Below are 72,089 nucleotides of genomic sequence, written 5' to 3' on the forward strand. Positions count from 1 at the left end.
TCAGTAGTATCAATCGCATTAGAGGTATGAGAAGGCAATGGATCAGTAAAAATCTGAAGATTTTGGTTAGGAGGAGCTACAGATGTGTTGCCTTTATCATTCACACCAGAAACAGAGATAGTATTATTATCAATCAAATCTTGAATTTGACCCTTTAAAGCAAAACATTTTTCAGTATCATGCCCAGGTTGACGATGAAATTGACAAAAAGATTTGTTATCAAAATAAGGTGAATTAATCTTTGCAGGATCAATTTGCCTTATAGGAGGAAGAGTAAGCACATTTGGTTCCAATAACTTATTCATAATACTATGCAATGATTCATTCAAAGGAGTAAACTTTCTTTCTCTCTTGAAAAACTTAGAAATAGGAGACACACCTGATGCTGCATTCACATTGTTGTTGATGATGTTTTCATTGAATTTAATGGACTCTCTATTCGGTTTAAACTTCCCAAATGGTTGTTGACTACTATCACCCTTATCACTCGGAGCCATAGGATGTGATTGTTCCATTTGACTCACAGTCAGTTGATAATTGTGAAGAGTTGCACACAACTGTTGGAAAGAAGTAAACTCAGAAAATAGGAGTTTTTCTCTAATGTCTTTTTGTAAATTAGAAATAAAGATTCTTTGAATATCATTGTCAGGCACTGGAAAGGAAATTTGAGCATACAAATGCTTATATCTACCAATGAAATCAGTCACTTTTTCTTTAACCCCTTGTTTACAATGCATTAAATCAATCAAAGTAACTTTAGGACTTATATTGTTTTGAAATTACTGAATAAAAGCATTTGCAAGTTGTTCAAAAGAAGTAATAGAATAAGAAGGCAATGAGCAATACCATTATAGGGCTTTATCTCTTAATGTTCTAGTAAACAGTTTTGCAAGCAACCTTTGGTCATAAGCAAAATCAGTACATATTGTTTGAAAGGTCTTAACATGTGTTAGAGCATCACCCTTACCATTATAAAGCTCCAAATGTGGAATTTCAACATGTTTAGGGGGAATAGCTCGGACAATGTCAAGAGAAAGTGGGCTCGCAACATCAAATGTGGGCACACTAAACTTAGATTGATTCATAGAGGCAATTTGTTGCTGTAAAGAAGAGACAGTTTGTGCAAGATTGTTAATGGTCGCTTCAGTCGAAGAGTTCATATTAGACGTGTTAGATTGTGATGGAGGTGTTATGTTATTGAAAGAAGGTAGAGAGTAAGGTGGTGGGACACTATGATAGTTAGTCATAGGAGATGATTGGATAGGAGGAACACTACAAGGAGGAATGGAATGGTTAAATGAATTGCCCCCTTGTGTCATGTTCATTTGTGGAGATATAATAGGAACACTCATTGAAGGAATGAATGAAGAAGTTGGATTGAATGAAGGAAGAGGGTTGATTGAAGAAGAGGGATTGCCCCCATGACTGGTGATCATAGGAGGAATGTCTTGCGTTGAAGTAGTCATTATGTTTGATGTAAAAGTAGGTATACTAGCAATAGGAGTCGTCAAAGGAATAGAATGATTGTCTTGAGTAGGAGGTTGTGTATAACCTAAGGTTTCGGTACAAATTTTCATAGGCATCACATTTGAATCCACAATGTGTGCAATACCATGCAAAATATCAATTCCATTCTTATCACTTTGAAGCATACGTTTTAGACCCTCAATTAAAGGAAGAGCTTGACTATCAGGGTATTCTTGAGACATCCATTGTCGAAAATCATCAAATTGGTTATCCAATTTTGAAAGTTGTTCTACAGAAACCTCATGGAGATCTTCTTCATCATTAAGAGGATTAGAGGAATTACCCATGTCCTCGTTAAAAAGGCCATTCAAATTAGGTTCCATCTCCTCAGTAATTAAACCTTGGAAAGACTTAATTCTAAGGCTTCGTCTAACGGGAATAGTGTAAGTAGGGCTTATTGTTGTAAAACTCATGCACTAAAGAGAGAAAGAAGATTTTGAATTTTAGAGGTAGCAAATTTTAGTAAAGCTAGCCAATCTTCCAGATTTAAGCTGTTAAATACAATTAGGACAATCTCCCGAAATGTCGGAAAAAATGTCCGGGACCGTGGCGCTCGGGGTGCACACGGTCCTCGCAACTTTTTTCAAAATTTGCAGGGATGAAAGTTATGATGATTTTACAGCTAACCTGAAAAAATTGAGTGATTTTACGATCTGTAGATAGGCCAAATTAAAGTTGCAATTTCAAAATTGAACCCTACCAAGATTGTCGAAAAATGCAAAATTTGAATTTTGAAAAAGAGAGGGAAACTGAAATTTTGAATTTTATGATTTTAGAGGGAATACCCAAAAGCAATGCAAGTTTTGAAATTTGAAAGTTGACTCAATTTCACGCAAAAATTCAATTTTGAAAGCGGAAATCAAAGTTGTTGTAATTAAGCACTTAATTTCAAAAGTCGCAAATTGCAAAAATTTGAATAAATCACTGAAATTTTGAATGAATGATAACACACTTTTCAGATTTAGGACTGTAAGAAACACAATTTTGATACAGATTTCGATTTCAACAATTTTTCAATGATTAGAAGCCTCAATCCAAGCAATCGCTAGACCAATTTTGACTGTAATTTTGAAGGTGTTAAAATTGATAAAATCAGCCAAAATTTTGGATTTTAGCAGAAAAATACAGTAAGATCTAGCTCCCGAAATTTCAGAAAAAATGTCGGGGACAATGGCGCTCGGGGTGCACACGGTCCTCGCAACTTTTTTCCAAATTTTCAGAGATGAAAGATATTGTAATTTTATTGCGGAATCCAAAGTTACAGCTGATTTGGAAATGTTTTGATCAGTGAAATTGTCGGACAAAGGTTGAATCAAGAGGGTTTCAAAAATTAGGGTTTTGACACTTAACCACTTAATTTTCAAAATTAAAGCACAAATATGAATTGATAATTTGTAATAGAAGGGCAGATCTGAAACAATCATCAACAATTAAACATTTCACAAGTTTAATTACTTAAAAAGAAAATTTAGGGTTTTTTTTATGCAATCAACCTCTAAAATTTGGAAAAGATCAAACATGGAAATGTAATCAAGGAATCCAATTTTCAGATCTAACTATGAATAATTAGAAAAGATGTTCACGTCGGGTTCACCAAAATGTAAAGCGGAAAAATCGAACCCTAGTCGTTCTCCCCTCCCTAACTCCGAGGAGAGAGAAGGGAGAGTCACTAGGGTTGATGGTTTTCACTTAGGAGGGACTTTACATTCAAAAGAGGGGTTGAAACCCACAAGATCCAATCCCACGCAATGCAAGATTGGATTCTATATGAGTTTCAAGGGTTGTGATAGCAAGGATACCCTCTTTTGTAAAGAATGTAGATAGAATGATTAAGCTAGGAATACATAGAAAGTGAGAAAGATTTGCTTATAAACTGAGATAGGGATATAGGATGAAGCTGCGGACCTCGAATTAGCAGTAAAATGTTGAGACGGCACTGTCCTACAAATTTGAGCAAAAGTTGACAGGACGATGGTGCCCGGCGTGCACACGGTCCTCCAAAAAATCCGCGAAACGAAGGGGGATCTGTTCGTCTCTGCACAAGGATTCCAAATCTTCAATTTCAGCCGTGTACCTGCAACCTACACACAGAAAAGAGAAGACGATTGGGGGGTTAGGGATTAGGGGTTTGCCCTTAGGTCAAACCCCGGTTTTGGAATTAACCAAGAAATGAGAAATGCTGTAAATGTAATGTAAAACAAGTACTAATACCTTGTTGTAAGGATGTTTGTATCCTTATATGTGAAGGTATAGATGTTGTTGTATGTTGTATGTTGTATGTTGTAGCATGTAATGTGTTGTAAGTGATCTCCTCTTCAATGGTTGAATCCTTGTCTTGAATGCAACACTTAGCCTTGAATGGAGACTTAGAATGATCAATTGCTTGAAGGAATGCTTGAATGCTTGAATGCTTGAATGTTTGAATATCATTTCCACCTTTTTTTCTCTCCTCCCCAAAATGAGAGAGGAAAAGTAGTTTATATACTTGCCAATTAGGGTTAAAAGACTGATTTTCCCGACCTTAGGCCGACCAGGAAATGTTATTTTCCAAATTGCAAACAAAAAGACCCGAAGTCCCATAGGAGACCGGGCCCAAAATAGGGCAAGGGACCAGGGCGCTGGGCGCCATGGTCCTGGGGGACCAGGGCGCTGGGCGCCCTAGTCCTGAAGGACCAGGGCGCTGGGCGCTCTGGTCCCACCTCCCGGGATAGCAGGGTGCAAGGAGGGTTAGACCAGGGTGCTGGAAAAATGCAGTTTTTGATGTCATGAGCAAGTTTCGGGGTCTCCATTCAGGTTCAGTGTTGCGTCGCCATCGTGAAGACCCAAATGCGGTCAAAATTGCAAGTGTCACAATTTTAGGACGCTACACTGTGAAAGGGCAATCGACGTACTATCAAGATGGGGAACTTCAGTCGGTTCTGGATGAGCATAGTTTTGTCTTCGCTGATATTCCACCTAGTATACCCCCACACCGAGGGTTTGAGCACACCATTGAGTTGGAGGGAGCAAAACCATTTATCACCACACCCTATCACCACTCGAAGAAGTTCAAAGATGAGATAGAGAAAATGATCCAGGAACTCCTCGATAAGGGATAGATCCGGCCCAGTTCTAGCCCCTTTGCATCCTCTGTGGTACTGGTGAAGAACAAGGATGAGACTCTCAGAATGTGTGTCAATTATCGTGCACTAAACAAGAAGACTATCCAAAATCGGTACCCCATTCCCAAGATCGATGAGCTATTGGACGAACTACATGGTGCAATCTATTTCTCCAAGATTGATCTCCATTCCAGCTACCATCAGATCCAAATGAGGGAGAAAGATGTGGAAAAGATGACCTTTCGTTGCCATTACGAACAATGTGAGTTCTTGGTCATGCCGTTTGGATTAACCAATGCTCCAGCCACTTTTCATTCTTGCATGAACCACATCTTCAACAAGCAACTGTGTAAGTTCCTATTGGTATTCTTCGATGACATACTCAGCTACAGCAAGACCTAGAAAAAACATGAGGCATTTGGATGAAGTATTGGGGATTATGGAATCACAATCACTATATGCCAAAAGGTCCAAATGTGAATTTGGAATGACCGAGGTCCTATACTTGGGTCACTTCATCAGCGTCCAGGGGGTACAAGTTCACCGGGAGAAGATTCGGGCCATTTTGGATTGGCCTCCACCCAAGACTCTCTCGGAGCTGAGCAGATTTTTGGTTTGTGCAGTTATTATAGAAGGTTTGTGAAAGGATTTTCATAGCTTGGGGCACCACTGATAGATCTGACAAAGAAAGGATCCTTCCATTGGAATGCGCAGGCGCAACAAACCTTTGAAAAATTAAAAGAAGTTATGAGTACATGTTCAGCTCTAGTACTACTAGACTTCACTCGCCCTTTCATCCTTGAGTGTGATGCCTCAGGTGAAGGCATTGGAGCAGTGTTGATGCAAGACCGTCACCCCATTGCGTTCGAGAGCCAGAAGCTCTCAGGAGTTGAGCGGTTATATTCCATCTACAAAAAAGAGATGCTCGCCATCATACATGCATTGACGAAGTTTCGGCAATACCTCATCGGAGCAAAGTTTTTTGTGCGAACGGACCACAATAGCTTGCAATACTTCTTGGAGCAGAGGGATCTGAATGAATGACAACAAAAATGGGTGAGCAAAGTCCAGGCATTTAATTTCAACATTGAATATGTGAAGGGAAAGAATAACGTGGTCGCTGATGCCTTGTCAAGAAGGCCTGCCATATGTTCTTTATCTCAGATTTCGACAAACTGGAAGGAATACCTGTTGGTTGAATACTCTAAGAACACTTTTGCCTGTGAACTGATGGATGGTCAAGTACAATATGACCGATACAAGGTGGTTGACAACATCATTTATTACAAGGACAGAATTTATCTGGTACCCAAATCCAAGATGAAGGAAAAGGTTCTGAAGGAATTGCATGACTCTCCCTTGGCTAGACACCCGAGATACTTGAAAACCTATAGACAGATTCATGAAAAGTTTTCCTAGAAGGGGCTTAAGGATGACGTTCTGCAGTATGTACGAGAACGCTCTGCCTGTCAGCAAAACAAATATGAGCATAACCTACCCATCGGACTACTACAACCTCTACCAATTCCCAACCAGAAATGGGATAGCATCTTGATGGATTTCATTACAGGACTCCCCAGAGTGCAAGGAAAGGATTGCATTTTTGTCATAGTTGACCGATTGACCAAGTATGCACCTTTTTTTGCCATCCCCTTAGGATATTGAGCAGTCCAAGTAGTCGAGTTGTTCTTTCGTGAGGTGTTCTGCCTACATGGTTTACCACGAGACATAGTCAATGATAGGGATAGCCATTTTCTGAGTACCTTCTGGATGGAGTTATTTCAGTTGGCCAAAACCAAGCTATCACCCAACACGAGCTACCATCCACAGAAAGACGAATAGACCGAGATTGTGAACAAATGGTTGGAGGGTTATCTCAGGAACTACGCCTCAGCACAACAGAAGGCTTGGGTTCGTTGGTTACATTTGGGTGAACACTATTACAACACCACTTATCACTTGTCGATAGGCATGCCACCTTTCAAAGCACTGTACGGTTATGAACCATCTTCATTTGTTGACCTAGCATTGGGAGACAGTCGTGCATCGATGGCCAAAGATTGGCTATAGGAGAGTTTAGACATCATGACGTCTCTCAAAGACAACCTCCAGAGGGCTTAGAACCAACAAAATATGTATGCGGACCGACACCAGATTGAGCGAAATTTTGAGGTTGGTGATCTAGTTTACCTCTGACTTCAACCATACAGACAATCCTCCTTGAAGACAAGTGGTAAGGAGAAGTTGAAGCCGCGTTTCTATGGACCCTACAAGGTGGTTCGGAGAGTGGGTGAAGTTGCCTATGAACTGGAGCTTCCAGAGGGGAGTTGGATTCACAATGTTTTTCATGTATCATGTTTGAAGAAGGTCATTGGGTAGCGTGTCACAGTGTCCAGGGATCTGCCACCCATAGACAAAGAAGGGAAACTAATTCTGGAGCTGGTGGAGATCATCGATGTCAGAGAAAAGAGGTTGAGAACACGCACAGTCAAAGAGTTCCTTATACGCTGGAAGAATCTACCCATCGAGGATGCCACCTGGGAAGGCTAACAAATTCTTGAACATCCAAGTTTGCAATTGCTTGAGGGCAAGCAATTTTTGGCCCGAGAGGACTGTGATGTCCCCAATATAATTAAATAATAAATTTAGTTATTTTGTTGTAAGGCCCCAAATTTAATAACAAATCTTTCAGGCCCTTTTATTTAATTAGATTAGACAAGTTTTGGTTGGTCGTGTCGGCCCGTTTGTAACCCTTCGGGAAGTTTCCCGAAGCCCATATATATGGTCGTGTTAATCATTGTTGAAGATATGCGAATTTTTGGTATCTTTTCTCTATTGTACGAATTCCTATTGGAGCTCTGTTATCGGCCATTTCGAAGGTGAAAGACCCTCCCTATTTGGTATTTACAGTTTCGGTGAGGTTCACCTCTCACCCTATTCTGTCATTGTACTTGTTCCGGATCTAGCTGTAGACACCTAAAAATGGTCAATGCTTGCGGAGTCATACTTTAACATTTGTGCATTGCCTCATTTTAGGTTTTTGCGTCGCATTAACATTTCTCCTATGTCACGCACTTGGTTTTTATCATTTGTGAGAATCGAGTCATTCTTCTACATTCTTCATTTATCTCACTCTCGAATTTGGTCTTGTCGACAACAATCTCCAATCATGGTTTTAATCGATCTTATCTTATTGCATCAATGTGCATGTTCATTTGTCATTATTTTGGACATCGTCAATCCTAATTAGGGTTTTGTCCTCCTGTCAATCTTGCGATCGATTTGTCATTGATCGTTGTCCTCTTATCAATCTTGTCATCTGGCGATCGATTTATCATCAATTCTTATCATTTTCAATCTTGTCGTTTAATGATCGATTTGTCATTGGTCGTTGTCATGTTCGATCTTGTCATTTTGCGATCGATTTGTCATCGATCCTGGTCATTTTCAATCCTGTCGTCTCGCAATCTATTTTGTCATCGACCCTTGTCCTCTTGTCAATTTTGTCATTTTGCGATCGATTTGTCATCGATCGTTGTCTGTTTCAATTATGTCAATTTGGATCAATTAGTCATTGTTCCTCGTCAATTGGCGTATTTATCAATCAAATCATTTATCAGCATTGGTCTTGTGTCAGTCAGAATCATGATCATAATCGAATCGATATCAATTATCTTCAATCAAGACCTAATTCATCTTCTAGGGTTTCGTGATTTAATCATTTAACCTAGTTTGTCATTTCCTCCTTTAGGATTAATAAATTATTTATTTATCCTAAGTCTTCTTGTCACAATTAAATGTTCATTTAATTGGCTAATTATTCCTCTTTGTGAATTAATTAATAAATGATAAATTATTAATTAATTTACCTAATTTCTAATTTGCATCAATTTCCTAATTTCCAAGTCATCATTTCTAACTTAATTTTCTAATTTTCTAAATTCCTAATTTCAATTTCCACCTATTTCTCTCCTAAATTCATGGAATGACATGTCAATTTGTCATAATTTGTCATAATTGACAATCAATCAATTTTTGACATAGAAGTTTGTCATAATTTGTCATAAATTATCAATCAACAAATTTTGCATAGAAAGTGCATAATTTGTCATTATTTTTCATAATTGACATAATTGATTTGCAATTTATATTTGAATTGAATCATGCTAATCTTGTCATCTCTCCAATTTTTCTATAAATTGGATGAATTTCTTCAATCTTGGCTAATAATGAGAATGAGAATAATCACTTTTTCGAGTCAATCACGCTTCGAGTACTCTTGTGCCAATGTCAATCTTGCTTTCACATTAGGTTTATGCACTTGAAGGTGAGATCCACAAACAAAGGCTATTTGGAGAAGAAAGAAGGACAATGGAGCCGCATGAAGGAAGCATTTAGATCTACATTTGGTTTGCATAGTCTTTAGTTTTGAATGTTTCATTTTCATGTCTTTATTGAGTGTGTTAGGATAGATCATTGCAATTTGCTTTTGTGATTGAGCTAAGACTATTATTGATACTTGCTTTGATGATTTCCGATTTCCTATCTACACTAGCAAATCTTGAATTTTATCATTGTTTACTTTCTCTGTGTCTCTATTAATCTGGTTTACATGCATAAGGAAGACTCCTAATATTTAGAATCCATTACTCCGCAAGGTCACCACACAAAAGCTCACCGTACCTCTGCATCTTCATAGCCACACACCGTACTACCACCCCTCCCCTTCTCACCACCATACAACCTTCTTTGGCCCCATCGTACACCTCCCTCACCACCATAAGACCTCCTGTGGCCACACCGTACACCCTCCTCACCACCGTATGACCCCTTGGGCTCCACCATACGACCGCTTGACATCATCGTACAGTTATTATACCGTACGCCTCCCCTCACTCCACCATACAACATTTACATTGTACGTCATGCTCTCCATCCCCTACCATACGGTCTTCCTCTCCCTTTGTATGTCCACCCAGTCACCGCATGGGTGTCCCCTTCCACCATACGGTTGATCTGCACCGTACAAGTCTGGAACATTACAATAACATTTACATAGCAAAGAAGATTCAAAGTGATTAAAGATTCATACACAAACGTGACCATGGTTTATCCATAGGATAATCCAATTTCTATTCATTAAAGAATAAAGGGATGTCACAAAAAAGAGGTAAATGATTCTGAAAGCAACTAAAAATTTCTATTTTGCAACTTATATGTAGCTGGGATTCTCACTCGTTCCTAAGAGAAATGCACTAGGGTGATGCAAATGTAGAGATAGGGATCATAGCATAATCAAAACTTCTTTTTTAATACATTGTTCACAATGTAATGTTTGTTGTTGAAGATTGAAGATGAATTCTTGTAGTTTTACTCATGGGATCTATAATCTTCAAGTTTAATTGGTAATTTGAATTGTTGAAGTGTAACATGTTGATATAAACATTTATATTTAAAATTGAATGGTTGTGTAGAGGTTTGATTCAAACAAAAGGTTTATTTTCTAATATAATATTTTTAATAAGTAATTTGGATCACAAAGCTTGTATTCTTAGTCTTTTGATTAGACTAACTTGAAATGATTGTAAGAAATACTCAAGACACAATCAAGTATGTAGATGTGTCTTAGTTAAATGTGATGTAAATTAAAGTTATTTTAATTAGTGCTCCAAAATGAAAAGTAGAATTGAATGTGAATTAATTTATATTAAATGGTTTTAAAAACTAAAACATACTAAGTACTAAATCAATATATAATAATTATCAATATATAACAATTAGTGAAATAGATAAAAATCAATAAAATTTAAATTCCAATTTTTTAAAATTCCATGATCACTCTTACATTCTACATCATGCATAAATGCAAGCTGCAACTCATATATATACCAAAGTAGTTAGTACAAAGGGAAGCTGCAAGGGGAAAATAAATTTATTTTCCTGTTTGAACAACGAGTGCAGCAGGAGTTTCTCAAGCAAACTGCATAAGATGAACCAAACACGATGCGTTTGCCGGGAGTCGAACCCGGGTCTATTGCTTGGAAGGCAATTATCCTAACCGTTGGACTACAAACGCCATACATAAAATACTTAATGCTCATAACTCACGCCTCCCAGCATCGAAACTTGGCTCTCACACAAAGTTGATAATGGATTAGCATCTTATTTGTGTAGATTTTGACAAAAGAAGAACATAATTTTTGCATATCACCAACAACTTGGGGTGGTGGCGCAGTTGGTTAGCGCGTAGGTCTCATAGCTGAAGTTGAGTAATCCTGAGGTCGAGAGTTCGAGCCTCTCTCACCCCATTAATCATTTTACTACTACTTTATTTTAGCATCAGAACTGCCAGCGTTTATATCCTATGATTTGGGTTGATTTTTCCATTAAACTGATTTATTTCATTATTTCTTCTTTTTAGAAAATTTGGAAAATTCAATATCCACTTCCCATGCGTAGCCTTTGCTTCCACATTTTAGATTTTAAACTGCGCACATGTCGTGGCTGTGCTTCTACATCTTGCATATTGAACAATGCACGTGTTGTGGCTATGCTTCCACATTTTGCATTTTCGAACTACTATTTTTGGTTTTACTAGTGCTCACAACAAGTGCAGAGCTAGACCCCTATTTGTATTCTGCATAGCACATATCACCGGGCTGCCTTGTATTATTAACATTGACAAAAGTTGTGGAATTTGGCCTTACACCTTACACCTCCTAGTTGCATTTGCTTGAAAACATTTCCAACATGCATTCTGGTATGATAGCACCTACAATTGATTGGAATGGACTTGCAAACGCTATTCTGACTCCATTCTGTACTTTCAGCTTTTACTAAGCAAATTAGTGTAACATGAAGCTCGATGATTGTTCTGTTGTCTTGATTGTTGTTCTGGTTCTACTTCTGTTCGTTCTGGTTTTACAGTCCATGCCATCAAAATTAGCTCACCTGAAAACAAACGAAACACTGATGGGATTGAGTTGGGCAACTCTAAAAATTTTAGAGTAACTGACAACATTATCAGTGCAGGTTCATCTTTCATCTCTCATATACATATTGTCCTAATAGTGAAGGTTGTAATGGATTTTATTGTTGGGGGCCGTCAATGGGTGCTCGCAGATGTAAGCCAGAATCTCACATGCGGTCCAGGCCATGGTATAAGGTACCTTTCGATGCTTGTGAATCATTTTTTGGGAGGTATTTTCTTAATTCGATTCATAAAAAATGCAATAATTTTTAAATGTTGATTCGTTTTGTTCTTAGTCATTTATATTGATCCATATTCTATACCTAATAGCTCAGAGAATTCAAAATCCCAACTTTCAAGATGGCAAGTGCAGTGAAGCTAGAAGAAATTTTATTAAATAATCTTTTGTGATATAAATTTCTCTTTTTTTTTTCTTTTGAGTTTTTTGTCCCTGTATCCATGGGATCGCATTTTTTTTTGGAATTGGAGAGACATATTAAGCATTTGGGCCTAAGTGCCGTGGTCATTGCAATTTCTCTTGTCTGTTTGGTCTAGTGCCACGTTTTTTTGAGCCAGTTTTGTTTTGTTTTATTGAGATCTATCAATGTCCAAAGTTAAGCTATTTACACAGGTGGAAAGAAAACAAGAAAATTCAATTTATATGCCCAATATTTTGCTTAAATTGGTGTCAATTATTGATTTTTCTCTCCTTGTTGTATGCAGCTCTATTCCAATCCATTTTTGCTTCAATATTCAAAGAATAAAATATGAATTCAGCAACGGCTTCAGATTCATCAAAGCCCAGAGGTATATTTCAAGAAGTTACGTTATGGAAAACTGTAAATCATTAATATGAAAGAGTTAGCTCCAACATGAATCCTGGAGAAGAATGTGTCTCCTAGAGAAATTAAATTAAAATAATGTTTGGAATTTGTATAGTAAGTAATTATATAACAGTACATTATATGCCTAGTATATATAGCATATAAATGTATATCAGATCGTGTAAAAATCTGAAGTAGCTGGTTTTGGTTATGGTTACCAGTACCACAAGTGGTATTACAACCTTACACCCCAATACCTTAAGCAACTGTACTCACTCAATTCATGTGTCCCCTTACGACATTTTATGCCATGCTTTTCTTCATATTTATGGTGACTACCGATTTCTGAAAAAATATTACCTGCATTTCATTACTTATCCCTTAACTTTCCCCCTTCGTCCTCCTCTCAGTAACTCTCTTTTAGATGTTATTCCTACTAGTCTTTCATCCCATTCTTTTTCATTTATTCCCCGGAGTCCAATTTGGTTAGTCAACATACTCCAATTATTTGTTCTATACTTCACTTCTTATTTCCTTTATGTTTTTCTGTCACTTGCATTTTGTTCTAATATGTTCTCATCCTTCTGATATGTTTCTGTCCAATATCTTTATATTCGTATTTATTAAAGTTTTATCTGTTCCTCCATCCATTGTTTTTTTCATCACTTGTCATAAGACTGTTGTTATAGCCCTATCTTGTTTGCACTTCACGCTTCCACAGTTTGCAAGTACTACAAGGAGGTGGCACTAGTAAAAAATGTCATGTGCCTTGTCTGTGCTTCCACATTTTGGATACATGTTGACATAGCAGTTGTTGTGCTGCACTTAGAGTAGTTTAACTGATTGTCTGTGCTTCCACGTTTTATTATTTTCTTGAAATAGTTAGTTTTGAGAAGTAAATCATTGTAATTTTTGTTCTTACATAAATCATCTTTCAGTGAACAAACTAAATAGTTGTTTGTAGATTAGCAAAGAAATAGTTTATTTTGTGCTCTAATCAATTGTAGTATGTAGTAGAGTCTTTCTATGAGATTAGCTGCACTCTTATTGTAGACTCCATTGCTCTTACCCTAATTATGTAAGATTAGGGTTTCCATTGCTCTTAACATAATTATGTAAGATTGGTTGTTGATTTGTGATTCACAACATTTCTTAAGTAATTTAGGGTTTCAGTCTCAGAACAAGTTTAGGAGCTCTCCATTCAAGCATTGAGTGGAATTAAGTGCAACTTAAACTAGCATTGGGAATGTCGACTAAGATAAAGGAAAGATTGTACTTAGGGCACAACCACAACTTCACAATAATTTTTTTCATTTTGGAATAAATCCCAGCAGGACAATCATTGCATAGATTGTGTTGATTTACAAATTCACATTGGGAATGGAAAAGACATATGGCTCCCATAGATGCATCCAATATAGAATTTGAACAAGCCAGATAACTAGTCTTCAAATAAAGCGTTTAATATGGCTCTTGGTGGAAAAGTATGAAATCTTAGATGTCCAATTTGAGAGGGGTTAAGCGAAGAATGTCCTTCGAGTACTTCGCAAGAACAATGATAAGATTCAACAAAATGAATCCAAAAAGAGGTTGCAGTGATGGAGAAAATTGAATGAAGAAATTAGCATGGAATGAGCAAGCAATTGCAGTATTAGGGTTTTAGCAAATAATAGATTCTTCACTTAAAACGAAAGATTAACCAACTATTGTAATATAATTTCCCATTATCTAAATTTATCTTTGCTTTTGTTAGATGTTTTGTTCCCCTCACCTATACTGCTATATTTGTGTTTTCATTTTGACAAAATGTGTTCTCATACTTATAGCATGTGGTCAAATATGGACGTTCTTTGCAAGCTAAAGCAATTTTATTTTTTCCTGGCAATGGAAGCTTCTCTTGTAGAAGACAACCATTCTCTAGCCTCAAAGCACTACACTTATACATTTGGACTAGATTTCTGACAGAGAAGGTATATTGTGGCCAAATTTGATTTTTTTTTGAAAAAATGCCCACATTCGTCGTAATTCCGACGCTAATTTCTTATTTGGTTTCGACGAAGAAGGCATTAACTATGAGAATTTTCTTTTTTTCAAAAAAGTGCTCGAGTTCGTCGTAATTCTGAGGACAACGACCATTACTTTAAAAAAAGAAGAGGGGAATTCATTTGTGCATTACAATCCTGTGTAGGCCTCTGTGCCGACTTCAACCCCCAAGAACATCAAACCCGCGTCGAACGCATTTGTGGCATTGCTTGCAATCCCGCACAGGAGGTAGATTCAAATTGCCCTAGTTTTTAATTTCATGTTGCAAAAAATATACATGTGGTGGTTAATTGCCCTAGTTTAGTCTCATAAAACCATAGAACTGTGATTGAGGAGTGAGCGTTCAATTTTGTAGCAGCAATCCCTTCCTCCCATATATGCGTGTTTTGATTGTTCACATGAGATCACATCTCTTTGCGGCATCGTATCAAACAATTCATGAGCCTTGTCCATGTTTCCAAATTTTGCATTCATGTCAAGCAGTGCATTTGCAAGTACAACACCTAACAAAATTTCTCTATCCATTATGCTTTCCGTTATGCTTTGATGGATGTCCATACCCTGTTCCAAAGCTCCCATTTTTGCATAGGCAAGGAGGATGTTGGCAAAGGTTGTTGAATTTGGCTTTATGCCTTCCAATTTCATTTGCTTGAAAGTGTCTAAAGCCTTTTTGACAAATCCATTTTGTGCATATCCAGCAATCATTGCAGTCCACGAGACAACATTTCTTTCAGGCATTCTATCAAACAGTTCACGTGCCTTGTCTATGCTTCCACATTTTGCATACATGTCTACCAGGGCAGTTGCAACTGCAACATCTGACAAAATTCCTCAATCCTTTATGCTTCAATGAATGTCCATACCCTGTTCCAAATCTCCCATTTTGGCACGGGCAGGGAGGATAGTAGCAATGGTCATGGAATTTGGCTTTACACTTGCCGATTGCATTTGCTTGAAAGTTTCTAAAGCCTTCTCAACAAATCCATTTTGTGCATATCCGGCAATCATTACAGTCCAGGATAGCACATTTCTTTGAGGCACTTCGTCAAACAATTCCCGTGCCTTGTCTATGCTTCCACATTTTGCATACATGCTAACAGAGTAGTTGAAACTACATCTGACAAAATTCCTCTATCTTTTATGCTTTGATGGATGTCCATACCCTGTTCCAAAGCTCCCATTTTGGCACAGGCTAGGAGTACGCTGGCAAACGTAACTAAAGAAATGCAATGATCAGCTCCAAAGACATCAAACCACTACTAACAAAACCGAGAGTCTAAAATATGATAGGGAATAGTGTGAGTTGTCTTGAAATAAAATATTTTATTTTTAATTTCAACTAAAACATAATTACTCGGCCATTTAATGTTATTAATAAGTGTTTAATTTATGAAAGAGATAAATGATTGGCCACAAGTGCATGAGTTACTAAATGCACACAAATAAGTGAATTTGATATTCAAAACTATCTACAATGAATTCAATTCTTGTCCATTAGTCATTTATGTTTGCAATAAGCATCTTTCTTTGTTTTTCTTAATCTTTATTCATAGTTATGTGCATATTTCACATTCTATAATTAGGATATCAATTGCTATGCCTGAACACTAGCATGATGTTTGTGTTGTGGTATAGATGCGTGGAAACATAATTATGGGATTGTTATATTATAGAGATAATAAATCTAGATATCGCATATTAGTTCTAGCTCTTCTTGGATTGAGTCTAAAGTTGACATACGGTCATAAAGCCATTATTAGCAGATCTATCCATTTCTAGTAAAGACAATTGAGAAAGTCATTTTGATATTGAGAGTTTCTTATCTGTTTACCTATTGATCATTATTAAGCCATAATATTTAGGTCTATTTATCTCTCTTGAAAAACCTCTATAAGTGTCCTAGATTGTCCCTACTACTCACTCTTCAATGAAATAGTGGAGTTCTAAAGATTTGTTGCACATGATGGTGTTGAACGTATCAACAAGGCTAGCATGGAAGGCATGTCCAAGCTTCCACTTGTACAACTTACAACAAATGATTTGTTGATTGAAGAAATTCTTGAAATAGGGATACAATCGAAAGACAAGTAAGTACATACAAACCTCCTTAGTTGAAAGTAAAATCTGTGTATAAAAAGAGTACATTGAATCCCAATCCATAAACACAATAGAGATACCGATGGAGACTTAATTGGATGTAGCATGTCACACCAAAGTTGTTAGAGTATGCTAAGCTAGTACATAATGTTTCGTAAAGCCACATTAGTATTTTACCCAAATCATTATCTACCAAACTTAACTTTAGTAATCCTTTTGAAGATTCATTTCATGGTGCTAGATCTTCATTTAGTTCCACTTCTTGTTGGAGAAAAGAACAGTTATTTCTTGAGGTAGATGAATATCCCATCAACAAAGGACAAGACCCTTTCTAGAATATAACAAATTCTACTCCAACAAAAGATCATGGGGGTTTCACTGGAGATATTGAATAAGAGATAGACTTCTACTATTGCATTAAAAGCATTGGCATGTTCTTCATTTATTGATGTAAACTCTCTGTGACGCCACCACAACCAACAAATGTGTAAAAAGTTGTTTGCAATGCATGGATTTTTAGGATTGTCCTTTGAGAAAACATAATTAAAGTATGGATGCAAGATCTGCCAGCTCTTGAGGGAATCTTGATGAAAAATAACTGTAAAATATTTGGGCAAGCTTATATGCAAAAACTCATGCTTCCTGATGGGTTTATGTACAGAAATAATCACAAATTAAGTGGTAAAGGGGCTTTTGGAAACAAGAGGGATAGAGAGGCAGTGGAAGTGAAAACTTCTGGTGTTGTGTCTGCTCCATCTCAAAATGGGAATGGCGAAGGTGTTGTATGAGGAGCTGAGAAGGGTGTTGGAAGAAGTGGGGGTGTTTACATTCCCCCATTTAAGTTGGCTCAAATAATGAAAGATGTGGAAGACAAGAGTAGTGTGGAATACCAGTGCATGACATGGGATTCCCTTTGGAAGAGTATCAATGGGTTAGTAAACAAGGTAAATGCATCTAACATCAAGAACATCATTCCAGAGTTGTTTGCAGAGAATCTCATCCATGGGAGGGGTCTATTTTGTAGGTCTTGTATGAAATCCCAAATGGCATCCCCTGGATTTATAGATGTTTTTGTTGCGTTGGTTGCAGTGGTAAATACAAAATTTCCTGAAGTTGGTAATCAGCTTTTGCGAAGAATTATTTTGCAGCTTAAGAGGGCATACAAATGCAATGACAAGCACATGTTGATAGCAGCAGCCAAATTCATAGCTCATTTAGTGAATCAACAAGTTGCACATGAGATAATTGCCTTGGAGCTTCTCACCCTTTTACTAGAGAACCCCACAGATGACAGTGTAGAGGTTACTGTTGGGTTCATGAAAGAATGTGGTTCTTTGTTGCAAGACCTTTCACCCAAAGGTCTCTATGGGATTTTTGAAAGATTTAGAGGTATTATCCATGAGGGGGAAATTGACAAACGAGTATAGTTTTTAATTAAAGGCCTTTTTGCAATTCACAAAGCTAAGTTCGAGGGTCATCCAGCTGTGCATCCAGATTAGTTAACACATGAAGTTTTCCTAGAAGATGAACTTGATCAAGAAGCTAGTTTGGATGTTTTCAAGCCAGATCCTGATTTCTTAGAGCATGAGGCAACCTATGAAAAACTCAAGAAAGATATCCTTGGAGATGCTTCTTTAGATGAAGCAGAAGGGGAGAATGATTCAGGTGATGATTCATATGATGATGATGATGATGATGATGATGATGATGATGACGATGATGACGATGATGACGACGATGACGACGATGACGATGATGATGATGATGATGATGATGATGATGATGATGATGATGATGATGATGAGGAAGGTGAGGAAGCATTGAGAATACAGGATGAGACAGAGACAAACTTGGTCAATTTAAGACGTACAATTTATTTGACAATCATGTCAAGTGTTGATTTTGAGGAAGCTGGTCATAAGCTACTAAAGATCAAGCTTGAACCTGGTCAAGAGAGATCATACCTTCGTTATTATGGTCTTCTTGGGCAAAGATTTTTTATGATAAATAAAATTTATGAGGAATTTTTTGATAAGTGTTTTGTACAACAGTATTCTATGATACACAGACTGGAAACAAATAAATTGTGTAATGTTGCAAAGTTTTTTGCCCACTTACTTGGTATAGATGCTCTTCGATGGCATTGTCTTGCTTATATACGTCTGACAGAGGAAGATACTACTTCCTCTTCTCATATTTTTATAAAGATTCTCTTGCAGGAGCTGGCAGAGCAGTTTGGTATATTGTTGCTTAATGAAAGGTTGAACGATCCAACAATGCAGGAGTCTTTTGATTCAATTTGTCCAAAGGACAATCCCAAAAATTCACGGTTTGCTATCAATTTATTTACTTCTATTGGTCTTGGTGGTATCACTGAGAGTTTATTTGAGTATTTGAACAATATGCCAAGGCTTGTAATGCCTCAGCAAAAGTCTATTCCTGAGTCAGATTAATCTACCTCTAATGACGATTCTTCTAGTTCATCAGGTTCGTCAGATTCTGATACATCAGACTCAGATTCTGAGAGTGAAACTGACAGTGAGAGTAGTAAGGAGTCACCAAGAAAGAAAAATAATTCAAAGCATGACAATGAGTATGAAAAAACAAGAAGAAAGAAAAGGGCGAGGGCATTTGACTCAGAGGATGGAAGTGACAGTGAAAAAATCAGAAGGAAAAAGAAAAGGAATTAAAAATCTTTCTAGTCAGTTATTCAAGGCTCCAGTAGACACCGTTTTCCTGGACTGTGACAAACAAAAGAATCACTCCCAAGTGCTTTGGTTTTATAACAAATGATTATAAGATGCTACAATGTTGTCTTATGTATTTTAATAGCCACGGGTTTTAGAGTTTTGTACTTGACAGGTAATGGATAAACAATGTTAGGAGGAGAAAATATTGAAGGCCAAGTGCAGATTGTGATAATACTAGATCAATGAATCCTATTATTTATTGAGTATTTCTTGCTTTCCATGTTGTGTGATGTACCATAAGAAAACTAGAAATCTAAATTCAATAAGATGCTTTGTTCAATGATGATAATTTCTATTTTCTTTCCTGTGAAGAAAGACCATGTCAGACAATATCAACAAACAACAAAATAAGGAGACAGTTGCTAGATTGTGGTCTAACTTGAAAAGAAAAGGTGATGGAAAATGTTATTGTCCGTGCAAAATTTGTAAGGGGTTAAAGACTAGAAGACTTCTAATCAAAACATCAAAGAAACATTGTAGGCTGCATGGTCACATTGAAGGTGGACATGATTATCATCCATTGGTAAGTTTTTCATTATATTGTTTTGACAATTTATATACATAATAAATCATGTGATGATGAGATCATAATCACGGTTTATTTATTTTTATCAATTTTATACAGGTCGAGCACCCAAGAGCACATGGTATGGATCAACACAACCCTGAGCATATGGTTTTCGAAGTGGACAAACATGGAGGTGTGAATATCAAAGTTGAAGATAATGATCCCATGGAAGATGATGATCATGAGCCAGAAAAACAAATTGAAGATGATGGTACAAATACATTGATCCATGACTCATTTAGTACTTGCGCAGCTGATCATGATGATGAAGATGACCTTGATGTTGTTCATTATGTCCCTCTACTTGAGAAGGCATCTAAGGCCCTTTACGAAGGCTCGCAGGCAACTCTTCTCTCTGTTGTATTGTTGTTGGTGAACTTGAAGGTTATGAATGGTTTATCCAACATAACAATGTCACATATGTTAAGGTATGTCATATATGTCATAATAAACTATGAATCATGTTGTACCATTAATATTCTTTATTATAACAAATTATATTTTTTTGTTGTAGATTGATAGGTGAGTTTTTGTTACCACCATCAAATATTCTACCTCGCTCATACCGAGAATTATCTGTCGTTATGAAAGATATTGGAATGGAGTATCAAGCAATAGATGCTTGTCCCAATGATCATATTATATATCACAAACAACATGAATTTCAAATTGAATGCCCTGAATGTCATATCAGTAGATATTGAACAGATCAAATAACAAAAAGGGCTCCTCGCAAGGTTCTTCGCTATATTCCCATTATTCCACGTATGCAACGATTATTCAAGTGCACTAGCTTGGCACAATTTATGGATTAGCATGCATGCAATAGAAGTCAAGATGACATTATTCGAATGCCTACAGATGGTTCAGCATTTATGGACATAGAGGAAAAGTGGCCACACTTTAAAGAAGAACCTCATAATCTCAGGCTTTCATTGGCAGCGGACGGTGTCAATCCATTTGGAGAGATGAGATCTGTTTACTCAGTGTGGCCTATTTTTGTTATCAACAATAACATTCCTCCATGGATGTCAATAAAGAGGGAGAACATAATGTTGGCAATGATTGTTCCAGGTATTTTATCATCTAAATATAGTCATCTAAATTTAATTATAAATATTGTAGTAAAATGGTCATAATAATTATGTAATGTTTTTGTTCATTCGATTAGGTAAGTACCAAGTTAAAGATATGAATGTATATATCGAGCCTCTTATTGACGAGTTGCTGGAATTATGCAATGGTGTCACTATGTATGACGTCTCTAGACCAATAGGACAAAGACAATTTCAATTACATGTGATGCTTCTATGGACAATACACGATGCCTCAGGGCTAACACATTTTTCTGGTATGTTATAGTGTTTAAGTTGTGCATGAACATTATAATTCAAAAAATTATCATATTTAATCCAATTATATAATATCTTGTAGGTCTTCAAACAAAGGGAAAATTTGCATGTCCTGTTTGTGGTCCAAAGATGAAATCTCAATTGGCATAATGTGAACCAGTATGAGGACATAATGATATTGTATGTTGTCATTGATGTCAATATGTGATATGAAGTAAACCGGCATATGTGAAGAGAGAGAACCGGCATATGTGTGAACCGGTATATATGCCAAAGTGAAGCGGTATATTTGTTCAAGGTGAACCGGCATGTCAAGGTGAACCGGCATGTAGTTATGGGAATCGGCACATGGAAGCATTGTATGCCTACCAGTTGGTAGGTAGTTTCCACTTTAGGATTTCTGGTTGGAGTACCTCAAGCCTGTGTGACTCAATTGGTGATTTTTGTGTGATAAGTTAGCAGTGCAACAAAGTATAGCTCATGTTTCCATGTCAGCCTTGTGCGAATGAAGGATATTGTATGAAGGAGATTATCCCTATCTACCTTGGGAATGTGCGAAGTTTGTTAAACGGTGATAAAGCGTGATGGGTTATCAGTCGTCATGAAATCGGTGGATAATGGACGATGGAGAATGTCTTGAGATTGATTCAAGATTGTTGCATTTAATGCGGTACGATTCAATGGTCAAGATTGAACCGTTTGAATTGCTTAAGCTAATAGGTTTAGGGTTTAGGGTTTTTACTACCGACCTATCTGTTTCCTATAAGGTCGATGTTGTGTTTCTTTTAGAGGTTGTTGGCAAAAGTTGTGTGTGAGTATCCAAGAGAAGGGATACGTGATTCTTCCTAGACCTGAGGAGAGAAGTGATATCTGCAGAGTGTAAGTGCAGAAGGTGAAGAGGAGCTTAAGCGGATCTGCATTGGCATTGAGTGCTATTACCAGATCATTGTAATACCTATTGATCTCTAACCACCTCAATAGTTGGAAAATCCCCTAACAGGATAGCCTTAACCGGCTTGTTGTAAATCCCTTAACAGGGTAACTCAAAGTTATTGAGATCTAGAAAGCTAGAGAGCTCTAGAAATCCTTTAGCTCTTGAGTTCTTGAAATTCTCTAACAAGGTAACCTGTAACAAGGTTTAACCCTTAACGAGGTATTGTAGCCATCCCTTAATCGGGTGATCCCTAACAGGATTGGTTCCTAACAGAACCTATTGTATCTGTCTTTAATAGGACAAGCCTCCTAACAGAGCGGACTTCCAAAGAGTTCAAAAACAAGCTTGTGGGTATTCATCCCCACCGTGGTTTTTCCCAATTGGGTTTCCACATGAAAAATATGTGTGTCATGTGTGATGCTTTTATCCTGTGATGCTTTGTTATTGCCTGTTAAGCATATGATGGTTCTGTATTTTATGCATGTCAATAAGACATGTTGAACTAGTTGTTGTGAAGATATGATGATAGATTACCTGTTCATACATAAGGGTGAAATGGTAGTGTAGTTTTGAGTTAAGTGGAAAGCTAAGTGAGTAACCAGTTTATGATTGTTTTAGTTGTTATGGGTTTTACCGGTTGCACTCTGTTTCAAATCGGTGTCACTATTTCCCAGCCATTTGGAGTATTTGTTGTTAAATAGGTTTAGGACTGCATTTTTGCTTGTACTGATTCACCCCCCCTTCTCAGTACCGGTTTGGTACTATTCGTTCATCATTGAGTTATCAATTGGTATCAGAGCTTCCTCCAGGTCCTCTGTGTTGTAAGCTTAACTGCTTGAGGGAAAGATCCTATTGTAATGATGAAGAGGGAAGGTCCAAAGTTTAACAAAGAAAATTTTAGTATATAGAAAGACAGAATGAAGATATACATTAGAAGCATGGGTGCTAAACACTGGAGCTATGTTGAGAATCCCTATGTTTCCCCTACCCGTACTCTCACTGATGACCAAAAGAGAGAGATACAGGAGAATGGGCAAGTCATGGAAGCCCTAATCAATAGTTTATCTGACAATGAGTTTATTGATGTTCAGGACAAGGTAAATCCCAAAGAGGTATGGGATGCTCTTGAAAATATCTATGGAGGTGATGAGCATGTAAAACAAGCTAAGGAAGAAAGCCTTACAGGGAAGTTTGAAGATATGTGGATGGTTGAAGGTGAGACCATTCAACAGTATGGTATTAGAATCAAAACTGTTGTTGGAGATATCAAAAGTGCAAGTGGTAAAATAGAAGACTCCACTGTGGTAAGAAAAGTCCTGAGATCGCTATTGTCGGTCTATGCAATAAGGGTTGCTGCTATTCAAGAGCTAAGATCAATAGACAAGACTAAGGTATCCTAGGACTCCATCATAGCCAAGTTGACAGTCTATGAGCTAAATAGTTTTGATGGCAGTGTTCAAAAGACTGAATCAGCTTTTAAAGCTTCTGCTATTCCATCCAGAAAAGGAAAAGAAGCTAGCACCAGTGGTGAACCAAGACAGAGAAAAGAAATGGATGATGAGGAGATTCTGATGGCATTTGAAGCTCTCCTTGCTAGGAAGATTCCTAAAGGAATCGGTAAATACAAAGGTAAGATACCTTTGGAATGCTTTTCTTGTAACTGGATAAGACATATTGCTATAAACTGTCCTAATGGCGATAACAAGGAAAAACCGGAAAGGTTCAAGAAATTCAAAGGAGGAAACCGGAGAAACTATTTTGTGGCAGTTGATGAAGGTGTCACAGATGAAGAATAGGAGGACGAAGAAAATGAAGATATTGTATTTGATGCTGTCAAGGAAGAAGTGTCAGACAAGAAGGCTCTTGTCTCCTAGTTTGATAATTCCAATGAGTGGATCATTGACAGTGGTTGTTCTCACCATATGACTGGTGACCGGAGCAAGTTCCTATCCTTGGAGGAGTATGATGGTGGTGTGATTCATTTTGGTAATGATGGACCATGCATGGTCAAAGGCAGAGGGTCCATCTCTCTGAATGGAAAGAGTAGTCCTGACAATGTGTACTGGGTTGATGGTCTCAGACACAACCTTCTGAGTGTTGCCCAGCTGAATGACAGTGGCCTCACTCTAGAATTAAAGAATGGAGTTTGCATAATCAAAGGAAAAGATGGTGAATTGGTGGCCACCAGCATGCAGACCAAAGGTAACCTATTTCATCTAAATGCAAATATAAGTACATGTCTTATGGCTAAATTTGATGATAGCTGGATATGGCATAGGAGACTCTGCCATGTAAACTTTGATAACATTGTAAAGGCCAGTAAGATCAAGGCAGTTAGAGAGTTGTCGGTGCTAAGCAAACCAGATAATACCTTGTGCAGAGAATGTCAATTGGGGAAAATGTCTTCCTCAACCTTTAAAGGTAAATCTTTCACTATTGACAACATGCTTGATCTTGTGCATACTGATTTGTGTGGTCCTATGAAAACTAGAAGTGTGCAGGGTGATAGGTACTTCATGATTCTCACTGATGACTGCTCAAGAATGATGTGGGTCACATTCTTGAAAGACAAGTCTGAAGCCTTTGTGAAGATCAAAGCTTTCAGAGCATTAGTGGAGAAGGAAAGCGGTAAAAGGATCAAGTGCCTCGGAATTGATCAAGGAGGGGAATTCACTTCCAGTGAATTCAATAAGTATTGTGAAGAATTTGGCATCCAGAGGCAACTGTCTGCCCCCCGGACTCCACAACAGAATGGCCTAGCAGAGAGGAATAACTGGACTATGGTTTAAGCAGCTAGAACCATGTTGATTCAAGGAAAGGTAGCTCACTCCTTTTGGAGAGAAGCAGTAAGCACTGCAGTCTACACAATGAACCGGGTACTCATCAAGAAAGGTAAGGATAAAACTCCTTATGAGTATTAGACCGGTAAGACACCTGTGGTTAGCTACTTTAGGGTATTTGGTAGCAAATGTTACATCAAGAGGAGTGAACATCAGGGAAAATTTGAAGCTAAATGTGATGAGGGAATATTCCTAGGATATTCCACCAAGAGCAAATCTCTCAAGTGTTTCAACAATAGAACTCAGAGAATTATGGAAAGCATCAATGTGAGAGTTGATGAAACCTCTGAGAAACTGGAGGAAACCAGTAGTGAGCAAGTTGTAAATGAACCGGTTGCAACCTTCTGGGAATCGGTTGTCAGTCAACCAAGTACCAGTTGTATATGGTGAAAATGGATAACAATAAACAACAATATTGAAAGGCTAAATGAATTCAACCACTAAACCCTAGCCTAACAATCAACAAAGATCCACCATAACATATGAAGATTACCTAAGACAATGCAAATAACTCAAAATCACAAAGATTATACCATCACATGTCCACTAGGGTTTTGATCTCCATTCTTCCTATCTCCATTGATCTTGCTTGATATACTTGCTCTCAGATTTTTGTATGCACAAGAGCTCAACAAAGAACGGAATGTGGTTGCAAGTGGAATTGTAGTGTAGTCAATTGATCAAGTAGTTAGGGTTTGACAATGAAGAAAGCATCTCCTTAAATAGAAGACACAATAAGAAATGGAGGGTTAAGATTGAGAGGTGTAAAAAAGGAGGTCGGCTAGGATTAGAGGGTAGGTATAAGAAATACCAAAATAATGAAAGAGGTAGGTAGTGTAGGAATTAAGAGATGAATGACATGTGTCATGTGTGGAAAAAGATAATGAATTAATTAAATAAATAAAGATTTATTTAATTAATAGAAGAAGTAGGACAACTAAATAAATAAAATATTTATTTAATTTAGGAAAGGGATAATTTAAATAAATAAATGTATTTATTTAAATGAGAAATAAGGCTAGAAGAGGATAAATGAATTAATTAAATAAATAAAGATTTATTTAATTAATAGAAGAATTAGGCTTAGATAATTAAATAAATAAAATATTTATTTAATTAGACATGACAATTTTAGGTGTCTACATTTTGCCCCTCTTTGAGACAATGCGGCTTGTCGCGTTGTTTCAAAGAAAATAAGATGAACTGATACAAAGTTGCCCCAGAATAAGGAATTATATGCCCCCTCGAGAGATTGGATGAAAAAGTCTGGAAAGAGTGCAGACAATCTCTCGATAAGAAAGACGAGATAGAATGGACTGATTGGATAAAGTGACAAAGTCACAGGATGAAGAATACTGACTCGGGAAACGAAGGCTAGGGGTAGTCTATAAGATAGACCACGGGGGAAAATACATCCTCATTGTCATCTACATCCTTAGAAGATCATAGTGCAGAGCAAAAATAGAGCAGGAGCAGTCAGCAGCGATGGCATTCATTCATAGATTCGACCGTGTCCGCCGATTCCAGAGGCTAGCAGATGCAGGAGAGCCGGTAAGTACCCGAAAACCTCCTCGTACTTTCACGCATTTCGAGTTTTGTCATAAATACATGTTTAGGAGCAATAAATGCGCTAGGAATAGGATATTTAAAAAGGTGCAAAAATGCGCAACCGCGTCTGTGTCAGTGCCAGGCGCGTCTGTGTCCAACAGGCGCGTCTGTGTCGAGTCCAGGCGCATTTGTGTCGAGTCCAGGCGCGTCTGTGCTTGGAACCGCGTTTGTGTTGAATGCGGACGCGTTTGTGAAATGTAGCAGCGTCTGTGTTTTATAGGAGCGTTTATGAGTTAAAAGCGCGTGTGTGTTGTAAAAGTGCGTTTGTGTGTTTAAATGCATGGTTTTAGTCTTTTAGGTCAAATCAGCAGTTCTGTGATGAACATACGCTATTGATTGGATAAGCTGCTGAGAGGATACACTCAAGCAGGTCCTCTAGGAAGATTAGGATAGATCCAGGCACTTTGTGATGAACAGGGAGCACCAAGATAGGCAGCACTTTGTGATGAACAGGGAGTGCGAATGTGAGTGACACTTTGTGATGAACAGGGAATGTCATACACGTAGTACTTTGTGATGAACAGGGAGCACTACTTAGGGTAGATAGCAACACTTTGTGATGAACAGTGAGTGTCACTAGGATAGATAACCAGATGCATTTAGGTAGCAAGTAGCATTTTGTGATAAACAGTGAATGCCACGATAACTGACATGATTGAGTTGCTTGACTGCAGGAGTATTTGCCGATGTTAGAGTCACGGGAGAGATTCCCATCGACTCAGAGACTGTGACCAGAGTTGTCGATTCAGGACATGATTTCCATTGAGGAGATGGGTCTCACACATATGCTCTATGTGCCCGAGTTTCGGGCCAACATGGGGTTGCTGACTGCGTTGGCCGAGAGATGGCACTCGGAGACGTGCACGTTTCACTTGCCGATGGGTGAGATGACAATGACATTGGAGGATGTATACAGGATTCTGCATGTTCCTATTGATGGAGAGTTGATACCCTATGACCGTGACGGTGACAGGGAGGCATTGAGATGGGTTTTTCAGGATGCCGATTTGGAGATGTGAGCAGGTCATGTAGCCTGGGATACCATGACTGCCACAGGATTAGCATTGCCGGCAGTTGTTGGGGGAGTCATCAGTGGGTATTTGTGTCCAGACAGGGCCACACGAGGATTGGCAGTGGGCTGGGGAGGGGCATTGGAGACGCTGATGGCAGAGCACACTAGGTATGCATGGGGGCCATGTGTCCTGGCACATTTGTATTATGAGCTGCATCAGTTTGTATACCACGGATCAGTGGGTTTGGGCTGCGGTGTGACTCTCTTGCAGGTGTGGGCCTATGAGCACCTTCCCATCACACGGCCCATTCATTTCAGAGGCAGAGGACAGGGACAGAGTTTTGTGCACCTGTATGACATGATCACATCCCAGCCTCGGATTGGGAGATTGGAGCATTGGAGGCGAGTCATTGATGATATAGACATGGTGATCTGGAGGTCGTACCTGGGGTGCGAGGAGTGGGAGGACGATGCCTTGGAGCTACCATATGTGTTTAGGAGTAGGTATCTGATGGGGCGGACGCCCTATATTCTGGAGAGGTAGCTTATTGATAGGGTGTGCAGGCAGTTTGGGCGGATCCAGCGGATGCCACGGGGCTCGGGCATGTATGCCCGGACGGTCAGAGATCAGGTGCAGTTTGGTCCACTGCTATCATATGATCAGGCGGTGACGCAGCTAGCGGAGATGATGCCGATGCCATGGGACATGTGGCCAGAGGTAGATGATGCAGGGATGGACGCAGAGTACTCTGCATATTGGGCAGAGCATCCATTTCCCAGATTGACAGATCCGGCAGAGCCACTGGATGGAGAGGGTGGAGGAGAGGATGATGATGGAGGAGGGGATGGAGGTAGGGGCCGGCGGAGGCGGAGGGAAGTGGTGGGAGAGAGGCGGGTAGCACCTCGGAGGGAGGGAGGATAGGAGAGAGCAGCTCCGGTGGTGAGAGGACGAGGTGGACTGCCCCTACAGGTGCCAGCAGCACAGGGTCCTAGACAGGGACCGAGACAGGTGCAGGTAGAGGGACAGAGATAGGTACAGCCACAGGTACCTATACAGGCACAGGGACAGGTGCAGGCAGAGGTTGAGAGACAGGCACCTGTAGGGGAGGAGCCACAGGCGGAGGCGGAGAGCGGAGACTCTGAGGAGGATGAGGTGGTGAGGCTGCGGGAGATCTGCCAGGGCCAGGCAGATGAGATTGAGGATTTGGTGCGGGAGAGGAACCACCTCAGGATCAGGGTCCGAGACACAGAGCGGGAGAGGGATCAGGCCATCCAGAGATACACAGAGGCCGAGACAGCTCTAAGGGCAGGTAGGCGGGCAGCAGAGGATGCAGGGGTAGGCTACGCATATGTTTTGCGAGCCGGAGAGGAGATCGCCTACTGGAGGGATCTATACTATGCAGCCGTGCCAGCAGATCAGCGGGCTAGGAGCTTCCATAGATCGTCGCGCACAGCGACGGCTACGGGAGGGAGTCGCAAGAGACAGGCATCCAGCGGTGGAGTCATGGGGCCTCCACCACCACCAGAGAGACAGGGGGATCCAGGGGCGGGTCCATCTATAGCTCAGACTCCGTCGAGGCGAGGCGGCTCCGAGGGAGGGAGTTCCTCATAGCTATAGTGGGCTCCCATTGTATCAGTATATGTATCATTGTTATATTGTAGACACCTGCGGGTGATTCCTTTGTAGCCATATGATTCTTTTGACATCATTGTATCATGACACATTTTGATTATATATGAGATGAGTCACTGTTTTTGCGGCAGCTATATGCATGTGTACCTTATGTGATGAACTGTGCTTATGTGATACATGTTTTATGATATGGATGCTTATGCAATGCAATATATTTTTGTTCTTTTATGTTTTATATGAGATGCATGATGCAAATGTGAATGTATGTAATGCAAATGAATATGATAATGCAAATGATTATTTACATAATGAAAATGTGAGATGTGCTAACATGTGTTGTATGCAGGATGTGATGCATTTGTGATAGCTATATGTATGTATGGAATGCTTATATGTGGTGATGCAGGTGTAACTATATGAAATGCAAATGTTTTTAGTGTGTCATTATACTCAGTCATGTGATAGCGGGCTACGTGGACTCGAGAAGGACAATGGAAGTCAATCAAGAAAGGGGGATGGAAGACAGAAGATATGAACGTGAAAGAGCTTCTTGTGCGTTATCATCATTGAGCTTTATTATGGCAGAATAGGTTATGACAATCGAGGCATATGTTCGGCCCAGAAAGTCATTGTACCTGTTTGCATGGAGATAAGACAGTCACAAACAAGGAATGCCCCAGTTCATACTAGACTCACAGTGTCCTCATATCCTTGGACAAGTCATAGCATTACTAAAAGACAATCCACAGACAGCAAATGCAAATAGGTGACGATACCCCATCCTCGCCTTTCTAGTCAAAAACATCCTGGAGATAGAATCTCTAGTCAAAGACATCCCGGAAAAGCTAAAAGACATGTCACCAAAAAGATAAAATCAAAAGAAAACTAAGACTCGACACCAACATCCACTGTAGTCCTCAAGTTTAGTGTCTCTTGTCACTTGTTTAAGTCTTATTCGATTGTGGTCACAATGTTCACTTTCACAAAAAAAAGATAGATAGCACTGAACCATATGTTGTCTGAGTCTGTTGAAAGATTTGATTTTGTTGAAGCCCATTGTTGCTGCTGTATCTCATTTGAAACTGACGGAATCTATGAAACTGATACCTTATTGCGGAGAAGACGAAACTTTATTGCGGACTGGCGATGCAGATGCTGCTTTATTGCGGATTGTGCGCGGACAGACTGAAGAAAGCTGAAAGAAACTGTACTCCTCGAAACATGTGATGTTCTCAGTTCCACACCCATCACTAGACGTAGGATTGGCCGTAGTCACAGATAGGATCTGATTTATTATGGATGGAAAAGGGAGTGAAAAGGGAGGGTTATGGATGGCTAACCAATCTTAGGTAGATCAATAACAAGCCATGATGGGAATGGGTAAGTTTATTGTGAATGAATAGGTTGTGAGTGTGTGCAAAGTGAAAGGATGAAAGAGAATCCTGAAGGAGGGAGGAGCAAAGTCCCTACGCATGGCACTGGTGACCCAGTTTTCACCATGGTACTTGTCCAGGGCGCCACCGAAGTGGTTTTCACCGTTGGACGAAATTATTTCTCTTTACTTTTTTCGATTTTTTCAATTTTTTTGTTGTCACAAGGCGCCTGTTTGCCAGGTTTTCACCAAGTAACGATTTTTTTGTTTTATAATTTTTTTTTGTATTTTTGAAAATTTTTGATTTTTTTTGTATTTTTGAATTAGGATGTTCCGAAGAGCTATGTGTAGAACCTGCGAAGGTGCATGTTGTTGATAGGATCCTCCAAGGGTTCACCTTCTGTAGTTGAGAGCTGATATGCCCCAGATCCATATACTGCTGTGATGATGTAAGGACCAAGCCAGTTTGGTTCAAACTTGCCCTTCTTATCTCTGTCTTGCTGATTTTTGGGGTTCTCTCTGAGGACTAAGTCACCTACCTCAAATGTGCGAGGCTTGACCTTGTGATTGTAACTGCAACTCATTCGTTGTTGGTAAGCCTTGAGATGATTAAAAGCAGTGTGTCGTCGTTCCTCCAGCAGTTCTAGTTCTTGTAAGCGGGAGACCCTGTAGTCTTCATCGTTGATTATGTTTCTCAAGGAGACCCGTAAAGAAGGTAGCTCGACCTCAATAGGAAAGATGGCTTCAGCGCCGTAGACAAGTGAGTAGGGTGTAGCTCCTGTAGGTGTGCGGACACTGGTACGATAGGCCCAAAGTGCGGGATTGAGTTGGACATGCCAGTTACGGCCAGCGTCGTCGACTGTCTTTTTAAGGATTTTGAGAATTGTTTTGTTAGACGCCTCAGCTTGGCCATTACCTTGGGGGTAGTATGGTGTGGAGAAACGGTGAGAGATATGGAAGCGCTCACAGAGTTCGCGAACATCCTGGTTCTTGAAAGGACGCCCGTTATCGGTGATAATGGAAGTAGGAATCCCGTATCGGCAAATGATGTAGTTCAGGATGAAAGTAGCGATTTGTTTCCCAGTAACTTGTGTGAGAGGCACAGCTTCAATCCACTTTGTGAAATACTCTGTAGCTGTGATAATGAATTTATGTCCATTGGAAGAAGGAGAGTGAATCTTGCCTATGAGATTGAGTCCCCACTTACAAAAGGGCCAAGGAGATGCAAGTGGTTGTAGTTCTTGTGCTGGTGCATGTATAAGGTCTCCATGAATTTGACATTGCTTACACTTCTTGACAAACTGATATGCATCTTTTTCCATAGTAGGCCAATAGTATCCAGTTCTGATGAGTTTCTTGGCCAAGGTAGGACCACTAGTATGCGGACCACATATCCCTTCGTGCACTTCTCGTAACGCAATCTGAGCTTCGTCACTCTCTAAACATCTAAGGAGGGTGCCATCTAGACCTCGTCGGTATAGGATATCAGCTAGGATAACGTATCGGGAGGATTGGCGAATGAAAGTGCGGCGTTGGTTGTTTGATAGATCGGGAGGTAAGATATTGTCGCGAAGGTATGTGAATATGGAACCATATAACTGGGATTCAGGACCAACAACACATATCATTTCCGTAGGAGTGATCTCATATGACGGAATCAATAGGTTGTCAACCAGGAACTCATAGCAGGTCTCATTTTGCGGTAGATCAATGAGCGAAGCAATTGTAGCCATGGCATCAGCAGCGCGATTCTGTTCTCTTGGTATCTGCTCAAACTCTATCTTTGCAAAGTGTTGTTTCAGATCATCTACCAGTTGTTTGTAAGGCGTTAGCTTTTCATCTTTTGTTTGATAATCATCAGTTGCTTGACGGATGACAAGTTGAGAATCGCCAAAAACACGAAGTTCCTGGATCTTCCACCGAACTGCAATTCTTAACCCAGTTGTTAATGCCTCGTATTCCGCTATATTGTTGGTGCAAGGAAATGATAAGCGGTATGACTTTGGTATAGAATCACCTTGGGGAGTTATAAAGAGTATACCCGCTCTTGCCCCATGCTGTGTGTATGAGCCGTCAAAGTATAGTTGCCATGGCTTTGCAGGTGATATTGTTAGAATGGACTCATCTGGAAATTCTGACTGTAGAGGAACATCATCTATCATGGGAGCATCTGCCAGTTGATCTGTGATGGCTTGTCCTTTTATGGCTTTTCTGTCCACGTATTCAATGTCAAATTCACCCAAAATCATTACCCACTTGGCCAGTCGCCCAGTAAGTGTAGCTTTGTTGAGAAGATATTTTAGTGGATCAATTCTGGCAATCAACTTAGTCTTGTGAGTGAGCATATAAGGTCGTAATTTTTGTGAAGCAAAGACCACAGCGAGACATGCACGCTCAATTGGAGTGTAGTTTAGCTCATATCCCACCAATGTGCGACTGATATAGTAGACTGCTTTTTCCTTGCCGTCAGGTATTTGTTGTGCTAGGAGTGCCCCCAGTGCTGTTGGAGTAGCTGATATGTAAAGTAGCAATGGTTGATCTTGAATTGGTGGCATCAAAACTGGCGGGTTCAAAAGATAGTCTTTGAGTGCCTGAAAAGCCTGTTGACAGTTCTCATCCCATTTGAACTTGATGTTTTTGTGTAGCAGGTGCTGGAAAGGATTGCACTTATCTGCAAGTTGTGCTATGAATCTTCGTATGGACTGGAGTCTCCCTTGTAAAGACCGAAGTTGACTGATATTCTTGGGTGGCGGCATGTCCAAGATAGCCTTGACTTTTGCTGGATCAGCTTCTATTCCTCTTTTAGACACAATGAATCCTAGGAGCTTCCCGGAGGTTACTCCAAAGACACATTTCTTTGGGTTTAATCTTACCTTATATTTTTCCAGCCTATCAAAAGCAACTGAAAGTAAGTCCAAGTGTGTATTTCTGTCTATTGATTTAACCAAAAGGTCATCAACATAATCTTCCACCGTTACATGCATGAGATCATGGAAGATAGTAGTCATAGCTCGTTGATACGTGGCACCTGCATTTTTCAGCCCAAAGGGCATGACATTCCAGCAGAAGGTTCCCCATGGACAAGTAAATGATATTTTATGTTGATCTTCAGGTGCAATCCTGATCTGATTATATCCAGAGAATCCGTCCATTAAAGATAACATCTCATGGCCTGCTGTGAGATCAACAATTAAATCAATGTTTGGTAATGGGAAATCGTCCTTCGGACAAGCCTTGTTGATATCCCTGAAGTCTGTACATATTCGGATGCTACGATCCGGTTTGCTAACAGGTACTAAGTTGGAAATCCATTCAGGATAATCAATTGGGCGTATGAATCCGACATCCAGTAATTTCTCCAGCTCTGCCTTGACTAATAATGCCACTTGTGGATGCATTTTCCTCAATTTCTGTTTTACTGGTTTTGCCCCCGGTTTGACTGTTAAATGATGCATTACTAAATCGGGGTCTAGTCCAGGCATATCAGCATAAGACCATGCGAAGTTGACTTGTCGTTCCTTAAAGAAGCTTATGAACCTTGCTTTCTCGGCCTCTATCAATGATTGAGCCAAAAATATGTTATGTGGAACCTCTGTTGTACCAATGTTTGTCTTTATAGTCTCCTCTACCAACATGGATGATTTTTCCTCATATGATGCTGGGAGAATGTCAAGCCTTCCATCTTCGGGTGCCTCAGAGAGGTTTTCACCCTCAGATACGTCCTTTCTTTTTACTTTTTTAGAGTCAGATAGCGCCACAGTGTGGTTTTCGCCATAAGACCCTTGTTTTGTTTTTATTTTCACATTTTTGCGACTAGAAGGCCCGACACCCTCACCAAAGTATGCCATGTTATTAAGCTCTATGGCGTATCCTGCTTTATGGTCTCCAAGAGGAAGATCATCGCGAATGCCAAGATAATCGACAATAGCTTCGTCATTTTGAAATGTATCAAGCTGTGCTGGTCCATCCTGATCCCAGTCAATGAGTTGGGGGTGAACGAGGGGAATGGTCTTTAGTGTTTTCAGAGTTCACAAGGCTAATAGTGAAGATGTGGTTATATTCAGGTATGTCAAGATAGTCATCGAGGTCGTCAATGGCACTCTCCTCATCAGTTTCGATCGTGAGTGAGTCCAAATTATCATCACTAGTAGCACCCTCAGGGACAGGTGTCCTCATCCTATGTGATCTTGACCTAGGGCCTTGAAACGAAGCTTGTGCGGGATCCTTACGGGTCGGTTCTTGACCAACTCTGAATTTCTTGTAAAACTCCTCCTCCTTTGTAGGTTCCTCTGGCTCTCTAAATGTCTCGTTGAGCTCATAGTCACTGGAGGATTTGTCTGAACCCCATTCCCATTCGTTGGAATCTGTAAAATAGTCATCTTCTTGTTGGACTTCAGCCACTTTGACTCGCCATATCTGTTTTGTTCTTTTATTGTGAATCTTGGGATTTAGAAAACCAAGCCCCTTGGAGCGTTCCCTTCTTGTAGTTAGCTCAGGTTGTAAAGGCTCCATGACACCTTCTTTGCGTAGTCCGAGAGGGCTTTTTCCATCATACCCAAATCTTTGTAGAATTTTGAAACCTTTGCCATAGTTCTCACAGGGTATTATAATTTGATCATGTGTATCCTCTTTAGCGTCCTTATATAGCATTTTATATAAATTTTCTTCCTCTAGTTCACCCCATTTTTGAAAGACGGTAGGATCACATTTGAGTAGCATGATGGAGATTTGCTTATTAGGATGTGGCCTCCCATATTCCTTGGGAGAGGTCATGACTTGTCGTAAGAACATTGTTTGATTCAGAGTGTATTCTCCCATGCCTTTGTCTTGAAACTTGGCTCTAAGTTCACCTTGTTTGGATGTCGAGGGCTTTAATGACTCAGGATCAATATATGCTGAAGAAGGAGTAGCCTCACGATTGCTGGGAATGATAGTCTCAGTATGTGATCTCAAGTTATTGCAATATATGAATGGATTTGGATCACCATTGACCGTTACCTCGACTCCATTATGAGGAAACTTAATGCATTGGTGGTATGTTGATGGGACTGCCCTCATTTCATGAATCCACGGGCGTCCTAGCAATATGTTATACGTGAGGTCTAGATCCAGGACTTGACAAACCACGTCCTTTGTGACTGGCCCTATTCTTAGTGGTAAGATGACCGTGCCCTTGGACGAACGCTCTTCATCATCATAAGCCTTAATAGTGATTTGGTTTGTAGAATTTACAGCTTTGTCAGAATATCCCAATTGTCTGATGGTGCTCAATGTACAAATATTAAGACCTGCTCCTCCATCTATCAGGACTCGCTTTATTCGGTGTTTATGTATGAAGGCCTCAATATGTAGAGGTGCATTATGAGGCTGACTTATGGAGGCGTCATCGGCTTCTGTGAATGCGAGGGAGTGTGGAACGGATAAATATCCCACCATGGCTTGAAACTGGTCCACGTTTAGATCAGTAGGGACAGCAGTATCTCTCAAGGTTTTGTCAAGGACAGCTTTATGTGCAGGAGATATACGTAAGAGCTCAAGAATAGAGATGAGTGCGGGTGTTTTCCCTAATTTCTCTACAAGGTCGTACTCAGGCTTGGTAGATGAAAGATTGGTATTCTTAGTAGAGGCACCATGCAATGTGATCTTACCTCGACGGGTTGTAACATGACATTCGGAGGTAGCTTCAGATGAAGATCCCACACCTTTTAGGACAATTTTAGGTCTTTGAGAAGAATTCTCAGGATTTTTATTTTTGATAGTAATGGTAGAAATATGATTGTCCATTGAGATGTGATTAATAGTGGAATCATAATTGTAAGATGCTCTGGTGTAATTGGCTTGATCATCTGTGACTTTGCCTTTTCCTTTGTCATGTTTTGGGAATGGTTCCTTAAACACCTCATGCTCTTGATTAGATGAATGTCCCTCAATCTCAATATCTCCTCTGTCAATGAGATCTTGTACAATGTTTTTCAATCGATGGCAATTACTTGTCTTGTGACCCTTGCTCTTATGAAACTCGCAAAATTCATCATCATTCCACCAATTCGGTTTTACCTTTGGTTCATATGGAGGAAAATCTGGGACCGTGATCACTTTGTTCGCTACAAGCTTTTTGAATATTGATTCAAGTGGTTCTCCCAATGGAGTGTACTTCCTTCGTGGTTTAGAAGTTGTTTGATTGTTCACTTGATTGTTGGTAGAACTTGATCCAGAAAAGACGAACTTTGGTCTCACTGTGTTGGCATCAACAACACCATCATTAACTGTGTTCTTGTTCTTGTTCCAAAATTTTGGTTTGTCCTTTCCTTTGAAGTCCTCTTTGTTTTCTTTGAATAGTTTGATAACTCCTTGTTCAATTAAGACCTTTTCTGTTGCTAGGCCCTTTTCAATGACATCCTTGAATGTGGACAAACAAGCTTTCCTGAGATCATAGCCAATAGCCTTGTTAACGTTTTGTGTGAACATCTCCACCATTTGTTTTTGTGGGATCTCACAAGAGCATCTGCTAGCTAAGTTTCTCCATCTTTGTAAAAATGACGCGAAAGATTCTCCTTCTTTTTGTTTCGTATTGCACAAGGTAGTAACTGAGACATCTGTTTCAATGTTGTAAGAAAAATGCTGAATGAATGCTTCTGCCAAGTCACCCCATGACTTAATACCGGGAGGTAATTGAGAAAACCATTCCATAGCTTGATCTCCTAAGCTCTGTGGGAACAACCTCATCAAGTATGTTTCTTCTGCCGCTACCTCAATGCAAGCTGTGAAGAATTGTCTTATATGTGCCTTGGGGTCTCCTCTCCCTCTATATTTATCAAATTTTGGTGTTACAAAGTGCGGAGGAAACGGAGGCATTGGAATGCTCTTATCAAAGGGATAAGGGCATATATCTCTCATAGTGTATGTAGGTTTGGATGTACTCATGTCCTCCACTTTCTTTTGTAGATCTCTAATTTGTTGTTCCAAATTATTTTTGGGAGGAGATGGATTTCTTGTAGCATATCCCATGTTTGAAACACCCATTTGAGGAGGAGCTTGTTGCATGTATGGATGATACTGATCGTAAACATGTCCATATGGAGGTCTATATTGTTGTGACATGTATGGAGCACTTGGCATAACTTCTTGTTGAGGGACCCCATATCTGTTTTGTGTATATAAACCATATTCAATAGGCCTTTCATTTTCCATTGTGTTGCCCCCAATTTTGGCATGAGGTCTCCTTGTGTCAAAATTTTGAGGATGTCCTTGAGTATCCACTTGTCTTGATTGACCCATATCTTGAGCATGTGTTTGAGCATAGGGCCTCCATGATGGTCTTTGAATGTAAGTATCATATGTTTGAGCTTGTGTATGTGGGATTGCTGGTTTTTGAAGCAAAACTGATGGTGACTCAGGCATCATATTCAGTCCTCTATTTCCTCCACTATTTGGTCTCCTTTGATCCATGTTGGATTGAGTTTGTTGTGAGGGTCGACTTTCCATAAGTTGAGATAAGTCAAAATCATGCGGTATTTTAGCTCCACTTTGTGCCATCATGTTTAAAAAGTATTGACGATCTCTCCTCATTATCTCTTCAACCAATCTATTGAATTGAGGATCCATTATGGATTCTTGTATGTCTGCTGATAATATTGAAGAGTTGTCAACATTGTCATTGTGTGTAGTATTGTTGTTTATAGCATTTGCGCTTTCCACATTTGGATTGTTTCTATAAACATTCATGTCTGGTAATGTAGTGTGCTCAGGATTGTAGAATAGATCATTGTCATACTCATAAGAACTCATGTTTGCGGATTCTTGAGCTTCTTTAGCTATTCTCCTAGATTTTTGAAGGCGGGTTTCAACCATGAACTAGGTGTTAGACCAAGATGTGAGAGACTAGACGAAAATGACGAGAGTTTGGAAGACCAAGAGTTGTATGGAGTGTAAATGAATCTTGAGATGTACTTGCAATGTCCAAAGTGTAAGACCAAGTATGTAAGTAGTAGAGTAGGTGTGACTTCCAAAGAGAGGATAGTTTCTCTTGATGAGGTAAGCTGACCTTGACTCTAAGTAAGACCAAATGAGACCCAAAGGTAAGAAACCTTGATGAGGGACCACTTAGCAAAGTGTTGTTGTATGTAGTGTGTTGACAAAGTATGATGAGGACAAGCAAGTGACCTTTTGACTCAAGTTTAGACAAGTATGAATGTAAAATGAGATGTGAAGCAATGATGGACTATGTGAGACCTTAGAACAGGCTGAATGCTAGATGAAATCTGAAGAGACAACCTAGGAAGCTCAAGTATGCCAAAACTGATTTCTTTTGTTTGTTTGACTGTTAAAATTTTCAAATCCTAACACAGACGCTTCTGTATACTTCACAGACGTGGTTTTAAGACACAGACGCTACTCTGTTTAACGTAGACATGATTCTGAGATTTTCCTGTTGATGTTTGCTGGGACTGTAACAGTTTTTTTTTTTTTTTTTGCAATTGTGGACACAGACACGCCTGTATACTTCACAGATGCGATTCCCAGACACAGACGTGTCTCTGTTTGACACAGACGCAGATAAAAACACAGACGCTATTCTGTACTTCACAGACGCGTTTATCCGACACAGACGCGGTTTTAACAGACACAGACGCGTTTCTATAACCTTCGTGCAATCTTTCCTATCTGTGAAGTTGTTTTTTTGTGACCAAATCTGATTATTCGACTGTTTTTCGTGACAAGAGGACACAGTGTTGATGACTCAATGTTTGCTAGTGTTTAGACTCCAAAATGACTCCAAGAAAGTGTGTTGTTTGATGTAAAAAGTTTTTGCATACACTTGAAGACACAAAAGACACAATGTTTTGCTGTTTTGTCTTGATTGTTTGAATGTTTATCATAAGTCAAGCACAATTCTTATGGCTGGCCAAGACAATAGTTGTTGATCCCACATGGGGTTTTACCCCCGAGGCTACGCTATTCAGAGCGGATACTTAGATGCTTGACCTCACTGGCTCCACCCTCGGCACTCACTTCTCGGGTCAGCCAAGCATCAGTCCCCATGAAAACTCCCCATGGCGAACTTTGTATCTCTACTAAGAACCGTATGTGTGTGGGCCGCTACCAGATGTCCGACCTCCTGCCCCAACAACTAGAAGGATTTGGGCCTCTAAAACAAAATGGTGCTAGTAAGGGCATCTGCTCGTGTGGCCATACATGCGGCACTTTCAGCTCTGTAAATACAGAAGGCTCCCAGCCGGTAGGGGTTACGCCCTACAAATGATCAAATAAATTTGATCAAACGGGTTTATGGGGAGACATAGTGTCGGTATGAACTAATCAGCACACGTTATTCATAGTTTTCACCATGAATACATTTGATTATAGTGGTTTGGATGAGGTGGGTTTTCCTCGCTACCACTTGGGTCGTTCTCTTCTCACTAGTAGTCCTAATGACCACACGGGAAGACAGGCCCTCTAAAGAGTAAACAAAAAGAGCCTATTGCTCAAGACACAAAAGACAATGATTCGATTTTAGTGCACCAATTGAAGTGTTTGCTAAGCTATGAAAACAAGGCACACAATAAAAATTACAAAACCCTAGCTAAGGCCCTGCAACAAAATTGTTAGTAGTTTGGATTGTTTCAAATGATAACCTCTTCCTGCAAGCACACAAGTTAGGTAAATTTTTAGAAAACCCAAAAAGACTTTGTGAAAAGGGGCCTTCAACAAAAACGTATTTGCCTCCAAAGCAAGCTGCACAAACCAGGTTAGCTAGATCTGCAAAGGTTAGCCGAAAATAAACCAGATCTGAAACCCTAAGTACAAAATCCGAAAACCCGAATCGAAAAACTTGAAAAATTTTGCAAAACAGAATGCACAGACGTTGTTATACCAGACACAGACGCGTCTGTCCGACACAGACGCTATTCTGTAATTCACAGACGCGGCCATAGAACACAGACGCTTCTTTCGGCTACAGACGTGATAAGATGATTCACAGACGCGATTAGGAATCACAGACGCGACTTTCGGAAACCTGCAAAAATAGAAAATGACAGAAACACAGACGCGATCCAATATATCGCAGACGCCTCTGAAATACAAAAACGCGATCCGAACACTCGCAGACGCGAAAAAAACCTAAAATATCGTCGAAATCGTCCGATCTGCAACTTCAAAAATGCAAAATCTGCAACAAAAATGTTAAATGCAAAGGGACAAGAGTCCCACCGGGCGTGCCAAAATGTATATGGTGAAAATGGATAACAATAAACAACAATATTGAAAGGCTAAATGAATTCAACCACTAAACCCTAGCCTAACAATCAACAAAGATCCACCATAACATATGAAGATTACCTAAGACAATGCAAATAACTCAAAATCACAAAGATTATACCATCACATGTCCACTAGGGTTTTGATCTCCATTCTTCCTATCTCCATTGATCTTGCTTGATATACTTGCTCTCAGATTTTTGTATGCACAAGAGCTCAACAAAGAACGGAATGTGGTTGCAAGTGGAATTGTAGTGTAGTCAATTGATCAAGTAGTTAGGGTTTGACAATGAAGAAAGCATCTCCTTAAATAGAAGACACAATAAGAAATGGAGGGTTAAGATTGAGAGGTGTAAAAAAGGAGGTCGGCTAGGATTAGAGGGTAGGTATAAGAAATACCAAAATAATGAAAGAGGTAGGTAGTGTAGGAATTAAGAGATGAATGACATGTGTCATGTGTGGAAAAAGATAATGAATTAATTAAATAAATAAAGATTTATTTAATTAATAGAAGAAGTAGGACAATTAAATAAATAAAATATTTATTTAATTTAGGAAAGGGATAATTTAAATAAATAAATGTATTTATTTAAATGAGAAATAAGGCTAGAAGAGGATAAATGAATTAATTAAATAAATAAAGATTTATTTAATTAATAGAAGAATTAGGCTTAGATAATTAAATAAATAAAATATTTATTTAATTAGACATGACAATTTTAGGTGTCTACACCAGTAACAGTGTTCCTAAAAAAGTGAATGCTGATACTGATGAAGATGAGAATGAAGAGGAAAAGCAAGAAGAACCAGTTAAGACTATTCCTCAGTATGTCAAGTTGAATCATGATCCTGAGCAGATCATAGGAGATAAGGATGCAGGAATCCTTACAAGAAGGAAGATCAGAGAGAACTCATGTATGATCTATGAATTTGAGCCTAAATCATTCAAAGAGGCACATAAAGATGAAGACTGGATCAAGGCAATGGAAGAGGAACTTGACCAGATAGAGAAAAATGGTACATGGTCCTTGGTACCCAAACCAGAGCATAAAAATGTCATTGGTACCAAATGGGTCTTCAAAAACAAGCTAAATGAGGATGGCACAGTAATTAGAAACAAAGCCAGATTGGTGTGCAAAGGATATGCTCAAGAAGAAGGAGAAGACTATGGAGAAACCTTTGCTCCTATAGCCAAATTGGAAGGAGTTTGTATGCTTCTTGCATATGCAACTTTTAAAGGATTCAAAGTATATCAAATGGATGTAAAATTTGCATTCCTAAATGGTGTACTTGAAGAGGAGGTGTATATAGAGCAACCAGATGAGTCTGCCCTATCTGAAGACAGTGATACGGTGTGCAGGCTACATAAAGCCTTTTATGGTCTAAAGCAGGCACCTAGAGCATGGTATGAGCGCCTACATTCCCATCTTGTGAAGATTGGATTTGAGAGAACAAGTGAAGATAGCAATATCTACTTGAAGTCCAAAGGAGATCAGATCTTGATCTGTGAGGTATTTGTTGATGACATTATCTTTGGTGGAGATGACAAGATGAGTCATGAGTTTGCTGATGAGATGAAGAAAGAGTTTGAGATGTCACTCATAGGGGAGATTAAGTTCTTCATTGGACTATAGATCCAGCAGATGAAGGATGGAATCTTTATCCCTCGGTCCAAGTATGTCAAAGAGGTGTTGAAGACCTTTGGCATGGAAGATAGCAAACCGGTTGGTACACCGATGGTGACCGGTTGTAAACTATCCAAAGAGGATGACTCAACATTGGTTGATGAGAAGGAATACTGATCAATGATTGGTAAATTGCATTATGTAGTGCAAAGCAGACCGGATATTGTACATGCAGTTGGCATTACTACAAGGTTCCAGAAAAGTCCAAGAGAATCCCACTTGGTTGCAGTCAAGCAGATTCTGAGGTATCTGAAGGGAACTGTTGACTATGGATTGTGGTATCCATATAGCAAATATTTCAACTTGAAAGTGTTCACAGATGCTGATTGGGCTGGTAATGTAGATGATCAGAAGAGCACAATCGATGGTGCATTCTTCCTTGGTGGTAGACTAGTCTCATGGATGAGTAAGAAGCAGAGTTGTATCTCTCAGTCTACAGCGGAAGCAGAGTATGTTGCAGCTTTCATGAACTGCACTTAGACAATTTGGATGAAGCATGTATTGAAAGGCTTCAAAATTCCTATATTTGAACCGATAAGTATATTCTGTGATAACACAAGTGCTATCAATATTTCAAAGAATCCGGTTTTACACTCTAGAACCAAGCATTTTGAGCTTAAGTATCATTTCTTGAGAGAAAAGGTTTAGAATAAAGAGATTGCACAGGAGCATGTTTCTAGTAAGGAGCAGTTAGTAGACATATTCACCAAGCCTCTCCCAAAGGTTACATTTGTGCATTTAAGAGGTGAATTGGGGGTACTAGCCCTTGAGGAGGTAAACTAATATTATTTGTTCCACATCAGTCAAGTATTGCATAGTCATATTTTTGTTGATTGATGTGTTGAAGGTTGCTACTCCTCAGGAGGAGCAACATAATGGAACAGGGATGCTTGTGCCTCCACTTTGGCATTGTTGTCAAAGGGGGAGAAGAAGTGAAATGGAGAAGATATCTGTAGAAATTGGGGGAGAAGATGTAAACTAGAAAGATATCTTTGTATATTGCCATCAATGCCAAAGGAGGAGATTGTTGGCATTATGTGAACCAATATGAGGACATAATGATATTGTATGTTGTCATTGATATCAATATGTGATATGAAGTAAACTGGCATATGTGAAGAGAGAGAACCAACATATGTGTGAACCGGTATATATGCCAAAGTGAAGCAGTATATTTGTTCAAGGTGAACCGACATGTAGTTATGGGAACTGGCACATAGAAGCATTGTATGCCTACCGGTTGATAGGTAGTTTCCACTTCAGGATTTTTGGTTGGAGTACCTCAAGCCTGTGTGACTCAATCGGTGATCTTTGTGTGATGAGTTAGCAGTGCAACAAAGAACAGCTCATGTTGCCACAGCAGCCTTGTGCGCATGAAGGATATTATATGAAGGAGATTATCCCTATCTACCTTGGGAATGTGCGAAGTTTGTTAAATGGTGATAACATGTGATGGGTTATTAGCCGTCATGAAATCAGTGGATAATGGACGATGGAGAATGTCTTGAGATCGATTCAAGATTGTTGCATTTAATGCGATATGATTCAATGGTCAGGATTGAACCATTTGAATTGCTTAACCTAACAGGTTTAGGGTTTAGGGTTTTTACTGCCGACCTGTCTATTTCCTATAAGGTCGATGTTGTGTTTCTTTCAAAGGTTGTTGGCAAAAGTTGTGTGTGAGTATCCAAGAGAAGGGATACGTGATTCTTGCCAGACCTGAGGAGAGAAGTGATATCTGTAGAGTGTAAGTGCAGAAGGTGAAGAGGAGCTTAAGCGGATCTGCATTGGCATTGAGTGTTGTTACCAGATCATTGTAATACCTATTGATCTCTAACCACCTTAACAGTTGGAAAATCCCCTAATAGGGTAGCCTTAACTGGCTTGTTGTAAATCCCTTAACAGGGTAACTCAAAGTTATTGAGATCTGGAAAGCTAGAGAGCTCTAGAAATCCTTTAGCTATTGAGTTCTTGAAATCCTCTAACAAGGTAACCTGTAACAAGGTTTAACCCTTAACCAGGTATTGTAGCCATCCCTTAACTAGGTGATCCCTAACAGGATCGGTTCCTAACAGAACCTATTGTATCTATCTTTAACAGGACAAGGCTCCTAACAAAGCGGACTTCCAAAGAGTTCAACAACAAGCTTGTGGGTATTCATCCCCATCGTGGTTTTTCCCAGTTGGGTTTCCACATGAAAAATATGTGTGTCATGTGTGATGATTTTATCCTATGATGCTTTGCTATTGCCTGTTAAGCATATGATGGTTTTGTGTTTTATGCATGTCAATAAAACATGTTGAACTAGCTGTTGTGAAGATATGATGATAGATTACATGTTCATACATAAAGGTGAAATGGTAGTGTAGTTTTGAGTTAAGTGGAAAGCTAAGTGAGTAACTAGTTTATGATTGTTCTAGTTGTTCTGGGTTTTACTGGTTGCACTCTATTTCAAATCGGTGTCACTATTTCCCAGTCATTTGGAGTATTTGTTGTTAAACAGGTTTAGGACTGTATTTTTGCCTGTACTGATTCACCCCCCCCCCTCTCATTACCAGTTTGGTACTATTCATTCATCATTGAGTTATCAATCTCGTCATTCAAAAATTTTAGGAAAGCAAGTGTTTGATGAGTATAGGCATTTTCTCCACAAAAATCATAAGTATCGAAATACTGAAAAACATCTTTTCAATGGGAAAGAAGAAAATACATCAAAGCCACGAAGAATGACTCCTCGCCTGTGGAAGCTGGAATATAACAGAATTAATTGTCAAGGTAATGCCATTTCATCTATTGGTTTGTCATAAAACATCTTTTCTAGTTTGTTTTGTTTACTGATGATGTGATGGATGATCATGAAGGTCGTGAAGGCATAAATGACCACCTTCCTAAGGGACTAAAAAGTTATCCCCGACAATTTAGTAGGTTGCCCTACTATGAGCAATTACAAATTGTTCATTTGTTTGATAGTATGCATATAGGAAAGAATATAACAGAGACAATATGGAAAATATTGGATGGAAGGCGTGACAAAGAAAAAATTGTCAAATTATGTAGTGACATTCAGGATTCCAATTATGCAATGATAAATGTCATTCAATCAAATAGCCATGGAGACCAGATTAATATAAGTGAGCCTCCTTGGTTATTAATGGACCACCAAAGCAATGCTATAAAAGAAGTCATACGAAAAATTTGATTTCCCACAGGATTTGCTGCGAACATAAACAATCTCATATCAAAGAAAAGTGAATTTGGGCCAGGGATGAAAATGCATGATTGGCATACCTTCATTAAGGTAATTCATGTTCTTGTGTTTTTAGTATGTATTTAAGTACTGCGCGTATGTGTACTTTTCATTATGTTACAAAAAAATGAAAAGATAATTTTATAATTGTTGCAGTATGTTGTACCTCTATCTCTCCCAGACGACTTTGACAATAATGTCAAGCAAGTCATATATGATATTGGGAAATACATGAGGTAAGTAGTGATATTTGTTTAGTTCGTTGTATAGATATTATATTTGCGATTTGTTTTACTTGTTATGTAATATATTTTTTGCGTCTTCAATACCTTGTAGGTGGTTGTCATGTAAACAAATCCATAAAGACGATATAAAATATTGGAAGAGAAAAATTCCTCATTTAATGTGTGAAATGCAAAATTGTCTACCTCCATCTTTTTTCAATGCACAAGAACACTACCTCATACACCAAGTTGAGGAGATTGAATTGTGTGGACCTGTACACACTAGGTCAATGTGGATGGTTGAGAGGCACTTGAAATTTTTGAAGGCTTTGGTTTGACAAAGAGCACATCCTGAGGGTTCTATGGTGGAGGGATATATGGTATACCAGACTATGGTGTACATTTCTGAATATCTTCCTAAGTTTGCAGCAAAGATCCACATGGATCGCATTTGGGATCCCAACACCATTAACAAATTTGAAGGGGAGTACTTGATGGGGAAAGATAGATTGAGGAAAGTGAGAGGTAATTATAAGATGTTATTGTAATTAATTAATTCTTAATCTTCAAAATAGATAGATTATAAGACGTCTATTTATTTTTTGTACAATTGGTCGAGAGTGGGATGCACTATATTTGTATATTGCAAACAATCTTGATTGGATGACAGTATGGATTGAACATTGTCAACATTCTCAATGCACGTTAACATGGCAAGGTGTGGCTTCATTGCTTAAAGAAGCACATCGTAATGGAGATTCCAATGTTGCGCAAAGGGAAATTGATTTAGCATATGGTTTAAGAGATAAACAGTTACTTATAAATTTATTAATCACCCATATGTTTATCGAATCACAATGCAATAAATTTTACATGTTTGATATATCGCAGTTCAAACACCACAACGCTATGTGCTGCAATGGACATAAATTTCACATAAAAAAGTTGGATGACACGAAGAAAACTTATGATTTTGGCATTTGAGGTGACAAATATTTCATCGAGAAATGACATTCATCCTCAACAGTCTCAAAATCGATACTATGGCATTTTGGATGATATACTTGAGTGTGACTTCAATTCCTTCAAATTAGTTTTGTTTGTCGTCAAATGGTACAGGCTACGATTGAATAAAATGATCCTGATAGAACTATTATTGAACATGATAATGGTTTTATAATGCTAAATACAAGGTCATTTGAACCAGTTGGGGATGGCCCTATGTTCTTCCAAGCCAATGTGAGCAATTATTTTACTCAGAGGTTCCACATAAACTGGGTTGGTCATTTGTTGTTAGACATGATCCAAGAGGAAGGCTGATAAAGTATAATGTGATGGAAGAAGAAGATACCAAAGAAGAAGATACCGAAGAAGTAGAAGATGAAGTGGATGATGATCATGATTGACAGTTTCTCAATGACAATGAAGAAGAACAAGAAGAAGAAGATGATGATGATGATGATGATGATGATGATGATGGTGGTGGTGGTGGTGGTGGTGGTGGTGGTGGTGGTGGTGATGGTGGTGGTGATGGTGATGGTGATGATGATGGTGAAGACGTTGATGATGATGATGATGATGATGATGATGATGATGATGATGATGATGATGATGATGATGATGATGATGATGATGACGATGATGATGATGATGACGATGACGATGACGACGACGACAACGACGATGACGACGATGATGATGATGATGATGATGATGATGATGATGATGATGATGGCGGTGATGACCTTGATGTTCATGATGATGAAGAATGAAATGTATGAGGTATGCGATTAGTGTATTATCTATTTAATATTGACTTCTTGATAGAATTTTTTACATAATTAATTCATTATGTTTTGAATTCTAATGCCATTACATAATTAATTCATGATGCATCTTTTAATATGGAGATGGAGATAGGGAGAGTGACTATTTATGTGACAATTTTTAAACTGTGTTTATTTATGGAAATTGGATTGTTTATTAGCTATGTGATGGATGTTGATTTAAAATACATATGTGATGGATCACATGTTTATGATGATGCATGTGACATATTTTGAACTTTGTGTTTATTTATAGAACGTGGATTGTTTATTACCTATGTGATGGATGGTGATTTATGATACATATGTGATGGATTACATGTTTATGATGACACATGATATGTGATGCTAATTGTGATGCTCAATTACATATATGATGACACATCATGTGATGCTTCTGATGCTTATGATAGGTATGTATTTATTGTTTATCAACTTACAAATGTAGTAATGCTTATGATGCTCAATTGATGGTGTTGATTTCAGGTATAGTCCCTGTGTGATGTTGTCACCCTTGGTGGGAACGGGTCGTTGACTACAGACATCGTCAACCATTTAGTTGAGGATCCTGCATAGTCTACATAAAGTAAAGGTAAGGAATTAAAAAATTTAAAATGATTTTGATGATAACATCTTTTTATTATTTAATACTCTTTTTGTCTACAAAGTTCATGTTGTGTACTATGTAATTTTTATCTAACATAAGATAATTGAATTACATTATACATGACCCTGAACCCATTTGATGAGGATCCTGCACAGTCTCATGGATGGACAAATATAACTAGTCAATACACCCTATAGAAACAGTTTATTTTTTTAAATTACTTGGAAAACAAACTTCCTCAATTTTTCAAACCTCGACATTAGTAGCAAATCTAATACAGTTATCAACACTTGAGGCCTGATTGGACTTTATTCCAATTTTCATCCCAAAATCAACTTTAGGGCTGACTTCTTCATCAACATTACCCTCATTTGCAAAATTTCTCTCTCATTACCAATTAACTCTCTCATTTCATGGAGTGCAGGTACCCCCAAATAGGTATTTGTCAGATCTATCTTCATCGAGTGAGGAAAATGCAATAATAGAAAATGAAAGTGACACATGTAGAAGGTCTACAATAGGGAGATCAATAAGAGGTCAAAAGATTAGAATAAAATTCAATAAACGTATGAAATTTTTCTTTGCTCAAGGGGGGTCATGTTCTTATGATGATGAGACCAAAGGCGACAATGAGGTGCCATTGAGGTACAGACATCTATAGAAAAATGGGTGGCCAAGAAACTTCCTCCAATAAACATTGATTTTTGTGTTAACGATTGGATATATCGCATAGCACCTTCGTCGTTGCATGTTTTAGGCTTATTTTCCATGGACGGCATAAAGGTCTGTTATAATAGAGTTGCAAAATTGATGGAGTTTGTTGGACCTTGTTATAATTACAAACATTGGATGCAAATTGTTAAATATAAAAAAAGTATGCGTAGGTATGCACTGTCAGCAAATTATATACAATAGAAAGATAATGATCAAAGTAAATGAGTGGCTGTATACATTGATGGTCGGCCAAAAGCAACAGAGAATATTGCAGGTTTTATAAATAGTACGCGACCTGGGTCAACTAATAAACAACCCAATTGCATATTTGAGGCACACGAGGGAAATCGTGTATTTGTATGTGCAATAAAATCAATAAGTGCAGGCGAAGAGCTTCTAATCGATTACAGTTTGAATCATATAGATACAAACAAAGTTAATATCATGGGGGTGGTACATACTATATACTATTTAAACTAACCAACCTCCAATTAATGAATCCAATATACCATTTTATTATGAAGTTTTTTTGCTAAGTCTATTAGTTTAATTTCGCTAACATTTTTTATATTTTTTCTTTGTCATAGGTCGACATGGATCCATCACATATCGCAGACAGAGATGTAGCTTGCGACACTTCTACCGAGCAGGTAAACCTCATTGAATTGTACAAATTAGATAGAAGTTGTTGGTATTTTGGTATGGTTTTGTCATTGATGTCAACACCTACTAAAACTCTAGCACTTTGGAGATCCAGCAACATTCACCGGTAAGCAAGTGACTTTTGCACAGTCACTGGTATATGATACACCGGCAGGATATAATGATCACCGGCACTTGGAATAGCACAGAAAACACTTGGAAATGTCGAAGACATTGTTTGGACATCTTATTTTGTAGAATTGCTTATTGGCATATTCGTAATTGCATATTTACTGTTACCGACAAATAGGTCCAGGGTTACACCGACAGGTTTATCTTTTCCAGATCAGCACGACATAATATGAAGTTGATTAATTATTGTTGTAAATACATCAAGCCAACATGTTCAATCAGTTATTGCATTAGATATTGTATTATTTGTAAAATAATTTTATTGTAATATCTTGTAGAGCTGACCTACTAAAATTGGTCTTAGGTTATGGTCTTAATTGTAAGATCGATGGAGGAATGTGAAAAAGGGATTTGTGCGAAGGTATGTGCGAGATTAAGTAGAGCTATACACACAGACATCATTTGAAGGTGAAGCTAGGTTTTTGTGAAAGCATATCAGAACTACACTAGTACTGAATCCAGCATATGAAGATGCTATTTTGAGCAATACAATTTTATTGGATTTAACCATCCAACTGTAGTCAGTGTGACTCCCATTTGTGTTTGAGTAGTGAGCTCTAGGCGCTTGGCCTTTTTGCATGTGCAGACCCCATTTATGTACACTTACTATCTGCAGTAGTATCATCTGATTGTGTGTAAGGTTTCCCAGCGTGATTTTTCCCCTTACAGGGTTTCCATGTACAAACATTGGTGTTATGTGTTGTGGATGATTTTGTCTTTTAGTTTCATGCATTAATCTTTACCGGTATTGCATTTATCTGTTAAATTTGTCCACCAGTATAGCAAACTATTTCACCGGTATTAAGCAGTAATTTGATTAAGTTGTTTTTGGTTTAATATTTTAGACAACTGATTCACCCCCCCTCTCAGTTGTCTTTGGGACCTAACAATTGGTATCAGAGAAAGGTCCTATTTTGTAGAAGTTTAACAACTTGAGGAGATTCAATGTCTACTAACTATTTCAGGAAGGACAGTCTTAAACTTGATGGAACCAACTTATGGCATATGGAAGAATCAGAATGGAGACACATTTGAATTGCATTGGTAAGGACATCTGGGAAGTTACAAAGAATGGTTATACTGCTGCTACTACCACCCAGCCTAATCCACCTAATTTGACTAAAGATGAGGAAAATGATTGCAAATCAAGAGCACTTTTAAGCGCATTAACAGATCAGCAAATCATGAGATTATCTGATAGATCAACTGCTAAAGCTATTTGGGATCATTCGGAAATACTGAATGAAGGAGATTCCACAGTCAAAATTGCAAAACTTGAAAGCTTCTAGGTCAGGTATGAAAATCTGAAAATGGAAGAAGATGAAAGAATTTCTGCTTTTATGGAAAGAGTTAATGAAATTGTTTTGGGTATAAAATGTTGTGGAGGAACCTTAAGTGAAGATGAAATTGTTTCAAAAGTTTTAAGAGGATTTCCACCGGCATATAAAATGAAGGTTACTGCTATAAATGAGTTAAGAACAATGCCTAATACATCAGTAACTAGGGATACATTGATTGGAAAACTTTCAGCCTTTGAAATTGAGGAATTTGGTCCTGTTGCTACTATAAAGATAGATTTAGCCTTTAAAGCATCAACATCATCAACATCATCATTTGACAAATCTGATTGGAAAGCCTTTTATGCAAGAGAACTTGAGGAAAGCAAGAAAGAAAATGAAGAACTTGAAGAGCTTGAAGCACTATTTGCAAGAAAAATGCCTAAAGGTCCAATTGGAAGTAAGTATGAAGGTAAAGCACCCTTTAAATGTTTTAACTATAATAAGATTGATCATATAGCTTCAAGATGCCTTGATAGACATGCTAGACTAAGAGAAGAAGCTAGAAGGACATACAAGCCTAATCCTGAATATCAGAGACATATTTAAGAAGAATAAGGACAAATCTTGTTATGTAGCTGATGAAGGAGTGACTGATGATTCTGATGAAGATCCTGCAGAAAATGGATGGGTTTTTGTTGCTATAACAGAAGATCAACCGGCACCTACAGTGCAACTGGTAGAACAGGCCTTGGCAACTAAAGTTGAAGTAAAGGATGAATGGATCATTGATTCTGGATGCTCACATCATATGACAGGAGATAAAGGTAAATTCTTGAACTTTCAAGAATATAATGGAGGCCTAGTAAGATTTGGAGATGACAAAGCTTGTTAGATCAAAGGTAAGGGTTCAATATCTTTTGATGGTAAGCATAACACTGAAAATGTCTACTATGTTGAAGGTTTAAAGCATAATATTTTGAGTGTTGGTCAATTAGTTGAGAAAGGATTTCAGTTACAATTCAAAAATGGAAAATGTAAAATCATGAATAGAACTAGTTTAGAAATTGCAACCGGTAATCAAACTAGAGGTAATATCTTTCATTTGAATAACAGTGAAAAGACATGCTTGATCGCACACATTGATGAAAGTTGGCTATGGCATAAGAGACTCTATCATGTAAACTTTGATTGCATGGTAAAAATCAGTACTACTAAGGCAGTTAGAGATTTACCTAAAATTGTCAAACCTCACAACACAGTATGTAAGGAATGTCAATTTGGAAAGCAGGTTAGAGCTAGTTTCAAAAGTATTCCAGAGAAATCTAATAATGCTTTTGATTTAATTCATACTGATTTATGTGGTCCAGCTAGAACTAAAAGCTTACAAGGTGATAGATATTTCATGTTAATCATTGATGATTATTCTAGAATGTGTTGGGTTACTTTTCTCAGAGAAAAATCAGAAGCACTTGGAAAGTTTAAATTGTTCAAAGCAATGGTTGAAAATGAAACCGGTAAGAAAATCAAATGTTTAAGATCAGATCAAGGAGGAGAATTTACATCTAAGTAGTTTAATGCATTCTGTGAAGTGAATGGAATTAGAAGATAGCTATCAACACCTCGGACACCACAACAGAATGGAGTTGTTGAAAGGAAAAACAGAACTATCTTGGATGCAGGTAGAAGTATGTTATCAGAAGCAAATCTACCACATATATATTGGAGAGAAGCAGTGAGTATAGTGGTATATACATTCAACAAAGTTCACATCAAAGGTGAAACCGATAAGACCCCTCGTGAACTATGGTTTGGTATTACTCCTACTCTTAAATATTTCAGAATATTTGGAAGTAAATGCTACATTAGAAGAGATGAGTATATTGGGAAATTTGATCCTAGAAGTGATGAAGGAATATTTCTTGGTTATTCATCTAAGAGCAAAGCATATAGATGTTTTAACAAGAGATTGCAGAAAATTTTGAGAGTACAAATGTAAAGATTGATGAACAATTCAGAGGAACTTCAAGGTATATAGATTCTGAACCGCCAACAGAAATTCTAAGAAATGAAACTACACCAAATCCACCATTACAAAGTGAAGATCCAGTTACATCGGTATCATCTGAAAATTCCACTATGACTGAAGAACTACAACAAACAAAGACACCCCGGTATGTAAGACTGAATCATTCTGAAGATCACATAATTGGAAACAAATACAAAGGAGTTATGACAAGACAAAGATTGGCAAATGAAGAGGTATGTCTTATTTCTCAAATTGAACCATCATCAATTAATGAGGCATGTGAAGATAAATATTGGACTAAAGCTATGGAAGAAAAATTAGAGCAAATTGAGAAAAATAACACCTGGACATTAGTTCCCCAACCTAAAGATAAAAATGTAATTGGAACAAAATGGGTATTCAGAAACAAACTTAATGAAGATGGTAAGGTTATCAGAAATAAAGCAAGACTAGTGTGTAAGGGATATTCTCAAAAAGGAGTTGACTATAATGAAACCTTTACACCGGTAGCTAGAATTGAGGCAGTTAGATTGTTTTTGGCCTTTTCAACACATAAAAACTACAAAGTATATCAGATGGATATTGAATGTACATTTTTGAATGGAGATCTTAAGGAGGAAGTTTACATTGAACAACCTGATGGATTTTCTTTGACAGATGACAAAGATATGGTTTGCAGGTTAAGAAAAGCTTTGTATGGATTGAAGCAAGCTCCAAGAGCTTGGTATGCAAGACTAGATAAGTATCTTTTAAAGATTGGTTTTTCTAAAGGTAATGGTGACAGTAATCTATACTATAAAGTGACTAATGATGACATCTTGGCTATAGAAGTTTTTGTTGATGATATAGTATTTGGAGGAGAAGATGGATTGTGTAAAGACTTTTCTATTAAAATGCAGCAAGAATTTGAAATGTCTATGATTGGTGAAATAAGATTCTTTTTAGGATTGCAGATATCTCAGACCGACAAAGGTATATTCTTGAGTCAATCAAAATATTTAAAAGAGTTACTTAATAAATTTGGGATGGAGAACTCTAAACCGGTAAGTACACCTATGACTACAAATGACAAACTATCTTTAAGGGATGAATCTACACCTATTAATCCAACAAGGTACAAATCTATGATAGGAGGTTTATTGTATTTAACACAAACAAGACCTGATATCATGAATGCAGTATGTATTGTTTCAAGATTTCAAAGTAATCCTAGAGAAAATCATGAATCAGCAGTAAAAAGGATTTTTCGATACTTACAAGGCACTACAAATCTTGGATTATGGTATCCTAGAGATGAAAACTTTGACCTATGTGCATACACAGCTACAAATTTGGTAGGAGATGTGGATGATAGAAAAAGCACCACCGGCGGAGCATTTTTTCTTGGAAGAAGACTAGTTTCTTGGTTGAGCAAGAAATAGACTTATACATCTTTATCAATAGCAGAATCAAAATATGTTGCAGCAGCAACTAACTATACACAGGTACTTTGGCTTAAACAAATGTTGAAAGATTTAAAGGTAAAATGAAAGGAACCTATAACTATCTATTGTGATAACACAATAGCAATTGATATATCTAAAAATCCGGTACTACATTCTAAAACAAAACATGTTTCAATCAAACTGAATTCTCTAAGGGAAAAAGTTGAAGCAAAAGAAATAAAACTGGTTTATGTGAATACTAAAGAACAACTTGTAGATATTTTCACTAAACCTTTGCCTAAGGAGACCTTTGAATATCTTAGAGAACAGCTTGAGGTCATACCCCCACTGGTAGATACTTAGAGAGTTGATGTCTGTCATCAACCAACAGAATTAACAGAGATATATTCTTACTCCGGCTTTGATGAGGAAGCTATTTCTCGGGGGGAGTAGTTGGTATATTGTAATTGGTTGGTATTTTGCATATGAATCTAACAATTGGTATTTTTTTGTAACTTTGGCATTTGATGTCAAAGGGGGAGAGATATCTATGGAAAAACACATTATCTTTTGAGAAGAGATTGGTATAGGAAAACATAAAGAAAACACATGTTACTCTCAGGGGGAGAGATTGTTACTTTGGGAAGATTGGTTTTTACACTTGGCATTTCTATTTTGGCACTTTAATGGTTTTTCCATCTTGTGTTGCCATTAATGCCAAAGGGGGAGATTGTTGGTATTTTAGTATGGTTTTGTCATTGATGTCAACACCTACTAAAACTCTAGCACTTTGGAGATCCAGCAACATTCACCGGTAAGCAAATGACTTTTGCACAGTCACCGGTATATGATACACCGACAAGATATAATGATCACCGGCACTTGGAATAGCATAGAAAACACTTGGAAATGTCGATTGTTCCCAATTGTGTATGTCTTGCTTATGTATGAAAATGGCATTTTGCAGCTTTCCACCGATGATGTATTTGAGATGTCTTTGATTTAGATATGGCATGAGCTTAGTCGTAGAGTGAGACTAGGGAGTTGGACCATCTCAACCATGGTGCGCCTAATCATATTAGCCTCAAACCTATTGCCCTACTGGTAGGTGGTGGGGATAGAATATCATTCGCTTTACATATCAATGACTAGATAATAATTTTATTTTTTTGATAAAAATTATCATCGTCAGAATTACAATGAATACCAAGCTTTCGACCGACAATGTAATCGGCAAACATACGGCGTTCTCATTGGTGAAATGTTCTAGAGTCGTCGCACTTACGACTCAAACCACACAAACATCTGACGAGGATGTTGTACTTGTGACAACACTTCGTAGTCGGACAGTCGTCAATGTCTCCAAATGGACCGACGACACAAGCTTTGAATAAATAGCATCACCGTCGGTGCGAAGTTCCAAATCATCATCGGCTTTACGATGAAATCTACTAATTCTGACGACTTCTTTGACCATCGGCAGAGTCCATTGGATTGGCATATTTTTGACGAGCATGGTATCATCAACCAATCCAACGTTGAGCTTTTGATGATTGATTTTGTCAGCACTCCAATGAAAATTCATCGCAAATCCGACAAATGGTCGTCGGAAATCAGGTCTGAATGTACTAGTGCTACAATTTCAATGCCACAATTAAATGGAATGCCTCTACTAAATGCACAGGCTAATTTCCTCAAGTGAGAGATGATAATTTAATCCAAATGCTGAAAAATGTGTGAGTCAGTCATAATTGCACTGATCAATACCAATTTTACACTAACTAGTGATACGTTTTTGCCAATTATTTGCGTTAGGCAGGGACTGTAGTTGCAGCATAGCTCTTTTTACTCTGTGAACAAAAAGAAAATTGCAATCTTCAACATCTAAATTAAAAAATTGGGAAATACCATATTTAACAAGGACTTCATTGTAATGAAATTTTCCAATAGCTTAAATTACACACATTAAGATTTGACTTCTAGACTTAAAAGTGTTAAACATTGAAGGTTGACTAACAATCTCTAAGCTTAATATATTGTTTAATGTGTGTGATTTAAACTCACTGAAGGTTAACTGATATTCTCTAGGCTTGTTGGTAAACAGATTTGTTGCTTTAAGAAACTTTCTTGAAAAACTCTGTTTTGCCCTGTAATTAGCAACAAAGCGTTTACAACAGTTGAAGAATCACAAAGAAATGGTAATTCTTCTCTGCGTTTGAGAGGGGCAGCTCCCTCGTATAATGGGGGTATTTGGATTTTTCAAAAATTTAGAGAACGAACAATAAAGAAAGATTGAACGCCATATAAGGTATGAATCTAGATTAAAATAAATCCCATATAATCAAGTTTGAGATACCACAACTTGAAATAAACTTCTTCACATTCAATGTTAAAGGGAAAGCATCAGGTAATCATCAATCAAACATAAGAACATTGATAATAACCCATGAGAATAAGTTGAACACACATCCAAATTGATCTCTATTGCTTAATTTCTTGAATAATACTATCCAAGACTCTCATACAAAGCTTGTGAAAAAGTGGAATCCCCTTTACATTGAATAATAATGAGGCATATTTAGGTGAAGTCATAACCACCTGAGGTAACTACCCTAACCACCTTTATAACTACTTTATAACTTCCTCAACTACTTGAAATAACTTCCTCAACTTTGGAAGAAATAACTACTTAGAAAAACTACCCAAAAATGAGAACTTAGGATAACTACCTCATATGAAAAGAGCTAAGATTATCCTTTATTACAATACAGAAATAGAGATGAGAGAAAAGGAAACTCGATCATGAGAGTTATTTACAAGAAAGACAAAAACATGATGCGAGTAACACAACAAAAATAAGGGCTATACAAACTGCAACTCTGCACTTATTCTAAGCTAACTCCTTGCGCTGCCGATGAGGTTGTCGCTTCTGTAGGCACATTATGTTGTCCAGGTCCTTTGTCTCTGAAGATTCTAAAAAGTCTGATGGCTGAAGTGACAGATTTTCCTTTGGGAATTAGGATGTTAGCTATCCTCATTTTCCATGTCTTCAAGTTTCTATAAATGCCACTTAGTTCTGTCACCATGCTGAGTGTCTGAGGCATAGAAATTCTCAAGGAAGAGTAAATATCAATCAATCTTTCCATGGTATTTTCATTGAAGTTTGTCTTGTTAAAAAGCTGCTGATCTACCATGTTTTGGAAGCTAGTCTGTAACACCTGTAAATCTTCCATCAATGTCACATGTGGGAGAAGAGTAGTGAGTTGTCCTTGGAGTTTGGTACACACTTGATCACACGAAAGTATGAGCTTTCCTAATTCTGATGAAACTTGATCTATGATCACTAGTTTCCAGTTAATGCTTTCTATCCATATCTCTAGATAATCTTTTTCATTACTAGGCAAGATTTTCTCGGTTGCAAGGGTGTCCATTCCAATTTCTATCATTTGTTTAAAATCATTCACAATTTCTTTCCAGGCTGCCTCCTCTTTCTTGACATTCTTCAAGTCTTTCTCAATAGTATTTTTCTTTATTAAGGCCTCATCATGGATAGATTTTGCTTGGACTAGGAATTCACATGCGAGAGTTTTGACCTTTTCTACCCATCCTTCAATTACCTTTCCATAGGCTTGGTACTTTTGAAGATTATCCATAACATTCTTTTCAATTACTCCTTCTGGTGTAAACATAATTGGTTGGCGATCTACACTTAGTGGCATAGTGGAGCTATCAACTACGGATCTCAAGTAAGAAGACAAAGTGTGCACTTGTTATTTCAATTGATCCTTGGATTGCTTATCCTTTTCACTTCTCTCCACCATTCTGGCTGCCATCACATTGAAGTTCTGAATATCAGACTCATGAGAAGAAGGTCCCATATCAATCTTTGTCACAACAAAGTCTGCGGAGGTGGCCTCATTCGTATCCTTCTCAGATATGGGTTGAGCAATCTCTAAGCACATATTCCTTGAATTTGGATCAGTCTTTATTCTTGAGGATACTTTGAGTTTCTTCGGTTTTTCAGCTCTTTCAAAAAGATCAGATATGCTACTAAATTCAGGTACCACTAGCTTTTCTACCCTCCTCTTCTTCAATAGACTTTGTTCTAACCATGGGAATGAAGAATTTTCTGTGGACTCTTGGATGTTTTCCTATCTTGCTACCAGTGTTGTAGTCACCTCTCTGATTTCTTCAAATTGATCGCTTGGATTGCTTGGAAATGATGAATCTAGGACTAAAGTATTTTGTTGTGCTTCTTGTCATAGGGATTCAATAGGAGCTGAGGGAGATATGGAATGTATTTCATCATCAAATCTTGTGTCATCCAGAATTTCCACTGGAACTTGATCCTTTATTTTACTTGCAATAGAATTTTCTTCTACGTCTTTTGCTCTAGATTTCTTCTTCTTTTGTCGGGGTTCATCAACACATGTGTTTTGAAGATTGTTCCTCCTTGGAGGGTCTTCATCTCCATCACTTCCTTGAGTATTCTGGTAAGAAGGAGTATCCCTAGCTGGAGTATGGGAAGAATGCAGTGACGTGGAGCTCTCAAGCTGACTTCCTTTCTTTCTTGGAGTTTCCTTTATTGGTCTAGTAGCAGTCATTTGAGTAATCTTCTTCTTAATCCAGGCTTCGAAATTCTTGATTACAAAACTTGTTCTTTCTCTGATGTCTCTCATTTCCGGATCTGCCCAATTCAAACTGGGAAGTGGCTGAGACTGGACTTGCTCAAAATAGATAGGATCAATCAAATCAGATCCATCATCTTCAATGCCTTCTATGGTCCAATCCGTCTTGAAATCTTTCATTTGCTTCAAAGTTAACCTGGTCCAATCTCTTCTTCTAACCTCGAACTCATCTTCACAATCCTCCCAAAAGTCTTCGAGATTAGGAAAATGAAAATAGCCAGGGCCTAACTTTAAGCTGCTCTTGACATAATCCTTACTATCAAAAGGAAACCTCATCTGATATGGATACAAGTTGACCTTGGATAAAGCTTTTTCTGTCTCATCTTCTCTTGAACTTGACTCACATCTATAGTGCCCGAGACAAATGGGAAAGGCTACCCCTTTATTCTTTCTATCTCTGCATTTCTTTTGAACTGAAACCAATTGCCGACAAAGCTCAACTAAAATGAGCTTATCATCAACATGACTGGGTAGCTTGTGTGGATAACCTTCAAATCCTCCTACTCGGAGATAGGTAAATCTCGGAAACTGGATGAAGAAACTTCCATATTTCTTTATCAATTTAGCGGCTTCCTTTGATATCCTGGTTGCAATGTTTCCTTGTAATAACCTTACTGCCCACATTGTGAAAGCATCATTCACCCGCCTGAAATACACAAAGCTTTCCTCAAGTTGCAATTGCTTGTAATAATGATAAACTTGAGTTTCTTGATTCAGGACACCATTAGTACTCAACCCTGGCCATGACCTCAAATTAGCAATAGCATATATCAAGTAAGAGATCATATGGAAACGCTGACTTGTTTTGAAGTGCACTAACTGGTCATGTATGCAGTTGCTGATGAGATGGCCCCAGTCAATGAATTGTTTACCGGCAGAGATGACTGTTATGAAGAGATACATCCACATTTCACACTCAGTGGAGTCAGGACTTCCTGTCACTCTATGGAGTAACAAAATCAAGTAACAAATCTCTTTGATGAAAAGAGAACGATGGAGTGTTTTTGGAAGCTGAGACTGTCCTCCCCGTGGTGCAACCATCCATTCTTTAGCCAGATTGTTGAGGCATTTGCTTCTATTGTCGCTGAAGTATTTATAAGCTTTTTGCTTATCGATGTGAGTGAACTTTTCCTTATATGGCAAACGAAGAATAATAGCTATTGAAATTCCGTCTAGTTTGGCCATTAAGGATCCATCTGCAGCTCTTATCTCTCTCGCATCGGGATTATATCTTTTTGAGCATTCTAGTACCAAATCTGCACATTGAATTGATATGGGAAAACATGCTGCTTCAATCAAGCCACTTCCCGCCACTCTGCAAGACAATTTTGATCTGTCACCTTCCATGAAGAACCTTTTGATCTCCTGCAAATTTATGTGCCCAATCTTGGTATCATGAACCTCTGGAATCATGGTGGTGATCATCGGAGCGTACTCGTACTCCTGAGCCTTGTACTTCATGATGGTATTTTCGCAAACCCTTTGTATTGAAGTCCTCTATGTCAATGTTACTGAAACTTTGAGACTTTGAAGATTTGTGACTGACTTGATTAAGTGACTATGTCTCGCCCATAAGTAAGATCTACCCACTGTCTTTATCATGGATGATCCATTTGTTCCTCCTTGAATGGCTGCTCATGATTATCTTGACAATCAATGACACAATGTTACCTTCTTCAAACTGAGGTTTGTGATTGACCTCTCTGTCACTTCTTTGAATGGAAAAATGACTTTTCTTTTGGTGTTTTGGGGCTGATTATGACAAAGACTCGGACCATTATCTTCTCATTGTTTATTGAACTATGCATTAGATCTATTGGGGTTGTTGTGATAGATGTGACCATGCCTGATAGATTCTCCGCTCATTGATGATTTCTATCAACCATCCATGTTGTCAATGTCTTCAGTATTGTGAGTCAATTGTCCAATAGCTTGGACTACACTACCACTGTGTCTTGGTTTTGTTTTCTTTTTGGTCTAAGCCTCTTATCACTATCTTTGCAACTTTATCGGGCTATTCCAAACTATCTTCTGTCTCTCACATGGTGCCTATCGATGTGTCTCTGGGTCACTGCACTTTGCTACCTATAGATTGCTCACACAAACCCTTGTTCTTTCTCGTGGTGATGAAGTGCTATCTTCTAAAGACCCTAGGCATTCACACCAAGATCTTCCTACATTCCGGTGGGCACCATTGCAACTATATTCATTATGCAAAACGTGCAGGAAACTCTACAGCACGGGAATTCTGCATGAACTATTATCGCAGTTGTTTTGGCTGCAGATAACATGTAAATAGTCACGCACAGCATACACTCCCTGATCTTTCATCGATAACTTGCAGAATACACCACGAAAAGCAATACTTCATCTTTAAAATTTGAAAGTGCGAGTAGAGTTAAGGGAAACGATAGCATGCAGGTCGACCAGAGCATTTGTAACTGTGATATCTGATATACATCTTCCTCCCATCGATGGTTTGGTGGATGTTTGCAACCTATTCCATGTTTGCAGAGCCTGGCGCTATGTTTGCAATTCCATTCACTTGGAAATGAATACCTCTACACCCGCGTGAAAGGAGCCATGCAGAAATAAGGCGTTTAAACACTTCTTATCCAACCTCTGCGAGTGGTCTTCAACTTGCGAGTGGAGTCTAGAGAGCACGATAGCAGGCTTATATATCGGTAAAACAAATAGTGAAGGTAGTTATAAAACCAGTTTTCCCTTCTTTTCTGGCCACGCGGTAGGTTTCTTCTGCCAAATGGACGTTCAAATGAGTTTGGTGGAGCGATTTCCCAGTTGGAGAAGGATCGGCATGTTAGCCAACTTAGCCAAGCTGCCGCTAGCAATCCAAAACATAACTGAAAACAGTTAGTTGGCTATCGATATTGGCTTGTTTACCCTTTGGTCAACTCGCCGATATCTTTCATGCATAAGTGAGTTCAATGCAAAACGCTTGGTAACTTGATAAAGTTAGCCAACTCACCGATGAAGAAGATGTCAATGTTAAAACCTTGCGTAAAGAAACATATCGGTCACTTGATGATTTTTACCAACTTGATGATAATTTCTCATTCGCAACTCGAAGTTGGTGTTCATTGGTCCCTTTAACCATTTTACCATGTTGCCGCTAACACTTGGTCAACTATCAGCGTAGACCATTGATGATCATGTTTACTTTAAACTCTTCGGAAATGCCAATAACAATCCTAGACAATACAATATTATCATTCATTTATTGGCGATTCGAGGGATCATTTAACTTGGAGTTCAGAAGTCAACATGTTATTTTGAATCATATCCTTTACTTTGAAAACGTTCATAGGATTACAAATACAAATACAAATACAAAGAGTTTCTCGATTTTCTCAAAAACATGATTTGCGACCCTTCACCATCATGATGTGAAGTACAATTATAACTTGGGCAAACTTTGGGAATTCAAATATGGTCCTCTTTTTTTTACGAATACATCCAAATATTTGACGAACCATTCACACTAAAACGACCCATTATTACATGGAAACGAAGAAGAATCATAGTTGTCAAATTTACAATTAGGATCAACAAGGCTTAATATCTTCTTTAATGTATGTGATTTAAAGATGACCTCAAATTCCTATTCTTATCAAAGTGTTGGCAATGTAGTTTTGGAATATTGTATAATCAAAAGGTTCTTTATTTGATAATTTTCATAGAGTTTGTCATCTATCTTGATCATTTGTCTCATTCTGCAACTTCTTGGTTGCTTTTGATGAATACTAAGAAGGGGGGGTGAATTAGTATACCAAAAAATATTGTACTTAAACACTTTAATAGTCTAGTTGTAAATCGGTAAAATAGTTTAACAAACAAACCGGTTAACACACATGCAAACCAAATAGAAAATAAGGCATTCACCCATAGAAGCACAATCACCATAACACAAGAGATTTTGACATGGAAACCCAAATGGGAAAAACCACGGTGAGATGAAACTCACAAGTAACTATCTGCAGAATAGTAACCAGACCGATTAAGGTCATACAATGTTCTTTACCAAAACATATCCTGTTAGGAATCTTAATCTTTGTTAGGAGATAAGTCCAATTAAAGACTACCTTGTGAGAGCATTTCAGATCCATAGATGTGAACCACCTTGTTAGAGGATTTACAAAGGCTTTTCTGGGCCGACCCAGTTAAGGGTTTCTAACTTGTCAAAGATGTGAGTAATCAACAAGTGAATGATCTAGAAAATGGCATAGTCTTCTTGATTAGATCCATTATAGCTTATTGCTAATGCATTTCAGCATTACTTCAGTCTTCAGTAAATCCACACTCTGTTATAGCTCACAGACTTGATCTTCTTTGTTAAGATCGCACATACAAGAACTTTGTCACCCACCAAAAACCTAACAACTACACTTGCATACTCACATTCAAAACCCTAGACATGATGTCCTTAAAAAGAATCTGATTTCATGTCGGTCTAATAGGATTACATTGCAAGTTCCTAGGTTCATTGTATCTAGACACATTTGGTAACACGGCACACAATCATCGTCAAAGTGTCAGTGGATGGTAACTCATCACAAAAATATACCGATTGGTAATTCATCATAGACTATTACTGGTTTGTACAACTTTCCGGTTACTGGTTGGTAACTCAAAGTAATACAGGTTCAATTATAAAACAGATTACCAGTTGACAAAAATTGAAGACTGGGAAAATGATAACTGTCGCTTCTAGCTCCTTTGTTCCACTCTGCTTGAGATCCTTAAACTGCTTGATCTCTTTATGTTGATTGGGTCTTTATACAACTTAAGATCGGTAAACACTTTCTGCATAACATTGATAGTCTAAAGACTAAAACATAATACCGGTTTAGAACCAATACTAGTTGAGCATAATTCATACATTCAAAAAGTGGTCTCATAGCAAAAGTGTGTCCATCAATGACAATCACAACATAATCATCAAAAAAATGCCAACAATCTCCCCCTTTGGCATTGATGGCAACACTTAGGAAAAATTTTGACATCTAAGTGTTTTACAACAAAATTATGCCATAATCAAAATTACTCCCCCTAAGCATATACACTATCCCTTTTGTAGAAAATACAATGTATACTACTTCCTTACAGAGATAGACATGAAAGTATACATAGCATGCATCAAAATTTAAATATAGAATACTACCCCCCATCAAAATTTTAAATACAAATACTACCCCCCTTTGCCAACAATGACAAAGTACAGTTGAATAACCCTTGTTCCATTAGCATTAAAAACTGATTTAAAGAGTTTATGACAATAAATAGTGAAACTTGTCAAAAACCGATTTAAAGTCCTGCATAAATGTCTTTATGGATAAGGACCACGATTCAAGCAATGAGGTAGCAACCTCATTCTCCGTTTGCATCTGATAGACCTACTCTTCCATGGCATTCAAGGTACTCATCTCTTGAGTGACCGTTAGGGCATCCAAATTTAGATAGCATTTCTGAAGAATTTGCAGTCTTGGCAGTAGGACCAATTGAAGTTCCTGCAAATTACGTGTCTGGTTGCTTATCTCTGCCTCTATTCTTGCAGACTGGAGTTGAAACCGGTGAGCGGTTTGTCCATATGTGGAGAAGGAATCATATGGCATCTTGAAGGTGTTAATGAATGACTACATATTAGATTGTAGTTTGTCTTTCTGAGAAAGTACATCATCACAGAATAGATGGGGTTGATATATCTTACTGAGTAGTAATTTTCCCTCATCCATTGCATCTCTAATGTCCTTCTGTGCCTTCTGAAGTTCTAACCAAAGCTCATTCAACTTCTTCACCAAGGTAGTGTTTAGAGCCTTTTGATGCTCCTTCTTGGCATTTGCTTCTGCAACCTCTTCCAGGCTTTGCACCTGGTCTTCTACAATTGTGCATAGGAGCTTCAATTGGGTAAGTGAGGATTTGGTACTGGGGAGATTTGTACTGGGTATCAAACTGGTAAGAGTGTCCACCAGAGCTTGGATCACGTCTTTCTCCTTCTTCCTCCTTATCACTTCCAGACGTTCTTGAGCAACATTAATGCTCTACAGCAACTCTGATTCATTGGCAGACTGGAGGTCAATGGGACTGGTAATGTCAACCGGTTTGGCTTGACTACCGGCTACCTTTAGGGTCTCCATCTGAGTGCTCTGTGTCGCTTCCTCTTTCTCTTTAGCTCTTTTCTTGTCCTCTTCTACCTTCTTTTTCTCCTCTTCTTTCCGCTTCTCTTCATCTTCATCCTTCTTCTTCTTCTCCTCTTCTTGCTTCTTCTTCTCCTCTTCCTTTTTCTTTTCCTCTTCCTTTTTCTTCTCCTCTTCCTTTTTCTTCTCCTCTTCCTATTCAGCTTCCTTCTTCTTCTCTTCTTCTTGTTTCTTATTCTCCTCTCCTTTTCTCTTATCTTCCTCTTTTCTCTTCTCTTCCGCTTTTCTCTTCTCTTCTTCCTTTTGCTTCTTTTCCACTTCTGCATGTTTTCTATTTTCTTCCTCCTATTTCTTCTTCTCTTCCTCTGCCTGTTTTCTCTTGTCTTCCTCCTGTTTCTCCTGACCTTCTGTTTCTATTGGTGCATCCAAAGTAACATTTTCACCGTTCAAGGCATCAACATCAATTGGGTCCAATTGAGTAGTGATCAGTTCTCCTTCATTGTCATATACTTCATCTGGTTGAGTGATTTCTGGTTCTTGCTCAGCCTTTTCATTGGCTTCAGCCACTTGATGCAATCTTAAAGCTGATTGAGCAAGGGAGTGGGTATCTTTCACCACTTCAAAAACTTTTCCTTCTAGTAATAGGAGTCTTCTTCTTCTCATGAAGAAGAGGCCCTTATATCTCTCCACCACTTCATACAATTCTGATTTAGGCACATCAGTGAAGTATTGTGCAAATACTTCTCTTATTTCCTGTTCTTTCTCTATGGCAATGTGCCATTTGTTATCTAAAGAATTATATAAAGAATCAGGTGTCTTAGATTTAATTTATGATGGCCACCGGTCATTAATACATAAATAATTAATGACTTTCTTCTCAACTTCTTCCTTTTCATCATCATTAAAATCATCAAAGCACTCTTTCAAATCACCAAGCACTTTTCTTCTAATATTCTTAATTATTCTCTCACAATGTGTCAAAGGTTTGTAAGAGGAAATATCAATATTTACCAGTGCAGATGTTGCCAGTTCATTCTTTTTCTTTTTCCTCGTTTGCCTAGTCTTCTTAGGTTGTTCTTCAGACACAGTATCCTCTGAGTCTGGTGTGTTTCTTTTTGTCTTCCACTTCCTCTCAAAGACTTTGGTGGGTGCAGCTTCCGGTTTCTTCTTTACTGGTGACCGCTTGGTCACTTTGGGACTTGTTGTGGTAACCGGTGCCGATGATGAAGGCACTGCCTTTCCCTTCTTTACTAAGGGTTCTTCAACCAGTGTAATCCTTTCTAAATAGGTGTCGGTTCTCTTTGCCTTTGGATCAAGAGGTGAGGCAAGTAGGGTAGAGGCATACCCATCTAGCATGTCATACATTACCTCATATCCCATCGGTCCCATCGGTTCCACTTCTTCCTGTCTTGGCTCAACCACCTCCATTATGCACTCATCAATTTTGATGGTGAAGTAGATGTCCTCCTCATACTTCTTGACAATATCACCGGATATTCTTACTCTTTGGTTTATTTTGCATCTAAACTCATCAAAGTATTTGTTTAGAACTTCCGGATAACCGGTTCCAACCGCTTACAAGCTTTCCTTGATTTTCTTTGTCACCAGTTGCTCAGCAAACCGCTATATATCACCTACTCCTAGAAAGCAGCCTTGGAAGTAGAAGAACAACCCAACCAATAGTTGTTTGAACTTAAATCTCAAGGCATTGTCTTGTTTGATCGACTTGAGATTCAACAGAAGTTGTCTTTGCATACAAGTGCACAAATCAAATGATGCATCTTCCTTGATCATCCTGTAGGCTGTATTTACTGCTGCAGCAGAGACAGAGTTGATTCTACTAGCATGGAACGTCCAATATCCTATCAACATACACGCATATTTGACCAGTTCATCTTTGATGGAATTGACAGACATTCCCTGTGAATCACTCACAGAACCGGTGAGCTTGGTCATTTCCATTTTGCTGATCTTCCTTAGGGCTAGCACTTCACTGATGTTACAGATACCGGTGATGGCATGAATCGCTTCCAGTGTGATATCATGTGTCCACTCTAAGTACATCTTATCACCATGCACTCTGCTCAGAATGATGCGGATGTGATCATCTAAAAATTCTTCAAGAAAATAGACTACATTCTAAAGTTTCTTCTTTTCCAGAATGCTAAATTCCAATTTAATCTTTTTGTCCTTCCCGCAGAACAAACTCAACTGAGAATGGATCACCAGAGATCCTAGATCTTCAATCTTATAGTCAATGTAATTGGAAATTCCTTCCTCAACTATGACACTAGCAGGTATTTGAGATAGGGCATTGTATTTTGACTTCCGTTGAATGAAGTCTACTGAATCAACGGGTGCACTAGAACTAGCATGTGATGCGGAAGCCATGATAAACAAAGAATTTTGAAAAATACCTTTGTAAATCAAAATTTAGGGCTCGCAATTTAAACTTTGCTACACACTCCTTCGGTTGCTGAAATATCGCTTTGTGTTCTACACTTCACCAATAGATGTTTGCTTCTGATTCTTCTTCAGGATTTTGATAAATTCTTTGAATCATAATCCAAATCGCTTTTTTCACTCTGTTCTTGAAAACTTTTTCACTCGAGAACTGATAAGTGAAAAATAACTTTGGAAAATTCTTTTAAACAAGTTCTTCACCTACCATAATAAATGTTCCACTATTAGGGTGTAAACCCTAATTTGCCTTTTACCGTTTCTGGTCCTCTACCAACTGACAGGTATCATATACCGGTTGAGGTCTTTTACCGCTGTAAATTGAGGGTTTGAGATATTTCACCATTTGCTCCCCCTAAGATTTTTTGATGCTTAGTTTGCCGGTTCAGCGACTTCCACACTAGGTGCAGAAACCGATTCTTCTTGAATCACTTCTTCTGGCTTCTTCTTCCAGGTTTTCTTCATATCCGCTTGAACAGTTTCAACATCAATCTTTCCTTCCAGAGTGACTAGTATATCATCCAATATATTCTTTCTAGTTCTGCAGAATCTTGTTGTATGACCAGGTTTGTTGAAATTATAGCAAACCATTCCAGGTGTTCTCCAAGGTCTATTATTCATGTTTCCATTCTTCCTTCTGCATGTTACATCAGTGTGACCATGACCATGACAAATCCAACAGTTTGTTGTCCATCTGGTTGTCGCTTGATAGCCACCGCTACCTGACTGATGATTATAGGTATTAAACCAGTTTGGATTCCAGTTCCTAGAGGGTTCAGGAAAAACTCCTTGACTCCTTTGAGGATACCTTTCGATATTGTGCATGATAGACCTACATTCAAATGCTCTATACCCAAACTTGTTGCATGCATAACAATTACCATTGAATCTATTGGGTCTAGGCTTATCATTTAGAAAATAAGGAAAATTATTGTAAGCCTTACTTCTACATACATTAGTACTGTGTCCTTCATTGAGACAATTAAAGCAAACAGGTTTGAACTTTTGCTTACCTTTATCCTTTGGTGCCAGTTGCTTCTTTGATGCTCCATCTTTTGTTCCAGAGGTCTCACCTTCCTCATAATTAGAGAAACCAAGTCCATTGATATTCTTTACCGGTTTTGCTGATTCAAGCTTCTGCTCTAGCTTGACAGTGCTCTTATTGAATTTGGCAAGTATTTCCTTAGACTCAGTGAGTTCTTTGGAAATAGCAGCATTGGATTCCTTCAAGATTACATTCTCATAAATAGCCATGTTTAGTTCACCTTGTATTTATTCTTTTTCCATTTTGCTTTCATGAAGACGAGCGGTAAGTGCACTGATCTCTTGCTTCAGCTTGGAGATCTCATGATCTTTGTCTTTTACCAGATTTTCAATTTTCCTCCGGTTCTCAAGCTCTTAACACATTCGGATAGTCAGTCCTTTCAACTCCTTTCTCAGGTTGGTATTGGATTCATTTAGCTTTTCCACTTCTTGAATTAGGGCCTCCATGTCTGCTTCATCAGAAGAACTATTTTTAGTTAGCTCCATCAGTTTTTTAGCATGCTCTCTTCTTTATGCCTAAGAGGCCTTATATTTGACCTTAAGTTCATCATAGGCTTGCTCAGTCTGAGTGAGTCGATGAGTAAGTTCCCTCATAGTGTATTCCCCCATATCTCTTTCCAAGTGGTTAGACTTATAGAAAGGTTGGCTCTGATACCAATTGATGAATACTAAGAGGAGGGGGTGAATTAGTATACCAAAAAATATTGTACTTAAACACTTTAACAGTCTAGCAGTAAACCGGTAAAACAGTTTAACAAACAAACCGGTTAACACACATGCAAACCAAATAGAAAATAAGGCATTCACCCATAGAAGCACAATCACCATAACACAAGAGATTTTGACATGGAAACCCAAATGGGAAAAACCACGGTGAGATGAAACTCACAAGTAACTATCTGCAGAATAGTAACCAGACCGATTAAGGTCAGACCGGTTAAGGTCATACAATGTTCTTTACCAGAATAGATCATGTTAGGAATCTCAATCTCTTCTAGGAGATAAGTCCGATTAAAGACTACCTTGTGAGAGGATATCAAATCCACAGATGTGAACCACCTTGTTAGAGGATTTACAAAGGCTTTTCTGGGCCAACCCGGTTAAGGGTTTATGACTTGTCAAAGATGTGAGTAATCAACAAGTGAATGATCTAGCAAATGGCACAGTCTTCTTGATTAGATCCATTGTAGCTCATTGCTAATGCATTTCAGCATTACTTCAGTCTTCAGTAAATCCACACTCTGTTATAGCTCATAGACTTGATCTTCTTTGTTAAGATCGCACATACAAGAACTTTGTCACCCACCAAAAACCTAACAGCTACACTCACATACTCACATTCAAAACCCTAAACATGATGTCCTTAAAAGGAATCTAATTTCATGTTGGTCCAATAGGATTACATTGCAAGTTCCTAGGTTCATTATATCTAGACACATTTGGTAACACGGCACACAATCACCATCAAAGTGTCGGTGGATGGTAACTCATCACAAAAATATACTGGTTAGTAACACATCACAGAGTATTACCGGTTTGTACAACTTTCTGGTTATCGGTTGGTAACTCAAAGTAATACTGATTCAATTATAAAACATATTACCGATTGACAAAAATTGAAGACTAGGAAAATGATAATTGCCACTTCTAGCTCCTTTGTTCCGCTTCGCTTGAGATCCTTAAACCGTTTGATCTCTTTATGCTGCTTGGGTCTTTATGCCGCTTGAAATCGGTAAACACTTTCTGCATAACATTGATAGTCTAAAGACTACAACATAATACCGATTTGGAACCAATACCGATTGAGCATAATTCATACATTCAAAAAGTGATCTCATAGCAAGTGTGTGTCCATCAATGACAATCACAACATAATCATCAAAAAAATGCCAACAGCTTTTTTTTATGTTTTTTTATTCTTTTATTCAATTAAAAAAATCAGTTGTTTATAATATAATATTTAATGTTGAAAATTGAAGATGTATTCTTGTAGTTTTAATTGTGGGACCCACAATCCTATAGTTTAATTAATTAGTAATTTGAATTGTTAATATAATATGTTTTATAGGAGTCAAATTGTATTCTAGAGCTTGTATGAGCTTGTATGTTTAATGAATGATACATTTAGTAAAATGTTTTGAAGGTCTACATATAAAATTGAGTGGTTGTGTAGTAATTTTCTTTCATATCTTTTATTTGAACAAGAGGTTTAGTAATTTTTCTTTCACCCTTGTTTATAACATTTTTTTCTTAGAAAACATTAAGATTTTTTTTTGTTAAATGATAGATCCTCAAATAGTTAGATGAAAAGTTTATTTATGATGGGGTTTATTCATGTTTGTTGTTGTTGTTGTTATTTTCCAATGTACCCATTTGATTCAATTTTGTTCATTACACCAAATGCTCATAATTGCAAACAATAAACTATAATGTAAATATGCACATGAAGTGATAATATTATTATTTTGTCCATGTCATTCCACATGAGGCTCAAACAATAAAAAAATAAAATAAAACCAATTGCACCTAGCTTATTTGAAATTTTTAAGTAGTAGGCTTTCATTTTTAGCACTTTGTTTGGCATTATTTGCTTATGGGACAAGAATAAATGATATTATATTTTTGTGCTCTACCAGTTATTTTCTTGTAGGGTTCCATGTCATCCTTATAATATCCTAATTGTTTGACAATTTTGTGCGTGCTAACATCCAAACAAACCATCCATCTATGAAAACTTGTTAACAGTATGGTTATTGACAATAGCTTATATGGAGTTCTTTGGTATGGGATGGTTTGATAGAAAGCATATCATTTGGAGTGAATGCAAGCTAATATGAAAATGAAAGTAAATATCTTTATTGGGTCTCCAAGGCTTGGAATTGATTAGGGTTGATGTTTTTGAGGACTCTTAACTCCCTTCAAGCATAATCCAATATGTCCTTAAGAACTAGTGATGATCTAAGATGCTCTAAGATAGGCATCTATGT

The 72,089-nt window shown here is 38.2% G+C and overlaps 1 long non-coding RNA gene and 2 other non-coding genes across 3 annotated transcripts; 2 read left to right on the plus strand and 1 right to left on the minus strand.

Moving 5' to 3' along the window:
- Positions 1-10,632: 10,632 nt before the first annotated feature.
- Positions 10,633-10,704, minus strand: TRNAG-UCC (transfer RNA glycine (anticodon UCC)). The gene has a single exon. It is a non-coding gene; the product is annotated as a tRNA-Gly (tRNA).
- A 144-nt stretch (positions 10,705-10,848) lies between these two features.
- Positions 10,849-10,936, plus strand: TRNAM-CAU (transfer RNA methionine (anticodon CAU)). The gene is given in 2 exon segments: positions 10,849-10,886; positions 10,901-10,936. It is a non-coding gene; the product is annotated as a tRNA-Met (tRNA).
- Positions 10,937-11,249: 313 nt separating this feature from the next.
- Positions 11,250-48,459, plus strand: LOC131070168 (uncharacterized). Its single transcript, XR_009112287.2, has 3 exons — positions 11,250-11,793; positions 12,322-12,405; positions 48,360-48,459. It is a non-coding gene; the product is annotated as an uncharacterized LOC131070168 (long non-coding RNA).
- Positions 48,460-72,089: the final 23,630 nt, after the last annotated feature.

This window comes from Cryptomeria japonica, chromosome 4, assembly GCF_030272615.1.
Source record: "Cryptomeria japonica chromosome 4, Sugi_1.0, whole genome shotgun sequence".
NCBI classification, from domain to species: Eukaryota; Viridiplantae; Streptophyta; class Pinopsida; order Cupressales; family Cupressaceae; genus Cryptomeria; species Cryptomeria japonica.